The sequence below is a fragment of the Clarias gariepinus genome, chromosome 20, assembly GCF_024256425.1.
Source record: "Clarias gariepinus isolate MV-2021 ecotype Netherlands chromosome 20, CGAR_prim_01v2, whole genome shotgun sequence".
Lineage (NCBI taxonomy): Eukaryota > Metazoa > Chordata > Actinopteri > Siluriformes > Clariidae > Clarias > Clarias gariepinus.
The window spans coordinates 29076411-29148499 of NC_071119.1; the positions used below are offsets into that span (position 1 = coordinate 29076411).

General features: G+C 41.4%; 5 protein-coding genes and 1 pseudogene across 8 annotated transcripts; 4 read left to right on the top strand and 2 right to left on the bottom strand.

The window, feature by feature from the left end:
• Positions 1-9823: 9823 nt before the first annotated feature.
• On the bottom strand, positions 9824-16177 carry ccdc86 (coiled-coil domain containing 86). The gene is made up of 4 exons (XM_053479950.1): positions 15885-16177; positions 13737-13866; positions 13377-13451; positions 9824-10819 (listed from the first exon to the last, which is right to left on the bottom strand). Exons 1-4 carry the CDS (start codon positions 16160-16162, stop codon positions 10694-10696), a joined length of 609 nt encoding a protein of 202 aa, XP_053335925.1. The 5' UTR covers positions 16163-16177; the 3' UTR covers positions 9824-10693.
• A 57-nt stretch (positions 16178-16234) lies between these two features.
• glb1 (galactosidase, beta 1) lies at positions 16235-26801 on the top strand. The gene is made up of 16 exons (XM_053479949.1): positions 16235-16409; positions 18539-18711; positions 19062-19212; positions 19885-19945; positions 20049-20143; positions 20962-21142; positions 21608-21666; positions 21776-21897; positions 22566-22606; positions 22680-22792; positions 23929-24003; positions 24133-24222; positions 25073-25186; positions 25371-25502; positions 25830-26084; positions 26180-26801. Exons 1-16 carry the CDS (start codon positions 16353-16355, stop codon positions 26426-26428), a joined length of 1968 nt encoding a protein of 655 aa, XP_053335924.1. The 5' UTR covers positions 16235-16352; the 3' UTR covers positions 26429-26801.
• Positions 26802-27088: 287 nt separating this feature from the next.
• Positions 27089-43835, top strand: cldnd1b (claudin domain containing 1b). 2 transcript variants are annotated; one of them, XM_053480117.1, is made up of 5 exons: positions 27089-27171; positions 40403-40818; positions 40944-41048; positions 41465-41602; positions 42355-43835. In XM_053480117.1, exons 2-5 carry the CDS (start codon positions 40545-40547, stop codon positions 42576-42578), a joined length of 741 nt encoding a protein of 246 aa, XP_053336092.1. In that variant the 5' UTR covers positions 27089-27171; positions 40403-40544; the 3' UTR covers positions 42579-43835. The 2 variants fall into 2 exon arrangements, with proteins under 2 accessions (XP_053336092.1, XP_053336093.1); XM_053480118.1 differs by having other exon boundaries at positions 27151-27171; positions 40533-40818.
• Positions 43836-44033: 198 nt separating this feature from the next.
• On the bottom strand, positions 44034-49691 carry LOC128508683 (N-acyl-aromatic-L-amino acid amidohydrolase (carboxylate-forming) A-like). 3 transcript variants are annotated; one of them, XM_053480115.1, is made up of 7 exons: positions 49527-49691; positions 46469-46704; positions 46162-46357; positions 45977-46070; positions 45782-45889; positions 45456-45568; positions 44034-44599 (listed from the first exon to the last, which is right to left on the bottom strand). In XM_053480115.1, the coding sequence occupies exons 2-7, from the start codon at positions 46702-46704 to the stop codon at positions 44402-44404; spliced, it is 945 nt and encodes a 314-aa protein (XP_053336090.1). In that variant the 5' UTR covers positions 49527-49691; the 3' UTR covers positions 44034-44401. The 3 variants fall into 3 exon arrangements, with proteins under 3 accessions (XP_053336090.1, XP_053336089.1, XP_053336091.1); XM_053480114.1 differs by lacking the exon at positions 49527-49691 and adding an exon at positions 49188-49400; XM_053480116.1 differs by lacking the exon at positions 49527-49691 and adding an exon at positions 48738-48912.
• Positions 49692-57723: 8032 nt separating this feature from the next.
• On the top strand, positions 57724-66219 carry tacr3l (tachykinin receptor 3-like). The gene is made up of 5 exons (XM_053480085.1): positions 57724-58200; positions 59977-60165; positions 60734-60884; positions 64538-64734; positions 65381-66219. The coding sequence occupies exons 1-5, from the start codon at positions 57848-57850 to the stop codon at positions 65667-65669; spliced, it is 1179 nt and encodes a 392-aa protein (XP_053336060.1). The 5' UTR covers positions 57724-57847; the 3' UTR covers positions 65670-66219.
• A 1656-nt stretch (positions 66220-67875) lies between these two features.
• Positions 67876-72089, top strand: part of LOC128508469 (butyrophilin subfamily 3 member A2-like) — a 9711-nt pseudogene continuing 5497 nt past the window's right edge.

Consider the following 72089-nt stretch of genomic DNA (forward strand, 5'->3'; position numbering starts at 1 on the left):
AAAAATCTTTGATTCTGGTAAATCTCCAAATTATAATTAGTATAAACAATGAACATGAAATTATTCTGCATTAAGCAGGTGTGTGTTTTAATTCTAACAGTAAAGTGTTTTAATAGATAAAATATATCAACTCCATAATGAACTTTTATTATAATATATTATATTAAATCCTATTAAACTTTTATTTCTAAACTTTTATTAAAAGCTTGAATCACAAAGAAGCCTTTACTAAATGTCTGCTGACTGAGGCCAGACACACACACACACACACACTGATAAACATGGTGCATCCCTTTGCTTTTAATCTGAAGACAGTGTAGAAAATTGTTCTTGATCAATTGAACTGTTTACAATGCTTTATAGAACACTTTATTTCTACTCTGCATTATTCAGTGATTTAGGCAACACAGTACGGCACAAACTAACTGATAAACTGTTAACTGTTCCAGGATTGATGACACTATTGTAGTTTGTAACACCTTATTCTACACGGATCAGCCATAACATTATAATAATATTGACCCAATTTGCATTTATTATTTCTTGCTATTCATCCAGTTAAAGAAAACGCATATCTGACTTCACATCTGATCGTGCAGTATGCATGGTATCGTGCCACCATGAACGGCAACAAAGAAACTGTGCTCACTGGAAACCACCTGAAATTTACCAACACAATCTAAATACACCAAATGTCCTCTGCTTTCACTTTCCGTTTGATGTCTGTACAAAGTTCTGTTAAAAGTTAGAAAATAATAATAACTTTAAAACTATAAATTAAAAACAAAGCAACAATCAGGATGAAGTTCATCTTTATTTAAAGGAGGACATGAAGACATCAGAATAAACAGTCGTTACCCCCTTTAAAATAATACATTTTGTTGCTTTGCAGCCTGAAATGAAGTTTTTTATTTTATCTAGCTGTTTGCTCTTTGTGCAACGTTTAACATCCAAGTGAAACATGTCAGGGACTTTATCACTGCCTAGCAGCATAGTAATGTCTATTATTAAGAAGTGGTAGATATTTGGTACAACACAGACCCTCCCTGGATCGGGCCATGGCTCCAAACCGGATGGAAGAGTAGGGAGGAAACTGGTCAGAGAGGCTACCTAGAGGCCCACAGCAACTCTGAAGCAGTTGCAGGAATTTATGACGAAGAGCGTTTATTGTACTCATGTGACATCAGTATCACAAATTCTCCACAAATCTGGCTTGTACAGGAGGATCAAGAAAAAAAAAGCCACTCCTCAAGAACGGCCACATGCAGTCATGACTGAGCTCTGGAAAACGCAGGTGGACCGATATGACTAAAATTTGGCCACAACACCAAATGATATGTCTGGTGGAAATCCAATACAGCTCACCTTCCAATTAACACCATTCCTACAGTAAAGCATGGAGGTAGTAATATCATGTTATGGGGTGTTTCTCTGCAGTGAACTGAAAGGGATTAAACATTCATCAGGAAAAAAGGGAAATGGACAGGGCAAAATACCGACAAATTCTGAAAAATCTCACAGTTGTCAATGGGAAGAAGCGTTACCTCCCAACATAACAATACGGAATCCTTTATGGTGAAATACAGCTACGCTTTAGAGCGTTTTAGGCATTTTAATTTAAGCACGATTAGCTTAGCAAGCTAAGGCTACCCCCAGAGTCTGACCCCAGTTACGCTGGGATATGTGAATTAAGAATTTCACTGTGCTGTAATGTATATGTGACAAATTAAGGCTTAACTTAGCTTAACTTAAAACCAATACCATCTGAACAGGGCTGTGCACGGCACATTTTGAAAGAGGGCCCTGATTAGATTAGTTTAAGGCTGCCTTAAAACCGCTGTAGTTGCACAGATATAATATCAATAGATGGGCACAATTGAACTGGTCACAATGCTTCACCTTTCCTCTGCATTATTCAGTGATTGAGTCAACACAGGTGAGCTAGCATGGCACAAGCTAACCTGACTCCTGATTACTGAGAGCATTTCAGTGTGTACGACTGATGATCTGATTACCGTTTAGTAAAACTTTTAGGATTGATGACACTATTGTGCAGTTCATCACACCTCATACTACACTGATCAGGTGTGTGGTTCCGGCACCAAGCCGTCATCAGCGGGCCCATTAAGTCCTCTAAGCAGTGCGGTGGAGCCCTGCTAATATACAGTAGTTAGCATAATGCTAGCAACATCCTAATCAGGTTAGCATCATGGTAGTAGCATGCTAATCATAATAACATCCAGCAAGCAAAATGCTAATATTGTTAGCATCATCATGCTAATATTGTTAGCATTATGCTAGGAACATGCTCATATTGTTAGCATCATGCTAGGAACATGCTAATATTCTTAGCATCGTTTTAGCATCATGCTAATCATGTTAGCATTGTGCTAGCAACATGCTAGTATTGTGGCTAGGGACTGTGGCTTATTAGCATAATAAGTCTGATTGGTTCCCTGAGTGTCTCTACAACAATCGGATCCACAGTGAGGTTCAGTTTTAAAGTTTCTATGGACGTTTCCATCACATGTCAATTATATTATTGGGCAAATTTGAGTACCTTTTGTGCCTCAGGGGTACAACTTATACTCTCTATAATTAGCCGGCTAGCTGGGACAAGCACCACCAATAAGAAGTGCACTTGTGGTGACCTCACATTGACTTCAGCTGGGAAATCAGCTGACTTTAGTTTTGGCAGCTGAAAGAGAAACTAGAGCAGTTCTGGGAACCACCCAACCTCTGCTCTGGTTAATTTCGATTAGCCACAAGATAAACAAACAAAAAAAAAAAAAACACATACTGTTTGGACACCCGATCACCCCTGAAGGCCCTACATATTAACACAGTGCTGGAATTACATATGGGTGTGATGTTTAGGGGTGCACATACTTTTTACCTTATAGTGCACTCTCATGCATTCATTATTTCTGCATGTTTATGGAGCGTTAAAGGAAATGCATGTCTAAGGTGATATCTGATTGCACACATGGGGAAAGCGTGCCTTCTGGGAAACACCTGACATTCAGCAGCGCAGCCAAAACACACCAAATCACCTCCTTTCACTTTCTGTTTAATGTTTGTTTTTCATAAAGTTCTGATGAAATTCTCTGTGCTCGGATTATTTTAAGCTAAACTGAGACTTCCAAAGAAGGCTGTGCAATGGAAAACATTTAAGAATAAGTAGAACATTTAAAAGGTAAAAACACAGGACTAATCATGACGGGGTGAAGTTCACAGTTTTATTACTTTTATTGTAAGCAGGAGTTAAAAAAAAGGTAAAACAATCTGATCAGTAAATGTGATGATGATTACAATCAGCTGGAGCGATCGCAAATGAAAGTAAAGTTTTAAACCAAACATGTAAAGAGAAAAACAACATTTATTTTATATATAATACAAGCTAAATATACAAGTTTAGAGATTATATTACACTAGAGATATGAGGATGATCTGTTAGATGTGTTGTAGTACTTATTTATTTATTTAAATTTCTTCCTTCTATCCACTACCTTTAATGTCACATTATTAAAAAAACAGTTTTATTCTAAAAACAGACCTGAGATCACTTTAGAAAAAGCGAGAAGTTGAAATTACGGAAAGTAAGTGTGACGGATTGCGACACAGGGGTGTAAAGACCAGGTTCTTATCCTCCAATACACCTCTGGAAGGTGATGAACACGGCCCCGGACTTCACCCCCAGCTCACTCAGGCTCTTCTGACGTGAAACCCTCCTCCCGTTCAATGCGAGGTGCAGATTTTTCCCCAGCTCGGGTCTCTCCTGCAGGTATTTCTTTATCAGCGTGTCGGCGGTGTCGCTGCCCTTCAGGATGAACGGGACGCGGATGTTCTTAGACGGATCGAACACCTGAACATGGAGAACATCAGGCCGAGGAGATGCTGCGGCATCGTCACACACCTGTAGACTGGTGTGAGTGCTGTGTGTGAGCAGGGGGTGATATTTGGGCAGAGGGTTGAGTAGGAGCTCCTCATCGAGCACATCCAGGAAGGTAAACTCCTCACACTGGAACAGAGAGAGATGAGGAGGAGTTGTATGAGCAGGTGGAGAAAACAATGTGTGTGTGATGCTGTTAAAGGAAACTAATCAACACCAGGGGGTAGTGTGATGAAGCACCTCCAGAATTCATCAATAATTCCATGAAACGTTTTTATTTATTTACTGTTACGTTAGTGCTGGTGCTGCTTATTACCGCAAATCAACATCACGATTAATTGACCATTTTACCTTAATTATGGGGTTTATTTTCGTTTTTTCTACTGTAAATATGAATGAATATTAAAACTGGAATATATATTTTTTTTATGAAAGAGTTTATTGCACATGTCGTTTCCATGCCACAGACAGTCATGTGACTACATGAATAAATGACTTATGAATGAATAAATAAATAATGCATGAAAATAATGCACAAGATCATGTCGATCTCCTGAAGGTTTTGAAAGTCATTACTTTTCATAACAGCCTCGTTGTTTTGTTTGTTTGTTTTTTGAAGTTTATACAACTTAAATTGTTTGCAGCTCGTCGTGTTACTAAAAAACCGCAAAACAACAAAAACTTCTCCGTCCTGAAGGTGTTCCAGCTTTACCACAATCGATTACACTGCACTGACACTGGAGACTCCTTCCATTCTCGTTACACAAACATAACATTAAAAAAATGTATATATATAAATAAACATAATAAAGTCAGAGAAGTTAATATTAATAAAGGACTATTTTTCTGCAGTTATTGTAAAGTGAGATGTTCCCTGTTGTGTATATTACATTTAAACACACTTCAATGTTTGGATATATATACCCACCCACAAAAGTAAGTACACCCCTCTAATTTCAGCAAACATTTTAGTACATCTTCTTAAAGGACTATAGAAATGAAACTTGGATATATTTTAGAGTCGTTAATGTGCAGCTTGTAGAACAGTATAGATTTACAGTCAACTCAACATACAGACCTTAGTGTCAAAATAATAACTGGCAACAACAGTGAGTACCTCCTACAGTGAGTGATAAGAGCTGTACATCTTCAACCATCCAGACCTATTCATCATGTCCATGTGTGTGTCAGTGGACGAGTTTGTCTCCAGACCTGAGACCTATTGAGCACCTGTGGGACGTCCTCAAGTGCAAGCGCTGTGTGTGTGACATCCACCAGCTCCGTGATGTCATCATGTAGGAGTGGAAGAGGATCCCAGCAACAACATGTGCAGCTCCGGTGAAGTCCAGGTCCAGGAGGACTAAAGCCGTGATGGATAACGACGGTGCTCACACACACACACACACACACTTCAGACACAGTTTTGACATTTTCACTTAGTCACTTTTACTGCCAGTTATTTAGACAGTAAAGTCTGTATGTTAAGTTATTTACCGTTAGCGGACAGTAAATCTGTACTGATATCCAAACTGCACATTGACGACTCTAACGTAGTTCATCACGAGTGTATTTACATGTGGATTCAAACTGAGATAAAAGAACAGGAAATATCATTGATGTAAAAACATGATTCCTAAAGTGCATTCCTCCCCAAACAATGTTTACTAATTAATCTAAAAAGAGAAACGTCTCTGGATGAACTCATCAGTAAACACATGTCGTTATAATAAGCGAATTAAACATCAAACTAACGCTAAGTGTAAAAACATGAACAGTACCTCGGGAAAACACACGTCTGTACTCATGGTGTATCTGATTCTCTTCTGTCTCTGTGGAAACCCAGCTGATCTGATTTGCTTTCTGTTTGCCTGGAGGGGTTTATATAACACACACACACACACACACACACACACACACACACACACAGACACACAGAGGAAGTTCCCTGAGGGAGGATGAAAATGTAAAAAGTGATAAGTTAGAGACAGAGAGACACCCCCGAGACAGACTCCGCCCACCCGAGACGAGCGACTCGTATCATTAACATCTTCCGTCTGTCTGGGGGACCTGCAGGAAAACCCCACGTCAGTAAACAGTTATTATTTCATTCTTTTGTTTTGAACTCTCTTTTAGAGATCAGAGAGGAAGTGAAGGAAATGATGTGAGTGTCAACGTGCAGTCCGTCCCTGTTTCTGTGATTTGATTGGTACCAACACCCAGCACCCAGGTTCACATACTTAGAAGTGTTTTTGTGCTTGTTAGAAACGTCTACGGAGAGAATTTGTAAAGTCAGGTCAGGTCAAGTCAACTTGACATTTATTGTCGTTTTAACCCCACAGTTCAGTACACAGTGAGACGAGACAGCGTTCCTCCAGTGCCGAGGCGCTACACACAAACAACATCAACCAACAGAACTACAAATAAAGAGGAAAAAGACAAGACGTGCAAACAAGAGCAACAACACGACACAACGTGTTCAAATCTTCTGAATATTAATAATCGACACATATTTGATCACGTACAATTCTTACAATTTATTTTATAGCTATTTTTCCCTCTGTATTTTTCTGTATTTATTTCACTTCACATCATACTGTATATGTGATAAACAAATAAGATTTTAAATTTAAAGTATTAAAAAAATTCCAACTTCAGATAAGAATAATTGCACTTCAAAGTGCAGCATTAGGACATACAGTAAATGATTAAGCACTGAAATGCTTGAGATACTGCAGTCATAATATTAACACTTCACACACACACACACACACACACACACACACGTCCACATGGGTGTCTGAGCTCAGAAGAATGGCTCTTTATTTACATGTTTGTTTGAGACTGTGTTGGTCTGCAGGTGTCACGGTGGTGTTGTGCTTCGTACCGTCGACTCACACCTCCAGAATCGAGGGTTCCATTCCCGTCTCGGGGTGTGTGTGTGTGTGTGTGTGTGTGCATGGAGTTTGCATGATGGGTTTCCAAAACTGCCTGGCCGTAGTTTACCCCACCTCGTGCCCTAAGTCTTCTGGGATAGGCTCCGCCCCCCCCATGAGACTGTACACAAGATAGAGTGGTATAGACGAGATGTTTAAATCCACCTTAAACCTGCTGGATTTGTGTCGTATCACCAGCAGATGGCGTGATTGCACTGTTTACCAAAGATGTAAACAAAGCAAGCATGCAAACTCCACTCACACACAGAGACCTCGAGGTGGGAATCGAACCCACGACCCTGGAGTTGTGAGGCGACGGTGCTAAACGTTACACCACCAAGGTAATGAAAAGACGTGTACTGGTGGTGAAGTCACGTCGTCTTCAGACGAGAAATCAGGTGACTTATTAGTTTTGGTACCTGAAAGAGAAACTAGAGCTGCTCTGGAAATCACCTAACCTCTGCTCTGGTTAGTTTCGGTTAGCCATGAGATAAACCACCAGTACAGAACAACACATACAAGAGCTCACAAAGACAAACATGCAATGCAGTTTAGTCAGGAGGAAAGCTGAGCTGTTTGCCTTTTTATAGAGAGAGTGGTATTAAAGTCACCCAACATTCCCCCAATCTGATCGTTCTCAATCATACACATTCACATTTCATACTTCATTTCTTTTGATTGTGACAGTGACAATTCTTAAAACACTATGCAAATAATTCCACCACACACTGATTTCTTCATGTTATTTAGATAAAGCATAAACACAATCTGTTTACAAATCATTTGCATCTTGTTTTATTTGAATTATTAAAGCTTTGCATGATGTTGGGTCACTTTGATGTGTTGTTATGATGTCATTTCCTTTAAATATACACTCGAAATAACAATAGTTACATTTTGAATATACACTAGGACAACTATTGTCACTATATATATATATATGCACATAATTTTAACCTTATGGTGCACTCTCATGCATTCGTTATTTCTGCATGTTTGTGGAGCGTTAAAGGAAATGCATGTCTAAGGTGATATCTGACTGCACACATGGGGAAAGCATGCCCTCTGGGAAACACCTGACATTCAGCAGCGCAGCCAAAACACACCAAATCACCTCCTTTCACTTTCTGTTTAATGTTTGTTTTCATGAAGTTCTGATGAAATTCTCTGTGCTCGGATTCTTTCAATCTAAACTGAGACTTCCAAAGAAGGCTGTGCAATGGAATAAATTTAATTAGTTTCGAATTGAAAATAAAAACACAGGACTAATCATGATGGGTTCACAGTTTTATTACAGTAACTTCATTTTAAGCAGGACAACAAAAGTCAACAAGTTTGAGTTAAAACAATCTGATGAGTGATTGTGATGACGGTTACAGTCAGCTGAAGCGATCGCAAACCCAACAAGAGATCAGAGAATTACAGTTTATATAAAAAAGGACAATATACACACAGGCTGAGTGTAAAGATGAGAGATTATGTTATATAAGACTAGAGACATGAGATATGGTGGTGATGATCTGTTCAGTGTTGTGTTGTTTATTTATTTCCTGACACCTGAGAGAGTGAGTGAGAAATGAGCAGATATTAATGAAAGTAAGTGTGACGGATAGAGAGATAGAGAGAGAGGTGTAAAGTCCAGGTTCTTATCCTCCGATGCATCTCTGGAAGGTGATGAACACGGCCCCGGGCTTCACCCCCAGGTCTCTCAGGGGCGTCAGCTGTGGCACCGGCTTCCCGTTCAAGGCGAGATGCGGGTACTTCTCGAGCAGCGTGTCGGCGGTGTCGGTGCTCTTCAGGTTGATCATGGTGCGGGTGTTCTTAGAGGGATCGAACACCTGGACATCAAAGCACTCGGGCAGAGGAGATCCTGCGGCATCAGTACACACCTGAAGACTGGTGTGAGTGCTGCTCCTCAACCAGGGGTGATATCTGATCACAGAGGCAGCTCGAGGGGGATCGGCTTTGGGACCGACAACAGGACACTGCTGAGAGAGAGAGAGAGAGAGAGAGAGAGGGCGGTCTTACACCAGAGTATTCTTAAAGTGGGATTTAATTATATGTATAAAAAAATTAAGTCTGTAATAAGTCTGTCCTACATTAACTGTAAAAATACTAAACACTCAATAATAATAGTGATACAGTGCTGAAATAAACATGACATACCGGACGACAGTCGAATTGTGTAGCCATGTTTCCTCTTCTCAAGAAGCTCGTGTGTTTTTTCTGATAAGCCTCCACTGCCCTTTTATACCGCTTCCTCTCAGACGAGTATAAAGGCATGCAGGGGCGGTACCTTTACTTTATAGATCTAATCTCCCTCCTCAGAGTGTCAGAGACAAATAAATAAGAAATAAAGTGTTGATTTAAAGTCTTTTATTTATTTTATTTTAGAAGAACACACATTTAAAGCGGCGTCCTGTATCTGAGCTGTAGAAATCTAAACTCATCTCATTAACCTGCACCTCCTGCTTTAATCAAGTGTATCAACACACACACACACACACACACACAGTGAGTGATGATAAGCGTTTAAAGCTGCAGTGTGTAAGATGACCACTGAGATCTAATGAGGCTTCAACAAGCTGCCTGTAGATTCCTTTAGTGTAACACTTCATATAAATGCCGATCTGGATGAGATCAAAGCTCATTAAAGTGTTCAGTGAAGTGTTTAAAGTCCTGGCTCCTGGGCACGATGATTAGTGCATTAAGTAATGATTGAAAGGTCGTGGGTTCAAGTCCCAGTGAAGTCGCATTTTGGTTCGAGTCCCAGACTTTTCTCTCGGAGTTTAACGATCAGAAACAGGAGAAACGATCAGCTCATGTGTTTACATGGATAATATTATATACTGAAAAGATTATTTAAAAGTTTACACCCCCTGTTCCATTCAGACCACTCCCACTTAGATGTTTATATGAATTATGATTAATTAGTGAAATGTAAGAGTAACACATTGATCGTATCTGCAGCTTAAACAAACACCAGCCTGTAATGAAATTATATATATATTTTTACATTTATTTATTTCCTCATCTGCAAAATCAATCACATGTAGGCACAGATTAAGATCAGGAGCCTCGCTTGAGCCCTGAGATTTGAGCTGATGTCCTTCTGGTGATGAAGCCCGGCCCTGACCACCATCACTGGTGTCACTGGTGCAGTCCTGGACTGGAATCCACTGTTAATCCCACAGTTAGACTCCCACATCGCTTAATTCTCTGAGGTGATGATTAACTCAACAGGTTGATATTAAAGCGCTCTCTCTGATGCGATACGGTTTCCATAGTAACAGCTCGTTCACAGGGACGTGTACAAACAGATTATATATATAAAAAAAACAACATTGTCTTCAAGGAGAAATGTGTTTGTGTGACATGGTAGGGTGGAAGGAGTCTCCAGTGTCAGAGAGCGGGAACGTTTTTTTTTTCTATGTTCAATGTTGACAATCAGATTTAAAAAAGTATAACAGGACAGATTTTATTAATAAATAAACAAACACCGTTTCTCAGCATCAAGCCTCCCTGCTACTGTTTACTCCCTTTATAAAACACGAGGTCAGACAAACAGAAAGTGAAAGAGCTTTGAGTGCGGGTGCTTTGCTTGGTTTTTTCTGGCTTGTACAAAGTTTCCACATCACGAGAAGAAAATTCAAGATACAGAGGAAAGTACCAGGAGTTTGTTTACACTCATGTTTGCCAAAAATATATATATACACTTTCTCTCTCATACACATACACAGTTTATTTACAATGCACATCCACTGTGTACGTATGTGTGTGTGAGAGAGAGAGAGAGAGAGAAGTGTGTGTCTATACATCATCTTTAAAGCGGAATCATTCACAGGCTCTAAAGTCTTTCGTCCACGTTTTATTCGCCCTTGGCGGCTTTCCTGACGGTGGGCGGAGTCTTCTGCAGCGCCGACAGCGTGTCCCTCTTCTCGATCTTCCTCAGCTGCTTCTTCTTCATGCGCTTCAGTTTGGCTGTGTTACGAATCTGAAACAAAAGAAGTGAAGCAGGAAGTGTGAGAGGAGTTTTCATCAACACACACTTATCACTCGCAGCCTACACACACATACACACACACCAGAGATCAGGACTATAGGGAGAAGCCTTTAACGCCTCAAACATGAGCGACAACATACACTCGAGATCACGACACCCTCGGATTCAGTCCTGTGTTTAATCTGAAGTCTCGTCTTCGGCTCTTCAGTAATGAGCTCACTGTCGATTGTTGAACCTTTTTTACCTTTTATGTTTTTATAATGTTCCAATACTTTTGGTCCATAAGAATTCCAGAAAACCGTAAGCGTTGATTAATTTTCCAGCTGATGGTCGACTTTTTAACCTTTCCCTCTGAGGATGTTTCTGTTCCAGACTCTGCTGTTTACTCTCAGGCTTGTAGTGATGAATCCGCGTCTCGTCACCAGTAATGATTCTCATCTTTGCGTTTTTGCCGCAGCGCAGTTACAGACGGACCGATGTGACGCACTCATGCCTGAACAGACGAAAACTCCTTATGACGTTTATGCAACACGCATGTGACCGATCTCGCTCCCATAGAAAATAAATAAATAAAAATTTAACTTCCTAACTTCAGACGTTTTTGGGGAGATGATTTTATATTTGGTCCCAACAAACAACAAACTTTTTTCAGCGTCTTACTTCAAACAATCATGTAAAATGTAGATTTTTCATATTTCTTTAGGAGTATTGATAATAAAATTGGTGTAAGCTTCTAGAAGAATATGACCTGTAAAAATTGTTGCTTGAATTTATCTGTAGTGTCCGTAACCATGTCAAATCCAAGCGATATCTTAATTTTGCATTTTTTTAAATAATACACTTTTTCACGTTTACGTCTCTTCATGTGAAATCTAAATCGTCCGAGTTTCGTCTGAATGACAGTTAAAGACCATTTAAATATTTAAATAAAATATAATAAATAATAAATAAATGACGGACACTAAAACATAAAAGGGCAATAAACTGTATTTAGCAAAATGTGTTAAAAATGTGTATTTACAAAAAGAGTATAGATCAGAAGAAGCATTAAATATTATGAAAAATGGTGTTATACGATCTTAACTGATAATTCACTTTTCACCGAGTGAGACACTTTAGCACCAACACCATGTCTTGGCTAGGGTACCAAAACTTTTCCATACAGCTGTGTAAAGTAAGCGGAGCTCATCTTAAACAAGTGAAATAAAGTCGACCGGATGATCTGGACATGTTTAACTAAAACTGTAATAATTTCGGATTATAGGGGAATGATTTCTTTGTATTAATAAGTTAGACAGAGTTCTGCTGTACAGACAGACAGACAGACATGTACGTGGGCTTCAACCTCAAATAATAATATCACTGATTACATTAAAGACCGGGGCCAAAGATCACAAAGCTTCTTAAACCTAAAAGTTGCTCCTAGTGACGAAATTCTAAGAAAATTCTTAAAATTAGGACATTTTTTTCCCCCTTAAATTTAGGATTAAATCTTAGTTAAGATAAAAATGATTCACAAAACATCTTAGCCCTAAAAACAGCTCCTAAGGTAAAAATTGTTAAGAGTAGAGAGGAGGACTTTTAAGAGGCTTGAGAGTTTCTATAGCAGTGGACAAAATGGTAGAAAGAAGAATAATTCTCCAAATACTGAACATAAAGATAAAAGAAAACACTGCTCTTCTGTCCAATTTGGGTTTCTTGTTGTTTTACTTCCTTACATCTCTCTTGGATTGTTCGCTACATAATCTCCAAAAGTGAAACTTAAAACATGCAATCATGTAAATTAGTAAAAGGTCAGCCATTTTGCTCCCATCAATCTGATATGGTATAATAAACGTAATAATAAAATCAGTATGGTAAATAAATGTGTGGAAATTGGTTGCTTCTAAAGTGGACAATTAAAACAGCCAAATACAAAGTCTATACAAACATTATATTATGTATTCTATTTTCACAAAGAGTGTATATTTCAAGACCTTTGCAGAGGTCACAGGTTATTTTATCATCAACCAATCACAGTGCTTGAGTTGCTGCATCACCCCTAGCAACAGGGTCGACCACACCCCCTCACCGCGATAAAGGTTTTTGTACTTTCCTTACTCAAAGTTGTTCTAAGACTAAAAGTGATTTAGGAAACTTCTAAGACTCCCAGCTAGGACGTTTTAGGCTAAGATAGGAGCTCTCTAAAAGAATTCTAAGAAGCTTTGTGAATACGGGCCCAGATTATTCTTTAACTCTTTAACTCTAGTCATATCTAAAGTGTGTAAAGGGACTTGGGCAGATTTCAGGGACTTTCAGCGGCTGTACAGAGCAAGTATAACGATGGGGAAACCCAGGGCAGAATGTCACCAAGCAGATAATACTCTCTGGGGGCGGGGCTTAAACTTAAATCAGCAGATTTTTACCTTTTATGGCTCAAGTTATTTCCACTTGGCTTACCAGGAAGTGTAAAAACCAAGAAATCACATTTAATCATTCTCCTGTAATTTACAATTAAGTGTGTGTGTGTGTGTGTGTGTGTGTGTGTGTTTGTGTGTGTCTGTCTCACCACTTGAACAATCTCTGCTCTCTTCTCATTTTCCGCTCGTCTCTTCAGATTTTCTTGTCGTCTCTTCCTCTTGTCCTGTAAATCACGGTTATCCATTTTTAATTCACAACTCTCTTCAAAAAGAGTCAACACTACTTATTCAGTCACAAACATCTTATATTTGAGTTAGAGTTACATCACACTGACACTCGCCCACTCACAGAGCGCCACTTCAAGGATTTTGGCGACATCTTGTGGTAGAGTTCGCTCATGACATGTTACTGTACCAAACCTGATGCCTGATTATAGCTGATTATGATCCTTACTTATACTTTATCTGTATTCTCTCACACACACACACACACACACACACACACACACCTCCTTCTCTTTGGCCTTGTTGTCTTTGAGCTGCTGGTGGTACTGCTTTAGCAGATCCTTCTCCCTCTTGGCCTCCATCTTCTTCTGCCAGGAGCTGCGCAGCGGTTTATCACGCAACAGAGCCGAGAACCTAGAACACACACACATTTAAAAAGCGTAATGATCCAGTGTTTTCACATCCAGGCCGCGCGGGGGAGTGTATTACGATAGGAACATTAATGTTTTATTATAACGAGTCAATGTGAAAAGCTTTATCTTTTATATGCAGCACACAACATGAATATAATCTGTTTTTTTTTTTTAGCTCAGTAATTAATAACAGGTTTATTTGTTAAATAATACATTTCAATAAATATTTTAACAAATTATTATTATTTTGTTATTCTTCCTTGGCTGATGAATTGAAACACTATTTAATTCCACCATGAGTACATCCTCAGGTCTTTATTAGTTTTTATATTAAATCTGATCTATATTAAAGATGGAGAAATAAAATAGATTCAGTCCTGATGGAGATTCTTGTGTGTGGTGATTCATGTATGGCCACACTGATCCCAATTTTTTTTTAAAAACATATTTTTAAACTTGACCAACTTGGTCAGTGACCAGAATTGTCTGGTGTTCAGTGTGTGGGCGTGGCCGGTGATCAGCTGATCAGACGCAGTTATAAACCATTCTGTACTGAGCGCAGAAGCTTCAAAGTGACACTTTGTGTCGTTACATTATCAACAGAAAAAAAAAAATCATCCATTCTGCGTTTTCTCCAAACCCCGTGTGCGAATTCGTCTTAAACACACTCATTACACACACTTACACCAGTCTCACAACACCACCAACACTAATAAATCGATAATCATGTGTGTTATAAGCTGCACGCACCCGCGCACTCAACGTCCACCTGAGTGTTTGAGGCGTCTGAGGCGTTAAAACGTCACTGTCTCTTTATAATCCTACAGGTGGCGCTCTCTCCCTCTCTCTGAACTACTCACACACTTCCATCCCGTGTGGTAGGAGTGAACTATTCACTTTAGATAATAATTATAATAATTAACAATGTAGCCTTGTGTTTAGTTAAGTGTTAAACTCTTGTATCAGAAGTTAGATTGTAGTGTTTACATGCGGCGTTTGACTTTAAATGAGTAAACTATTGTTATAAGGAGCGAAATACATTTACTCAGTAATGTTTTTATTTTATTTATTTAAAATTGTAACAAAATCAGGGAAAAATTTTATATTGCATCAGGATATTTATAAAATAACGATATGTACAGAATTAAAATTTCAATTGAATCAGCACCAAAGTATCATGATAATATCATATTGTAGATAATATATAGACAGATATTTATTTACTTCTAATAATATAAAATAACTAATTAAATAATGTTAAACTTTACTAAGTAATAGGGATGGGAATCACCGGGGACGTCCTGATAGGATATTATAATCTGAAGGTGCTGATTAGATTTATACTGACATTCTACAGGCATCACGATTTAATTTTTTCAAAACTATCCAATTAGATATAAAGTAATAATTATAAATAATAATAATAAGACATTACATCATTCACTCCTACTACACAGGATGCTGTGTCCTTGTGTGTGTGTGTGTGTGTGTGTGAATAGTTTAGAGATCCTACAGATGCAACACAAACATAAATTAATTTCCCTGTATTTGGATTGTGAGGTGAGTGTGGTGAGACATGAACATGACCCACACAACTACACGGACATCTTCACACTACAGTTTTAATAATTAACGGCTACATCAGTGCATTATTACATCATTGTGCCTGTTTATGAGTCATTATATAATTTGGGGATATTTTACATGAGTAAAGAGATACAGAAACAGAGTTCAGCTTATTAAACTCCCTCAGAGTGAAACATCTGTTAGCTTCAGAGCTAAAATATCATTCTAACCCGTAACCCGGAAGCGTTTCTGCTCTCTCCGGAAACCTCCTGCTCTCACGTGACCTACATCAGATGACGTCATGGCGTCCTGGTGAACATGTGAGATCTGAGGAATGATAATAAAACTCTAATGATGGAGGAGTGATGTCCGAGTCTCTACACTATACTGTGTGTGTGTGTGTGTGTGTGTGTGTGTGTGTGTGTGTGTGTGTGTGTGTGTGTGTGTGTGTACCTCTGTTTGTTGCGGTCCTTCCACACCCGGCCGGATTTGGGTTTCCCCAGCGGGATGGTGGCTCCGGTTCTCCCCGAGCTCTTGTTCTGGTTCTGGTCCTGGTCCTGCGTGCCCGACATGGCGGCTCGTGCTCCTCCTCCTCCTCCTTGTGCGCGTTTTGTATCCGAACGGAACCGAACCGTACTCGCGCACGTGCACACCGCCGTGTGTTTACGCTCAGCGTGGAGGGGAAAAGAGCGAAGAAGAAGAAGGAGGAGGAGAGTTTGAGAGGTGTACATGTCGCCACCTGGCGGCCGGAGCAGAGTGCAGCTTCTGGTTACGTGATCTGTGGAGCAGGCCGTCACGTGGTTAATGTTTAGTTCCGGCCGCGGGGGTTGGATGTGTGTGTGTTTCTCTTTATGTGTGTATGTAGTTCCAGACTTGTTCAGTGTATGTATGTGTGTGTGTGTGTGTGAGTGTGTGTGAAACATGCTTCCGATCAGACTTGGAGTTTTATTCTGCGTTACTCTGCTCATCACTGATACCGTAAGTCTCCGAGTGCCGCTCGTCTCCTCACTGCGCATGCGCATTCCTTAATTCCTCTGTAGATTTGTGTAGTTTTACACTGATGAAGAGTTAAAAAGGAAAAAACAACCTTAACGTTTATTTCACACTATAATCACGTGCTAATGTAAGTGTTAATCTTAACCTCCAGCCATGAGTTCATCTATGATCAGTTTAAAAGCTTTCGGACTCGTTAAACTCTGTAGTTTCCTGTTTGTTCCTCAGCTGTAGATTATAAAACTCTTTAATTCTTTTTGCTCTTTAAGTCTTAAACGCGTTTCCTTCACAGGATACAGGATAATAATCCGCTTTAGATTAGAATCTGACGGATCCACTGCCTGACCTGTCACGCTGCTGTCACGGGACTGGTCACGTGATCACGTCATGACTTTTTATTGTTTCATTCTTCTGTTTGCTTCCGGTTTAAACTCGTTACCCTGGCAACCAACCACCTCACTGATAAAACCCCAATACACATGTCGTAATGACGTCACGATATAATAAATAATAAATCTAATTTGTTCAGTAAACCGTCTCTCATCTCAACATTACAGATAAATAAATAAAGATAAACACAAACGCATTAATATTGCATGCTTATTATTTATTATTTACAACATTAAATACACACAAAGTGTAGAGTAACACATTTTAAATAGCTATTATCAAATGTTTGTCAACTCATACAGACACGCCCACTGCTGACCATATATGGTAATTAAAAAAAAAAAACATTCATGTGAATATTTCCTCTCACATCGCTCTGTAACAGACGTGTAATATATTATAAACAAACGACTAATAAACAATAACCCACCTGGACCAGACAATAAGGACACCTACAGCAGAACGCTGTACATTGATTTCAGTTCAGCATTCAACACATCAACATCTGATCGGGACGCTGAGCCTGTTGGGCCTGAACCCCTCCCTCTATAACTCGATCCTGGACTTTCTGACCAGAAGTCCTCAGTCAGTGCGGATCGGGAACGATACCTCCAACGCCACCACACTGAGCACTGGGGCACCGCAGGGGTGTGTACTCGGTCCCCTGCTGTTCACACTGCTCACTCATGATTGTATAGCGACACTCAGCTCCAATCATATCATCGAGTTTGCAGCAAAACATTGGGACTGAACTGATAAACACACGCAAACACAATAATCAACAACCTTCTGACTGTATCTATACTTTTTTTCTATCTTTGCTGCTACCTACAAGAAATGTTTACCGTTTCTCCTCCCACTACCTCAACTCATTACCACAAGTATAAGTATAAGTAACAGTGTCATGTTGTCACTCTTTGCACATGCACTTTATGTTGTCTTTTTTGCGTTGGACTTTGTATAGGAGTTTTCTGTTAATTTATCATGTTAATCTGTTTTGTCTCAGCTAGTGGTTAAAATGACAATAAAAGTCGACTTGACTTGACTTACCTGACTGAGTAGAATAAGTACCTGTCGGGGTGATCAATTTACATTTATTTTATTTGCATAGCGCTTTTACCAGTCGCAAAGCAGCTTTATACAATCAAAAGAAATTATTTGTATGGAATGTGTGTGTGTGTGAATCAGAATGATCAGATCGTCCCTGATGAACGAGCCGAGGGTGACGGTGCTGAGGGAAAAACTCCCTGAGATGGTAATAGGAAGAAACCTTGAGAGGAACCAGACTCAACAGGAAACCCATCCTCATCTGGGTGATAACAGATAGCAGGGATTGATCTGCACTCATACTGTGTGTTAGGAGGCTGGAAGTTCAGTAAAACAGGAGATGTGGAGAAGTTCATATGGAGTCCAGTTGGTTATTGGAGGCTCAGGTAGACTGTAGGAAACTCCAGTCCTGAACTATCGAGCGACTGCGAGTCCTCAGAGAACTTTGCTAAATAAATAAATAGGTTTTTAGTCTAGACCTAAACACTGAGACTGTGTCTAAGTCCTGAACATTAATTGGAAGACTATTCTATAACTTTAGGGCTTTGGAATAAATAAAAAAGCTCTGCCCCCTGCAGTAGTTTTTATATGATCACACACTGCCATTACTTAAACACTGTTGTGTGCTTTTGTTTTGTGTCTGTGTGTGTGTGTGTGTGTGTGTGTGTGTGTTTTAGCTCTCTCTAGCCGCTCGGAGTTTCACAATAGATTATAAAAACAACAGCTTTCTAAAGGATGGAGAGCCGTTCCGCTACATCTCGGGCAGTGTGCACTACAGCAGGATCCCCAGGGTCTACTGGAAAGACCGGCTGTGGAAGATGTACATGGCTGGACTCAACGCCGTGCAGACGTACGCACACACACACACACACACACACACACACACACACAGTGTTGATTTGTGATTTTGTGGTTGAGTAACACTTTCATCCCGGACTTCAGTGTGAAGACGTTACAGTTTTATAGACGGAGACGTTTCTAGAGAACTTTATTGTCATTGTAAAGTCCAGGAACTCGGTCATGAAATCTGAAGGGAATTATCACCTCTTTTTTTTCTCTTATGTACCTCTGATAAATAATAAATAAATAAATAAATAAATAAATAAATAAATAGATTTTCAGCACTAGATCTATTCCCACATGTTAAAGAGTGTAAAGAATCGATGAGTCTGACCGAGCCCCGCCCGTCTGGACCCTCAGGTACGTCCCCTGGAACTTCCACGAGCCCCAGCCCGGTGTGTACGACTTCAGCGGAGACGCGGATCTGGAATCGTTCCTCCGGCTGTGTCAGGACATCGGGCTGCTCGTCATCCTGAGACCTGGACCCTACATCTGCGCCGAGTGGGACATGGTCAGGTCCAGACTGTACACACTCATCTAATCAAACACACCTCACATCATTATTAACTCCTCAGAACATAATAATAATAACACCTGGTAGATTTAATTAACCTTCCTTCATCACCATCGATCATTTTATTTCCTAATAAAATCATAAAAAATGAGATAAAAAGGCTTTGAAGATTATATCCTACTGTAGAGGTTAATTATTTATTAATTATATATTAGTTTATATACTGTACATTTAGTTTCTTATTTATTATGATTGATAAAAGTCTTATTAATAAAGATGAATAATATGATTATATATACTGTATGTGTTTTTGTATTATTTATTTATTTATTACAATATAATAAGTAGAAATGTAAAGATGCACACTCGTGTAATTAAAATCAATTATAATGTAGTAACAAGTTTAATTTTAATGAGTTATTATAAATTTTACGTTATATTTCATTAATGTTAAATACTTTAAATTAATCTTAAACACACACACGGTGTGTATTGAAATAGTCTGAAATGTTTAGTATTATTATCTGACATAAGTATTGGCACCCCAGCCTGAGTATGAGCAGGTAGTGAATAAGTGGAATTTTTTAAAGATTTATTTAAAACACAAGTAATAAAATTTTAGATAAACGTGTGTGTGTGTGTGTGTGTGTGTGTGTGTGTTGGTTACAGGGCGGTCTGCCTGCCTGGCTGCTGAAGAAGAAAGACATCGTCCTCCGCTCATCAGATCCAGGTCAAACAACTCAGACTGATTTAATATTAAACTATTTCTGTGTGTTTAATGATGAGCTGATTAAACCTGATTATTATTATTATTATTATTATTATTATTTCAGATTATTTATCAGCGGTGGATAAATGGATGTTGAAGTTATTGCCCATGGTGAAGCCGTACCTTTATCAGAACGGAGGACCGATTATTACCGTACAGGTCAGACACAGAGCGCTCGTTCATCTGAAAATCAGCAAATTCAATGTTTAAACTCCTGAACATCACCTTAAACTCTCATCTCACACCTCTATATTTAATCCTGCCCTGAAAATAATGAAGAGTTATTTAAAATCAAGAAAAAAAACGGCAATGAGGGACGGGGAGACGCGCAGAAATCTGATCTAGTTTAGGAAATGTTCAGCTAAATCAGTCTTTATCTAAGAGAAAATAATAATAATAATAATAATAATAATAACAATAAATCTGTAGTAACATCAGACTTATAACAATAAAACTAGATATGAAAATGTACAAATTAATAAACAGACTTTAAATGTATGTTGTATGTAGTAAACTCTTTCAGTTAAAACTCCCATACATTGTCTTTAAATATTTATTCTTTACATCTTATACAATAATAATAATAATAATAATAATAATAATAACAATAACAATAATAATAATAATAACAATAATAATAATAACAATAATAATAACACTAATAATAATAACACTAATAATTTATACAGTGTCTTTTAGAGTCCAGACTCAGGTGATGATCAGAATGTTATTTGTACATGTACAGGTGATGGTGTGTGTGATGGTGTGTGTGATAGTGTGTGTGATGGTGTTTGTGAAGGTGTTGTTCAGTTAATCCACTCCTCCTCCTCCTCCGTCCTTAGTTCCTTACTCACGTCTTCAGGAGGCGAAGCTAATAAGCCTCTAAGTGTGATTTACTGAAGCACTCAGTGTCCTGATGATGATGATGGTGATGAAGTGTGTGTGTTGTTGTTGTTGTTGTTGTTGTTGTGTATCAGGTGGAGAACGAGTACGGGAGTTACTTTGCGTGTGACTTTGATTACTTGCGCCACCTGCTGTCTCTGTTCCGCTCTCAGCTGGGGGACGAGGTGGTTCTGTTCAGCACGGACGGAGACGGAGACGGGTATCTGAAGTGTGGAGCGCTGCAGGGGGTGTACGCCACCGTCGACTTCGGGCCCGGTGACAACACACACACACACACACACACACGCACACAAGTGTGTTTAATGTTATTTTGAGTTTTTTCTGAAAAAAATCTTTTACAGTCAGAACTCCTGTTAGTTTCTCTAAAATATAATTAAATCATGTTTTAATATTAATGTTCTTCTGTTAATAACAAAACTGATCTTAACTCAAATAAGAATATTTAAAAAACTTAACTTGATTTAATATTTTAGTACAAACCAGAAGAAAATACATTATTATTATTATTATTATTATTATTAATTTGTGTTTAATTTCATTTTTATATACAAGTTTCTTTAAAATTTTATTTAAACTATATTTAATTTCCTTTTTCTTTATTTTAAATAAAATAAATAGTATATATGTTAATATATAAATCAGTCTTAAGATTCAGATTGACACTATTAAGGATTAATGGAGTAAGTTCTACTGTGTGTGTGTGTGTGTGTGTGTGTGTAGGAGGAAACATGACCGCAGCGTTTGAAGCTCAGAGACGCGCTGAACCTCGCGGTCCACTGGTGAGACACTTTAACCCCGGACACACAAACTCACTGTGAGGACATGATGAGAGAGTGAGACCTGTGTGTGTGTGTGTGTGTGTGTGTGTGTGTGTGTGTGTGTTCTCAGGTGAACTCTGAGTTCTACACCGGCTGGTTGGATCACTGGGGGGAGCCGCACTCTGTGGTTTCGACTGAAGTCGTGGTCAAGTCCCTCGACGAGATCCTGAAGCTCGAAGCTAACGTCAACCTGTGAGGAGAGCCTTCATCACCACCACCACCATCATTATCATCATTACCTTCATCACCACCACCATCAACATTACCTTCCTCACCACCACCATCAACATTACCTTCATCACCACCACCATCATCATTATCATAACCATCATCATCATCATTATAATTATAATTATCATAACCTTCATCATCATCATCATCATCATCACTATAATGTGTCTAAATAATCAAAAAACATCTTTCAACATAAATTACGAATCTTAATAATTTAAATATAATGTATTTTTAAAAGGTTTTTATATTAAATGTATCTAATTTAAGTTCATGAAAATGTACCAAAGTTGTACTTTATTAACCTGATGGCCCAGAATATAAATATTCATAAATATGCAAATTTGGAGTAGTTTTAAGGTTACCATGACAACCAACTGTCGTTTAGCTAAATGACGTCCTGATGTATCGCTGTATCGTATCTGTAATCATTCACGTTTTAAACCGAGTGTTTTATTAATTCTTAATTTTTCTTTATTTTAACTGAGCTTGTGCTTAGCTCCGCCCCCAAATCAGTTCACTTCCTATAGAATCAAACATTTAACAGCTTTTATTTATATAGAATCAGAGATGTAGAAATGTGTAAAATGTTTATTTTCTCTCTAATGTAAATCCGTTGTGTCTCTCAGGTACTTGTTTATTGGAGGAACTAATTTTGCGTACTGGAACGGTGAGTAGTGTGTGTGTGTGTGTGTGTGTGTGTGTGTGTGTGTAAGTACTGATGGGCGTGGTTGTGATGTCAGGTGCGAACACGCCGTACGCTCCTCAGCCCACCAGTTACGACTACGACGCGCCGCTAAGCGAAGCTGGAGACCTGACGCAGAAATACTTCGCCATCAGAGACGTCATTAGGAAGGTCAGACTCACACATCGTAAACAAACATTATAAACAAACATCATAAACAAACATTATAAACAAACATTATAAACAAACATTAAAAACAAACATTATAAACGAACATCATAAACAAACTTTATAAAAAAAGATCATAAACAAACATAAACAAACATAAACAAACTTTATTAAAAACATCATAAACAAACATAAACAAACATTATAAACAAACATCATAAACAAACATTATAAACAAACTTCATAAAAAACATTATCAACAAACATCATAAACAAACATTAGAAACAAAGACTAGAAACAAACATTATAAACGAACATCATAAACAAACTTTATAAAAAAAGATCATAAACAAACATAAACAAACTTTATTAAAAACATCATAAACAAACATAAACAAACATTATAAACAAACATCATAAACAAACATTATAAACGAACTTCATAAACAAACATTATAAACAAACATTATAAACAAACTTCATAAAAAACATTATCAACAAACATCATAAACAAACATTAGAAACAAAGACTAGAAACAAACATCGTAAACAAACATTGTAAACAAACATTGTAAACAAACTTCATAAACGAACTTCATAAAAAAGCATTATAAACGAACATCATAAATAAACATTATAAACAAACATCATAAACAAACATAAACATAAACAAACATCATAAACAAACATAAATGAACTTCATAAACAAACATCATAAATGAACATTATAAACGAACATTGTAAACAAACATTGTAAACGAACATTATAAGCAAACATCATAAACAAACATCATAAACGAACTTCATAAAAAACATTCTAAGCGAACATCAAAAACAAACATCATAAAAAAACATTATAAACGAACATCATAAATAAACTTCATAAACAAAGATCATAAATGAACATTATAAACCGACATCATAAACAAACATCATAAACAAACATCATAAACAAACATAAACGAACATCATAAACATAAACAAACATCATAAACAAACATTATAAACAAACATCATAAACACCTCTTGTACGGTCTTAATGTACACGCTCAGGTGCTCACAACATATCTGTGTGATTAATGTCCGTGTGTGTGTGTGTGTGTGTGTGTGTGTGTGTGTGTGTGTGTGTAATAAACAGTATAAGGAGGTGCCTCATGGAGTTCTGCCACCGTCCACGCCGAAGTTTGCGTACGGAGCCGTGGAGATGAAGAAAGTACAGCACCGTCTTCTCCTCTCATCAGATAAACATAAAGTGATGTCACTGCAACATAATGTATGTTTTTATTTCTTTTGTGTGTGTGTGTGTGTGTGTGTGTGTGTGTGTGTGTGTGTGTGTGTGTAGTTGAGGACTGTAACAGATTCCCTGGACATCCTCTCGTTCTCTGGTCCTGTGAAGACTCAGTACCCCGTCACGTTTACTGACCTCGGGCAGGTACAGCTCACACTATCTGTTTATTTGTTTGTTTGTTCGTTCGTTTTTCATCCAGAAAAAAGTTTTTTTTTTTTTTCGCTCTGTTGTAAAATTTTGTACAAAAAGTTTGTGCCCCCCTCAACATAATGACAAATTTGACAACGTTTTAAAAACTAAAATCTTTTTAAAATAAAGGTTTATAAGATTTTTACAGTCATACATTACTGATCTATTTATTAAACTGTTTATTCATTATTATTATGTACAGTACTGTGAAAGTCCTCATCCTCTGTACAGGCACTCTGTTGTTGTTGTTTTGTTACATGTTTATTTTATGACCTCATTATTAGGTCAGCTCCAGAAGACTTTTAGAGTCCTGACTTTAGTAGAGACAGAAACACAAAAGGAAAAGAGAAACATTCTGCGTTTTGCTGTGTGTGTGTGTGTGTGTGTGTGTGTGTGTGTGTGTGTGTGTGTGTGTGTGTGTGTGTGTGTTTGGTTCTGTAGGATATTCAGGAACTCTCAGCAGCTCATTTTCTTAAAACACACACACACACACACACACACACACACACAAACACACACACAAACACACACACCAGTACCTGAGAGTGTGTTTTAATCAAAGGCTCATCACACTGATTGTTGACTTTGTTGAGTTCTGTACAGTGTGAACTACCTGTGTGATAACATTTTTTAAATATATTATTATTCTTGTTTTAAATACTCTGGCCCAGATGTTGTTTTATTTTTTTTCAGTAAAATGTGTGATTTGGCCAGGAGGGGTGTACTAACTTTATTTTTTTTTATGTAAGGGGTGTACTAACTTGTATAAAGTGTGTGTAAGGTGTGTGTTGTTGGTGTTTGTCAGCACTTTGGCTTCATGCTGTATCAGACGTCTCTCCCTGTGGACTGCGTGTCTCCGACTCCTCTCTCGTCTCCTCTGAATGGAGTGCATGACCGAGCGTACGTCTCTGTGGACGGAGTGAGAAACTTCTTCATTTATATAGAAATATAGAGAACACTGCGCTTTACACACACACACACACACACACACACACACAGATATTTTATAAATGAACGAGTGATTCTGATGCACTTATGTGTGTGTGTGTGTGTGTGTGTGTGTGTGTGTGTGTGTGTGTGTGTGTGTGTGTGTATGTGATCAGGTGGCCGTAGGGATCCTGGAGAGAGACAAGGTGATCAGCATTAATGTAACTGGGAAGGCTGGGAGCAGACTGGACCTGCTGGTGGAGAACATGGGCGGAGTCAACTACGGGAAATACATCAACGACTTCAAGGTGCAGCGAAGCTTTAATCTTTATTTAATCTTTATTATATAGTTACACAGTCAGGAATAAACACCATCATATTATTATTATTATTATTATTATTATTATTATTATTATTATTATTAAAGCCTTTGTAAAGTTTATTAATCATTAAAATTGAGTGAAATCATCTAAATATCTTTACATTTAAATATAATAAGACATTGTATTGGAATATTTAATTGTATTTATTATAATATTTGGTATATTAATAGATTTAGTTCTAAGCATATCTGTGTGCATAAATAAACACACCCCTCTCCACCCCTGTGGGGTTGTTGTTGTTGTGATGCGCAGGGTCTGGTGTCGAATCTCACACTGGGCGCAGACACACTCCTGAACTGGACAGTGTTTAGTCTCAGTATAGACGAGGCGGTGAGGGAGGGGCTACTGTGGGACGCGGGCTCGCAACAGGACACCCACTCCACCCACTCCACAGCCCCACCCGCCTCGCTGTCTCCGCCTACATTCTACGCAGGAACGCTAGAGATCCCTGGGGGCATTCCGGACCTGCCGCAGGACACCTACATCCACTTCTCCAACTGGACCAAGGTGTGTGTGTGTGTGTGTGTGTGTGTGTGTGTGTGTGTAAATGATATTATTATTATTATTATTGTGTGTAACATTGAGTGTGTGTGTGTATGTAGGGTCAGGTGTGGGTGAACGGGGTGAACCTGGGTCGGTACTGGCCGTCCCGCGGTCCTCAGGTCACGCTGTTCGTGCCCGCGTCTCTCCTCAGCACCACCGCGCCCAACAACATCACACTGCTGGAGCTGGAGCAGAGTCACTGCACCCCCGATCAGTGTGTGGTGGAGTTCACACACACACCCGTCATCAACGCCACCGTCACACACACCAAACCATACAACAGGGCGACGGCGCTGAACCTGCACTGAACACACACACACACATACACACACACACACACACACACACACACACGCACACGCACACACAGGGACATCAGTGAAACCCTGCTTTATCACACTCTCACACACAGTCATAAATAATGAGATCATGATGCTGTAATGTCCTGTTGTTTATATTTGTGTGTGTGTGTGTGTGTGTGTGTGTGTGTGTTAACACTCCTGTGATGGAGTCACTCTGGGATTTGTAATGAAACTTTTTGCACATTTCTTATTGCTGGAATATAAATGTGAATCATGAGTGTTTTTTAATCTGAAACTCTTTGATCTTTTGATTCTTTTTTCCCTCTGGTGTTAATAAACTTCTTTTAATCTTCAAATAAAAATGTTTTATTGCTTTGAATGTTTCTGGTGGGTTTTTTTTTTTTTGTAGTTTGTAAAAATATCCACACATGTATAAATGTAGGAATACTAATTAATTAATTAATTAAACGCACTATTTACTTCTTTATTTATTAAAAACATGATATTTGTTTATTTGTTTACTGTTTCTGTGTAATTCTCACTCCACATCCCTCAGCTTCAGGCTCGTATCCAAATCACTGTGAGTGAGATATGAAGTGCACTACATATAGTGCGCTACAGCCGGAAGAGTCAGAGCGGTGTGTAGTGCACTAGTGTAGGGGGCAAAGCGCGGATTGGGACGCGGGCCGTGTTTGTGGTCAGAGTGAAACCGGAAGTGAAGCGACACACACCAACCCCGGGGCGACGCGGTGAGTCTCACACACACACACTCGTATTTCTCATTAATATAACACACAAATATGCGTTTAAAATCCTGAGCTTTATAAGCCGCGTGACTGAGAAGTGAGTGAGAAAGTGCAGATTTAATCAGGAGCACTCGGACCTAAAGGGCTAGCAGGTTAGCATAGCATAGATAATTATCTTATAGCTTTTCGGCTGAGTGACTGAGGTAATTTACAACACTAAAATATAATAAAACAAACATTTCCCTAGTCTTATCACCACAGCAAATATGACGTGATATTATTTATTAAAGAATAAAGAAATGCGCTAATCTAATCTCGCGCACTGATTCCGTTTCCGGTTTGTTACCGGATGTTCATAACTGTGTTTTTATATATATGTGTGTAATTTTATAGGATTCTAAACACAAACAACGTTGTGTTACCTCACAATTCTTTAATGATCGTCTAAACCGTTCATTTTATAATGTTTTAAAGTGTAATCAGGATTGTAATAATTAAATTATCTGTGATTGAAGGAGGAGGAGGAGCTGGGTACTGACACTAACTGGTGTGGCCGCTAGAGGGAGACACAGTCCCCTGTTTATTACAAAGGAAAATAAAACTAAAAGAATTATTTGATTTAATTGCTTGCAAAATGCCATCCTGTTTTGGGATTAGTGATGTGTATCTGATTATTTAATTTAAGCAAATACATGAAACTTCTCATGATATATCAAAGCAGTCTGCAACTGTGTGTGATTAATTTATCTTTATTCATTTGCGAGACAAAAGCAGAATTCTTTTCTAAAGTTTTCTGTATTTAATATGAATAAAGTTTTTCAATCACTGTGATAAATATCAGTCACGTACTGTACTCTTTATTAAAGAAGACAAACAGGAGGGAAATACACCAGAAACAAAATTAAAAATGAAAGGAACGGCCTTGGCCCGCTTCTCTGTTCTGTAAACAAGGTGTGTCGACCAATCGTATCGCGCCATTCGATCACATGACCTGTGTTGTTATAAAATGGATTTGAAATACAGAGTCATAACAGATAAGACATGTTATTACACACCGCACAGCTCTCCAGAAACACTACGTTTTGTGCAAAATTTAGTGGAGACATCGCATGACCGGTCCGCATAGTGATATCTATCATGGTTTTAGGGTAGATGATGATTTATCCAAAGTATTATTATTATTAGTGGTGCTTGCAAAGCATCACTACTATTCTCTTGCAGGCTTATTATTAGTGGTGCTTGCAAAGCATCACTATTGTTATCTTGCAGGCTTATTATTATTATTATTAGTGGTGCTTGCAAAGCATCACTACTGTTATCTTGCGAACTTATTATTATTATTAGTGGTGCTTGCAAAGCATCACTACTGTTATCTTGCGAACTTATTATTATTATTTTTATTATTATTATTATTCTTCCGGACAAAAGTTCGGCGCGTAACTAGTCCCGCACCGTTTGTCGTAGACCCATGAATGAGGTGTCAAATCGTGCGGCCTAATCGGGAATGGGGTGCTATGACTTTTCTAAGGGGTGGGTGGTTAATTGCCCCCGCAGGGGGCAATTAACCGCCCCGAAAAGTCCCATAGACATAACATTGAGGCCAACTTTGACGGCTTGTAGCGCAGAGAGGGGATTTTGTAGAAACGTGAAATTTACAACATTTAAAGAGGTTTGCAGCCTCTGACAGAAGATACCCCGCACAAGGGTATAAGTTTTACCCCCGGGGCAGGAGGGGTCTCTAAATTTGCCCCATTGACTTATAATGGGGATTTTGGTGAATCACTAGTCCCACACCGTTCATCGTAGACCCATGAATGAGGTGTCAAACCATGCGGCTTATTCGGGAGTAGGGTGCTCTGACTGTTTGAAGGGGTGGGTGGTTAATTGCCCCCGCAGGGGGCAATTAACCACCCACAGACTTAACATTGAGACCAAGATTGACCGAGTACCATGAGTGAGGTGTCAAACCGTGCGCCTTATTCAGGAATGGGGTGCTGTGACTCTTCTTAGGGGTGGGTGGTTAATTGCCCCCGAAGGGGGCAATTAACCACTTACAGACTTAACATTGAGAACAACTTTGACTGAGTCTTGCACCGTTCGTCGTAGACCCATGAATGAGGTGTCAAACCGTGCGGCTTATTCGGGAGTAGGGTGCTCTGACTGTTCGAAGGGGTGGGTGGTTAATTGCCCCCGCAGGGGGCAATTAACCACCCACAAACTTAACATTGAGACCATCTTTGACCGAGTACCATGAGTGAGGAGTCAATCTGTGCGGCCCATTTTCGGGAACAGGGTGCTGTGACTTTTCTAAGGGGTGGGTGGTTAATTGCCCCCGCAGGGGGCAATTAACCGCCCACAGACTTAACACTGAGAACAACTTTGACTGAGTCTTGCACCGTACGTCGTAGACCCATGAATGAGGTGTCAATCCGTGCGGCTTATTCGGGAGTAGGCTGCTTTGACTGCTTGAAGGGGTGGGTGGTTAATTGCCCCCGCAGGGGGCAATTAACCACCCACAGACTTAACATTGAGACCAACTTTGACTGAGTCCCATGAGTGAGGTGTCAAACCGTGCGGCCCATCTTCAGGAACAGGGAGCTGTGACTTTTCTAAGGGGTGGGTGGTTAATTGCCCCCGCAGGGGGCAATTAACCACCCACAGACTTAAAATTGATTTAACTGTGGAACCGACTGTCGTAGAGACACTCTTTTGCATTTATCATCATGCTCATAAGCCACGCCCCCTAGCACCCTCATTAGCATGCTGTTAGCATGATGCTAACGCGATTAGCATTTTGCTACCATGATGCTAACAAAATTAGCATGTTTCTAGCTTTATGCTAATTTCATCAGCACATCGCTAGCATGATGCTAACGCTATTAGCATGTCGCTAGCATTATGCTAACTTTTCGCTAATACCATGTATAGAATGTTCCTAGCATCATGCTAGTGTAATTAGCACGATGTTTAGCTGATTAGCATGGTGCTAGCTTGATGGTAGCTATATTAGCATGTTGCTATCAAGATCCCATTGTCGTGGAGATATGGACGGCCAGAGTTTCGCCACGGCAAGCACCACTCACATTTTCTTCAGGAAATGTACCTCTCTAGTTTTTATTATTATTATTATTATTCTTCCGGACAAAAGTTCGGCGCGTAACTAGTCCCGCACCGTTTGTCGTAGACCCATGAATGAGGTGTCAAATCGTGCGGCCTAATCGGGAATGGGGTGCTATGACTTTTCTAAGGGGTGGGTGGTTAATTGCCCCCGCAGGGGGCAATTAACCGCCCCGAAAAGTCCCATAGACATAACATTGAGGCCAACTTTGACGGCTTGTAGCGCAGAGAGGGGATTTTGTAGAAACGTGAAATTTACAACATTTGAAGAGGTTTGCAGCCTGTGTCAGAAGATACCCCGCACAAGGGTATAAGTTTTACCCCCGGGGCAGGAGGGGTCCCTAAATTTGCCCCATTGACTTATAATGGGGATTTTGGTGAATCACTAGTCCCACACCGTTCATCGTAGGCCCATGAATGAGGTGTCAAACCATGCGGCTTATTCGGGAGTAGGGTGCTCTGACTGTTCGAAGGGGTGGGTTAACACAGACTTAACATTGAGACCAACTTTGACCGAGTACCATGAGTGAGGTGTCAAACTGTGCGGCCCATTTTCGGAAACAGGGTGCTGTGACTTTTCTGAGGGGTGGGCGGTTAATTGCCCCCGCAGGGGGCAATTAACCACTCACAGACTTAACACTGAGAACAACTTTGACTGAGTCTTGCACCGTTCGTCGTAGACCCATGAATGAGGTGTCAAACCGTGCGGCTTATTCGGGAGTAGGCTGCTTTGACTGTTTGAAGGGGTGGGTGGTTAATTGCCCCCGCAGGGGGCAATTAACCACCCACAGACTTAACATTAAGACCAACTTTGACGGAGTCCCATGAGTGAGGTGTCAAACCGTGCGGCCCATCTTCGGGAACAGGGTGCTGTGACCTTTTTAAGGGGTGGGTGGTTAATTGCCCCCGCAGGGGGCAATTAACCACCCACAGACTTAACATTGATTTAACTGTGGAACCGACTGTCGTAGAGACACTCTTTTGCATGTATCATCATGCTCATAAGCCACGCCCCCTAGCACCCTCATTAGCATGCTGTTAGCATGATGCTAACGCGATTAGCATTTTGCTAGCATGATGCTAACAAAATTAGCATCTTGCTAGCGTTATGCTAATTTCATCAGCACATCGCTAGCATGATGCTAACGCTATTAGCATGTCGCTAGCATTATGCTAACTTTTCGCTAATAACATGTATAGAATGTTCCTAGCATCATGCTGGTGTAATTAGCACGATGTTTAGCTGATTAGCATGGTGCTAGCTTGATGCTAGCTATATTAGCATGTTGCTATCAAGATCCCATTGTCGTGGAGATATGGAGGGCCAGAGTTTCGCCACGGCAAGCACCACTCACATTTTCTTCAGGAAATGTACCTCTCTAGTTAGTGGTGCTTGCAAAGCATCACTACTGTTATCTTGCGAACTTATTATTATTATTTTTATTATTATTAGTGGTGCTTGCAAAGCATCACTATTGTTATCTTGCAGGCTTATTATTTTTATTTTTATTCTTCTTCCGTACAAAAGTTCGGCGCGTAACTAGTCCCGCACCGTTTGTCGTAGACCCATGGGTGAGGTGTCAAATCGTGCGGCCTATACGGGAATGGGGTGCTATGACTTTTCTAAGGGGTGGGCGGTTAATTGCCCCCGCAGGGGGCAATTAACCGCCTCAAAAATCCCATTGACTTAACATTGAGACCAACTTTGACGGATTATAGCGCACAGAGTAAATTTTGTAGAGACATCAAACTTACCAGATTTGAAGAGGTTTGCAGCCTGTGTCAGATCATACCCCGCACAGGGGGATAAGTTCGACCCCCGGGGCAAGAGAGGTCCCCAAAGTTGCCCCATAGAATTTGAATGGGGATTTTGGCGACTTTGCCCATTGACTTATAATGGGAATTTAAAAAAATTACTAGTGCCGCACCGTTCGTCGTAGACCCATGAATGAGGTGTCAACCCGTGCGGCTTATTCGGGAGTAGGGTGCTCTGACTGTTTAAAGGGGTGGGTGGTTAATTGCCCCCGCAGGGGGCAATTAACCACCCACAGACTTAACACTGAGAACAACTTTGACTGAGTCCCGCACCGTTCGTCGTAGACCCATGGATGAGGTGTCAAACCGTGCGGCTTATTCGGGAGTAGGGTGCTCTGACTGTTCGAAGGGGTGGGTGGTTAATTGCCCCCGCAGGGGGCAATTAACCACCCACAGACTTAACATTGAGACCAACTTTGACCGAGTACCATGAGTGAGGTGTCAAACTGTGCGGCCCATTTTCGGGAACAGGGTGCTGTGACTTTTCTGAGGGGTGGGTGGTTAATTGCCCCCGCAGGGGGCAATTAACCACCCACAGACTTAACACTGAGAACAACTTTGACTGAGTCTTGCACCATTCGTCGTAGACCCATGAATGAGGTGTCAAACCGTGCGGCTTATTCGGGAGTAGGCTGCTTTGACTGTTTGAAGGGGTGGGTGGTTAATTGCCCCCGCAGGGGGCAATTAACCACCCACAGACTTAACATTGAGACCAACTTTGACTGAGTCCCATGAGTGAGGTGTCAAACCGTGCGGCCCATCTTCGGGAACGGGGTGCTGTGACTTTTCTAAGGGGTGGGTGGTTAATTTCCCCCGCAGGGGGCAATTAACCACCCACAGATTTAACATTGATTCAACTGTGGAACCGACTGTCGTAGAGACACTCTTTTGCATTTATCATCATGCTCATAAGCCACGCCCCCTAGCACCCTCATTAGCATGCTGTTAGCATGATGCTAACGCGATTAGCATTTTGCTAGCATGATGCTACCAAAATTAGCATGTTTCTAGCTTTATGCTAATTTCATCAGCACATCGCTAGCATGATGCTAACGCTATTAGCATGTCGCTAGCATTATGCTAACTTTTCGCTAATCACATGTATAGAATGGTCCTAGCATCATGCTAGTGTAATTAGCATGATGTTTAGCTGATTAGCATGGTGCTAGCTTGATGCTAGCTATATTAGCATGTTGCTATCAAGATCCCATTGTCGTAGAGATATGGAGGGTCAGAGTTTCGCCACGGCAAGCACCACTCACATTTTCTTCAGGAAATGTACCTCTCTAGTTATTATTATTCTTCCGGACAAAAGTTCGGCGCGTAACTAGTCCCGCACCGTTCGTGGTAGACCCATGAATGAGGTGTCAAATCGTGCGGCCTAATCGGGAATGGGGTGCTATGACTTTTATAAGGGGTGGGTGGTTAATTGCCCCCGCAGGGGGCAATTAACCGCCCCGAAAAGTCCCATAGACATAACATTGAGGCCAACTTTGACGGCTTGTAGCGCAGAGAGGGGATTTTGTAGAAACGTGAAATTTACAACATTTAAAGAGGTTTGCAGCCTCTGTCAGAAGATACCCCGCACAAGGGTATAAGTTTTACCCCCGGGGCAGGAGGGGTCTCTAAATTTGCCCCATTGACTTATAATGGGGATTTTGGTGAATCACTAGTCCCACACCGTTCATCGTAGACCCATGAATGAGGTGTCAAACCATGCGGCTTATTCGGGAGTAGGGTGCTCTGACTGTTTGAAGGGGTGGGTGGTTAATTGCCCCCGCAGGGGGCAATTAACCACCCACAGACTTAACATTGAGACCAAGATTGACCGAGTACCATGAGTGAGGTCTCAAACTGTGCGCCTTATTCAGGAATGGGGTGCTGTGACTCTTCTTAGGGGTGGGTGGTTAATTGCCCCCGAAGGGGGCAATTAACCACTTACAGACTTAACATTGAGAACAACTTTGACTGAGTCTTGCACCGTTCGTCGTAGACCCATAAATGAGGTGTCAAACCGTGCGGCTTATTCGGGAGTAGGGTGCTCTGACTGTTCAAAGGGGTGGGTGGTTAATTGCCCCCGCAGGGGGCAATTAACCACCCACAAACTTAACATTGAGACCATCTTTGACCGAGTACCATGAGTGAGGAGTCAATCTGTGCGGCCCATTTTCGGGAACAGGGTGCTGTGACTTTTCTGAGGGGTGGGTGGTTAATTGCCCCCGCAGGGGGCAATTAACCGCCCACAGACTTAACACTGAGAACAACTTTGACTGAGTCTTGCACCGTACGTCGTAGACCCATGAATGAGGTGTCAAACCGTGCGGCTTATTCGGGAGTAGGCTGCTTTGACTGTTTGAAGGGGTGGGTGGTTAATTGCCCCCGCAGGGGGCAATTAACCACCCACAGACTTAACATTGAGACCAACTTTGAATGAGTTCCATGAGTGAGGTGTCAAACCGTGCGGCCCATCTTCGGGAACAGGGTGCTGTCACTTTTCTAAGGGATGGGTGGTTAATTGCCCCCGCAGGGGGCAATTAACCACCCACAGACTTAAAATTGATTTAACTGTGGAACCGACTGTCGTAGAGACACTCTTTTGCATTTATCATCATGCTCATAAGCCACGCCCCCTACCACCCTCATTAGCATGCTGTTAGCATGATGCTAACGCGATTAGCATTTTGCTAGCATGATGCTAACAAAATTAGCATCTTGCTAGCGTTATGCTAATTTCATCAGCACATCGCTAGCATGATGCTAACGCTATTAGCATGTCGCTAGCATTATGCTAACTTTTCGCTAATAACATGTATAGAATGTTCCTAGCATCATGCTGGTGTAATTAGCACGATGTTTAGCTGATTAGCATGGTGCTAGCTTGATGCTAGCTATATTAGCATGTTGCTATCAAGATCCCATTGTCGTGGAGATATGGAGGGCCAGAGTTTCGCCACGGCAAGCACCACTCACATTTTCTTCAGGAAATGTACCTCTCTAGTTATTATTATTCTTCCGTACAAAAGTTTGGCGCGTAACTAGTCCCGCACCGTTTGTCGTAGACCCATGAGAGAGGTGTCAAATCGTGCGGCTTATACGGGAATGGGGTGCTATGACTTTTATAAGGGGTGGGCGGTTAATTGCCCCCGCAGGGGGCAATTAACCGGCCAAAAAATCCCATAGACTTAACATTGCGGCCAACTTTGACGGATTGTAGCGCAGAGAGTGAATTTTGTAGAGACGTCAGATTTACCACATTTGAAGAGGTTTGCAGCCTGTGTCAGAAGATACCCGGCACAGGGGGATACATTCGACCCCCGGGGCAAGAGAGGTCCCCAAAGTTGCCCCATAGAATTTGAATGGGGATTTTGGAGACTTTGCCCATTGACTTATAATGGGAAATTAAAAAAATTACTAGTGCCGCACTGTTCATCGTAGACCCATGAATGAGGAGTCTACCCGTGCGGCTTATTCGGGAGTAGGGTGCTTTGACTGTTTGGAGGGGTGGGTGGTTAATTGCCCCCGCAGGGGGCAATTAACCACCCACAGACTTAACATTGAGACCAACTTTGACCGAGTACCATGAGTGAGGTGTCAAACTGTGCGGCCCATTTTCGGGAACAGGGTGCTGTGACTTTTCTGAGGGGTGGGCGGTTAATTGCCCCCGCAGGGGGCAATTCACCGCCCACAGACTTAACACTGAGAACAACTTTGACTGAGTCTTGCACCGTTCGTCGTAGACCCATGAATGAGGTATCAAACCGTGCGGCTTATTCGGGAGTAGGCTGCTTTGACTGTTCGAAGGGGTGGGTGGTTAATTGCCCCCGCAGGGGGCAATTAACCACCCACAGACTTAACATTGAGACCAAGTTAGACCGAGTACCATGAGTGAGGTGTCAAACCGTGCGCCTTATTCGGGAATGGGGTGCCGTGACTTTTCTTAGGGGTGGGTGGTTAATTGCCCCCGCAGGGGGCAATTAACCACCCACAGGCTTAACATTGATTTAACTGTGGATCTGACTGTCGTAGAGACACTCTTTTGCATTTATCATCATGCTCATGAGCCACGCCCCCTAGCACCCTCATTAGCATGCTGTTAGCATGATGCTAACGCGATTAGCATTTTGCTAGCATGATGCTAACAAAATTAGCATCTTGCTAGCGTTATGCTAATTTCATCAGCACATCGCTAGCATGATGCTAACGCTATTAGCATGTCGCTAGCATTATGCTAACTTTTCGCTAATAACATGTATAGAATGTTCCTAGCATCATGCTAGTGTAATTAGCATGATGTTTAGCTGATTAGCATGGTGCTAGCTTGATGATAGCTATATTAGCATGTTGCTATCAAGATCCCATTGTCGTGGAGATATGGAGGGCCAGAGTTTTGCCACGGCAAGCACCACTCACATTTTCTTCAGGAAATGTACCTCTCTAGTTATTATTATTAGTGGTGCTTGCAAAGCATCACTACTATTCTCTTGCGAACTTATTATTTTTATTTTTATTATTATTATTCTTCCGGACAAAAGTTCGGCGCGTAACTAGTCCCGCACCGTTTGTCGTAGACCCATGAATGAGGTGTCAAATCGTGCGGCCTAATCGGGAATGGGGTGCTATGACTTTTCTAAGGGGTGGGTGGTTAATTGCCCCCGCAGGGGGCAATTAACCGCCCCGAAAAGTCCCATAGACTTAACATTGAGGCCAACTTTGACGGCTTGTAGCGCAGAGAGGGGATTTTGTAGAAACGTGAAATTTACAACATTTGAAGAGGTTTGCAACCTGTGTCAGAAGATAACCCGCACAAGGGGATACGTTCGACCCCCGGGGCAAGAGGGGTCCCCAAAGTTGCCCCATAGAATTTGAATGGGGATTTTGGCAACTTTGCCCATTGACTTATAATGGGAATTTTAAAAAATTACTAGTGCCGCACCGTTCGTCGTAGACCCATGAATGAGGTGTCAACCCGTGCGGCTTATTCGGGAGTAGGGTGCTTTGACTGTTTGAAGGGGTGGGTGGTTAATTGCCCCCGCAGGGGGCAATTAACCACCCACAGACTTAACACTGAGAACAACTTTGACTGAGTCTTGCACCGTTCGTCGTAGACCCATGAATGAGGTGTCAAACCGTGCAGCTTATTCGGGAGTGGGGTGCTTTGACTGTTGGAAGGGGTGGGTGGTTAATTGCCCCCGCAGGGGGCAATTAACCACCCACAGACTTAACACTGAGAACAACTTTGACTGAGTCTTGCACCGTTCGTCGTAGACCCATGAATGAGGTGTCAAACCGTGCGGCTTATTCGGGAGTAGGGTGCTCTGACTGGTGAAAGGGGTGGGTGGTTAATTGCCCCCGCAGGGGGCAATTAACCACCCACAGACTTAACATTGAGTCCAACTTTGACTGAGTCCCATGAGTGAGGTGTCAAACCGTGCGGCCCATCTTCGGGAACGGGGTGCTGTGACTTTTCTAAGGGGTGGGTGGTTAATTGCCCCCGCAGGGGGCAATTAACCACCCACAGACTTAAAATTGATTTAACTGTGGAACCGACTGTCGTAGAGACACACTTTTGCATTTATCATCATGCTCATAAGCCACGCCCCCTAGCACCCTCATTAGCATGCTGTTAGCATGATGCTAACCCGATTAGCATTTTGCTAGCATGATGCTAACAAAATTAGCATCTTGCTAGTGTTATGCTAATTTCATCAGCACATCGTTAGCATGATGCTAACGCTATTAGCATGTCGCTAGCATTATGCTAACTTTTCGCTAATAACATGTATAGAATGTTCCTAGCATCATGCTAGTGTAATTAGCATGATGTTTAGCTGATTAGCATGGTGCTATCTTGATGCTAGCTATATTAGCATGTTGCTATCAAGATCCCATTGTCGTAGAGATATGGAGGGCCAGAGTTTCGCCACGGCAAGCACCACTCACATTTTCTTCAGGAAATGTACCTCTCTAGTTATTATTATTATTCTTCCGTACAAAGTTTGGCGCGTAACTAGTCCCGCACCGTTTGTCGTAGACCCATGAGAGAGGTGTCAAATCGTGCGGCTTATACGGGAATGGGGTGCTATGACTTTTATAAGGGGTGGGCGGTTAATTGCCCCCGCAGGGGGCAATTAACCGGCCAAAAAATCCCATAGAATTAACATTACGGCCAACTTTGACGGATTGTAGCGCAGAGAGGGAATCTTGTAGAGATGTCAGATTTACCACATTTGAAGAGGTTTGCAGCCTGTGTCAGAAGATACCCGGCACAGGGGGATAAGTTCGACCCCCGGGGCAAGAGAGGTCCCCAAAGTTGCCCCATAGAATTTGAATGGGGAATTTGGTGACTTTGCCCATTGACTTATAATGGGAATTAAAAAAAATTACTAGTGCCGCACCGTTCGTCGTAGACCCATGAATGAGGTGTCAACCCGTGCGGCTTATTCGGGAGTAGGGTGCTTTGACTGTTTGAAGGGGTGGGTGGTTAATTGCCCCCGCAGGGGGCAATTAACCACCCACAGACTTAACACTGAGAACAACTTTGACTGAGTCCCGCACCGTTCATCGTAGACTCATGAATGAGGTGTCAAACCGTGCGGCTTATTCGGGAGTAGGGTTCTCTGACTGTTTGAAGGGGTGGGTGGTTAATTGCCCCCGCAGGGGGCAATTAACCACCCACAGACTTAACATTGAGACCAACTTTGACCGAGTACCATGAGTGAGGTGTCAAACTGTGCGGCCCATTTTCGGGAACAGGGTGCTGTGACTTTTCTGAGGGGTGGGTGGTTAATTGCCCCCGCAGGGGGCAATTAACCGCCCACAGACTTAACACTGAGAACAACTTTGACTGAGTCTTGCACCGTTCGTCGTAGACCCATGAATGAGGTGTCAAACCGTGCGGCTTATTCGGGAGTAGGCTGCTTTGACTGTTTGAAGGGGTGGGTGGTTAATTGCCCCCGCAGGGGGCAATTAACCACCCACAGACTTAACATTGAGACCAAGTTTGACTGAGTCCCATGAGTGAGGTGTCAAACCGTGCGGCCCATCTTCGGGAACGGGGTGCTGTGACTTTTCTAAGGAGTGGGTGGTTAATTGCCCCCGCAGGGGGCAATTAACCAGACACACACTTAACATTGATTTACCTGTGGAACCGACTGTCGTAGAGACACTCTTTTGCATATATCATCATGCTCATAAGCCACGCCCCCTAGCACCCTCATTAGCATGCTGTTAGCATGATGCTAACGCGATTAGCATTTTGCTAGCATGATGCTAAAAAATTAGCATCTTGCTAGCGTTATGCTAATTTCATCAGCACATCGCTAGCATGATGCTAACGCTATTAGCATGTCGCTAGCATTATGCTAACTTTTCGCTAATAACATGTATAGAATGTTCCTAGCGTCATGCTAGTGTAATTAGCACGATGTTTAGCTGATTAGCATGGTGCTAGCTTGATGCTAGCTATATTAGCATGTTGCTATCAAGATCCCATTGTCGTAGAGATATGGAGGGCCAGAGTTTCGCCACGGCAAGCACCACTCACATTTTCTTTAGGAAATGTACCTCTCTAGTTATTATTATCACTTTGTCCATGAACTGAGTTGATTGTTTGCTGATGTGTGTCTGTGTGTCAGTTTATTTTTTAGTGACATCATGGTGACTGGTGAAGTAAACAAAAACAGATCGTTAGATTGTTAGATTGAAAAACTTAGTGTTTAAAGGTATTTACTAACTGTGTGTGTGTGAGAGAGAGAGAGAGAGAGAGAGAGAGAAGTTAAAGCAGCTGTGTGTAACCCTGGTGGCTGTTTTGAGAATTGCAGTAATCATTTGCAAACTGTTCAGAAAAGGTGGCGGCGCTTCTGACTGACAAAAATAACTATGTTTGTTTGTTTTCATGCATTTGGATTCTTTCACAAGTGAAACGTCACGTGTTATGATATTTTTTTTTTCTGTCAATGATATAATGATAAAAAAAAAAAACACTAATAACATTTCTGCACAGACATATAGAATGTATTAGCAGCTGGTGAACATCTGCGTGTGGGTGGTGGACCCGGAGGTCGATAATGCAAAGATAAATAAATAAAATACATAAGATACGCTGAATACGTGATATCAGACATGTTAATTGTTCTTAAAAAGAAATAAAAACAATAATAAAAGCAAAAGATTTGTCGATGATCAGCTCGTGCTAACCGATAGGAGCTGATGTTAGCGTACGATGATAAACAGCATAAGTGTTAACCCTGTGTGTGTGTGTGTGTGTGTGTGTGTGTGTGATTTTTTTTTTCTTTCTCCACAGATCAAAAGAACGTCCTGAACATGTGGAAGTGAACCCTGACTCCGCCCTCCTGATGTTACCATGACGCAGTGACATCACTGTGTGTGTGTATAACAGAGCTACATTAACCCCCTGTGTGTGTGTGTGTTAGAGGAGTGTAAACATGGTGGATAACCGCTACGCCACGGCGTTAGTGATCGGCTCGGTCCTCAGCCTGTTAGCGAGTGTCTACCTCTCTGTAGCGGTCGGTACTCAGCACTGGTACCAGTACCGCAGCCCGCCGGTCAGCAACGACGCGGACAACGGCTCCGCCCTGCGCGAGCTGGAGCTGGAGTTCTCGGACGAGGACGTGTGGGAGAGGAACTACAGCACGGCGATGTTCCGTCTCAACGGCTCTCTGGGGCTCTGGTGGCGCTGCATTCTCATACAATCACCAGGTACACACACACACACGACACCCTCTGTGTGTGTGTGTGTGTGTGTGTGTGTGTGTGTGTGTTATAAGCGGTGTTGTGTGAGATGTCACTCTCTCTCTCTCTCTCTTCCTCTCTCTGGTGTTTAGGCTCCGCCCCTGTGTCTAAGTGTGAAGCGTTCACTTTACCGCAGCAGTTCGAGGTGAAGTACAGAGGCCTGAACATCAGCAACGAGGAGGATCTACTGCGCACAGGTACACACACACACACACACACACACACACACACACACGACTTTTTGACCCCCACATGTTATTTAAATCACATCCCTTTAAAGGTCCATTCTTTCATCTCAGAAACGTAGACAGACTCCGCCCCTTCGCTGTGTGACACTGAAACACTCGTCACTAATATGTGATGTAATATATGATCACATGACTTCGGTCCTGACGCTCCTCTGACCCCTCGTTCACCTCCGTGTGGAATATACACTCAACATGTTTACTTAATCACCATGGAAACGAGGACTCATCAACTAATACACACACACACACACACCGTCTCTCTTAGTGTGTGTGTTACTCTTTTATTAATCCTTTATTACACTCTTTACTCTGTTTGTGTAGGTATATCTCTGATAGATATGTGTGTGTGTGTGTGTGTGTTTCAGCTCTATGGCGATGTCGCTTCATCTTCCCCCTGGTGTCTCTCGGTCTGGTGTTTCTGGCGGCTCTGGTTGGAGTGTGTGCGTGTCTCTGTCGCAGTCTCACACCCACTCTGTTCGTAGGACTGTTACACCTACTGGCAGGTAAACACACACACACACACACACACTAAACACACACACAACACACACTAAACACACACACACTAAACACACACACACTAAACACACACTAAACACACACACACCAAACACACACACACACTAAACACACACACACTAAACACACACACACTAAACACACACACACACTAAAAACACACACACACTAAAAACACACACACACACTTAACACACCAAACACACACAAAACACACTTAACACACCAAACACACACAAAACACACTTAACACACCAAACACACACACACACTAAACACACACACACACACACCAAGCACACACTAAACACCAAACACACACTAAACACCAAACACACACCAAACACACACAAAAACACACACACACACACACACACACACACACTAAAAACACACACACACTAAACACACACTAAACACACTAAACACATCAAACACATGCACTAAACACACACACACACACACACAGCTAAACACACACACACAAACTAAACACATAATGAAGACACACACTAAACACTCACATGTACACACTAAACACACACACACACACACACACACACACACATATATATATATATACACACACACTAAACACACACTTAACACACTCTACACACACACTCTACACTTTAATGATCTGCTGCACGTCTATATATATATATATATATATGTGTGTGTGTGTGTGTATCTGTTATAAAGTAATAACTAAAGTGTTAAACCCCGCCCCCTGCAGCTCTGTGCTCCATGGCGACGGTGTGCTGCTTCCTGGCGGGGGCGGACCTGCTGCATGAGGCGTTGAGGTGGCCTGAGGAGGGCCAGTCCTCGTCCCTGGGGTGGTCCCTGTACCTGGCGCTGATCTCCTCACCGCTGCAGATGATGGCCGCCGCCCTGTTCACGTGGGCCGCCAGGAGCCACCGCAAGAACTACACACGCATGACTGCGTACAGAGTGGCGTAACACTCACACATATACATACATACATACACACACACACACACATATATACACACTCACCTAAGGAGTCACATGACTGACTGACTCCTCATCACTGCCTTATTCACCACTAAACCCCCAACATGTAGCAGAGTCTAGACGTCTGAGCCAGCGGAGACGTCAAACACCCCACAAACAACACCACTGCGCAGGATGTCTGACGTTATGACAACATTCACATCTACTACGTGTGTGTGTGTGTGTGTGTGTGTGTTTAAGAGGTGTGTGCGTGTTCTGTAGGTACACCTCTGGTGTTTAGGATGAAGTGTAAAACCTGGCCCTAAAAATAAGCCCCGCCCCTTGGCCCCGCCCACAGAGCTGGTGTAAATGACGGTGTGTTTCTGTGTAATAAAATTAGAAAAAGAGTTTAATTTTTAAATGTTTGAGACTGTTTTCTCCTGAGACTTTTTGTGTAACATTGTTTTGTTTGTTGTTTGTTTGTTTTGAGAGTTCGGAGGAAGTGGTGAGTGTGTTTAATGTAATCAGAAGGAATAATGATGTGTATCGTTTATGTAATTGTGGGCGGGGCAAGGTATGAGAACTGATTTGATTGGCTACCACTAAGTGACTGGCTCTTTGTCCTTCATACATCTTATAAAAAGTATTTCATTATTATTGTATTTTTTTCTCACTTAAACACCGAGTTGAATGTTTATTTCCAGTGTTTATTGTAAATCTGTTTAAGGAAAAACATAATTAGGGTGAAGTGTGTGTGTGTGCGTGTGTGTGTGTGTGTTTTCTGTGTAAATACGTCTGAACGCGTAGCATAAACACATCCAGGAGCTGACTGCGGATGTTTCAGAGCTGCATTAACCACTAAAGCCTTTTACTTAATTTTACGTCTCTGGATTGTGGTCTTCATTACGCAAAATAATTTCACTTTTTCATTTTCAGTTCACATAATCATTTCTCTTCTGTATCTCTGCCGTTGTGTGTGTTTGTATTTATATATTTATAAATGTGTTGAAGTTTTTTTTTTTTTAAGCATTATACGCCTCATGACTTTCAATTCTGCTGCATTTTGTCTTAAACCATATGCAATACATTAACGCTGATTTAATCAAATACCTCGCGGTCAGGATGAGACGTAGCGGGACGGTCCGCAGAGACGTCTCAGGGCGGTCCAGATTCACTCTGTGTCTTTTAGGATTTTCTACCTGTTTTTATATTCTTACATTTCAAATGTGTGATCACAATAAATTTCTTTACAGGTGGACTGTGTGTTTGGTTGTTTATTTGTGTGTTTATTTATAGCACTGGACTGTGATGAGGAAACAATCCCTGGGTTTAGGACTGTCTGGGACGTTATTAAATTAGTGCTGAACCCTGAACTTCACAGAAGAAACACATCCTAAATGAGTGTGATGGAGATCACATTGTATAAATAAAAATAATATCCAGTAGCAATCAGAGCGAATAGAAGAGTAGACTATAGAGTGTTTAATAGGAGTAACTTCACAGGATTGGGACTAAACAGCTGCGTGTCTGTATACAGGAATGATTAAATACATTCTTACATCCATAAACATCTCTGGTGAATTTGTAATATATACATATTGTTTTCCCAAAATACCATTTAAAGTTTAAAATTAAAGCTTGTTTAAAAAAATCAAGTAAGAAATCTATTGCATCATTTTGTTGCTTCTTTTTCTTTGTTCCACATTTTGTGGTTAAGATTCACAGGGTGGTGATTTTAAACCTGAGTTTGTGATTTATAAGAAAGTGATTGAAATCATTATCTTTGGTATTGTGCGTGTCATCTCCGGTCCTGTCTTCATGAGCGTCTCTCAGTCCGTCTTTGCTTGTATACTCGGGATGCTCAGCGTCTTCTTGCGCGTCAGATGGAAGGCGATTCCCTTCTCGTAGTACGCGGCCTCGTTGATAAACACGGGGTGAAGCGGTTCCTCTTCCTCGTAGGTCAGCGTCTCTCCGGAGAACGTCAGGAACATGGGATCTCCACGCTTGAGTAGGCAGAAGTCTTGATCCTGGAGGATTGAGTAATATTTAAGAAATCATGGACAAATGTATTAAAACCTCCAGGTGATGTTCAGACGTCCTGATTACACACCTGGTCGGACTCCATTACATCATTGTTCAGTTCAGTGCGGATTTGTAACCGCATTGTTATGGTCGTAAATCAGCCCCTTTGTGTTTGTGTTATTTATGAGGAACGACAACAACAACGTATTTGGTATTAAAGCTGACAGATTCTTCACATGTTGTCCCAGAACAAACAGTTTCATTTAGTCCCACAATGTGGACTTCACCCTGAGATAATCATCTCCTAGATCTCAGCTTTGGAATGTGATCTGAGAACAAACCCTGCGCTGCTGTATAAGTTTTGACTACCCCGGGGAAATTTTCTTCATATTCGCCCCGTTGGTTTATGAGATCGAGACGTAAACAGAGATGTAGACAGTTTTGTTTTCCTATCACGCTTCAAAGCTGAGATCTGAGGTCCATGTTTTCAACTCACTAACTCAATACACACACTATGGGTAATTAGGGGACGCCAATTAGCCTAATCTGAATGTCTTTGGACTGTGGGAGGAAACCGGAGTACCCGGAGGAAACCCACCAAGTACAGGGAAAACGGGAATCAAACCCGAACCCTGGAGGTGCGAGGTGATCGTGCTAACCACTACACCACCGTGCCGCTAAAGTTCTGGTGTGATGATATTACAGTTTAAATCCGGTGCTGAATTTGAAATCGATCCCTGGTGGAACAGATTCTGACGATGGAAACTTATTTGAATCCATTAAAAGTAATAACAGTAATAGTGTTGAATTTTGCTTAATAGTTGTTATAACTGATTAGTTTATAAATGTGATTATTATGACCTGTAGCTGTGGATGGATGGCGGCTGTGAGTTTTCCAGTCTTAGGGTCTCTGGGGTAATCCATACTCTTCTGAATCATGTAGGCCTCTACCTCTCCTCCTTCAAGTACTTTCCCTAAAAGGAGATAAAAGTCTGGCTGGTTAGCCTCAGTAGTTACAGATAAGGAGTTACAGATTGAGCTTTTTTGTGTGTGTTGTGCTGCATGAGTAAAACTAGCAAAATAAGACCCTCTCAGAGATGTGTTAGCCGTCAGTTACAAACATCAAAGCATTAATAATGTCTGAGAATGTAACTCCAGGACGTGATGTCATCTCAGAGCCAACATACCTGAGTTGAAAGTTTCAGCCCAGTCCAGAATGGCGTCCACACCCTGTTTCATGATGTTGAAGATGTCTGCTCTTAAAACACCTTGTGGCTGAGGCCCGACTTCTACAGCTGAGGAACCACAACCCCAGTCAAAAACACTGCAGAACAGGTGATGTTTGTGAATACCAACCTGTCATACAAACCTGAGACACTTACAGATGCCGTACTTAGAGACTGACTCCAGGGAGTACGCTTCACCCGGAGGAACATTAATCAGCACCAATCTCACAGGCACGGTGCGGACTCTGGCCTTTCACACACACAATAACAGAAAATCTGAATGCGAAAGAAAGAGAAGAACAAATCTGATACACTGGCGATGAAAAGGCGTCGTCCCATACCTGCACGTGTTTAAAGATATGAAAAGAGATCCAGTTGCTCCAGGAGTAGGAGATGATGCTCAGGCCCATGTTAGCTGTGGTGTTATGGAGGTCACAGATGATATCTACAGCATCTTCTGAACCTTTGGGCCCCAACAGAGAGTTTAACTGCTGAGCTCTCTGGATCTCGTACGGAGTATCAAAGGTGATCGGAGAGCTGAGATGGAGATAGACAGACATTGACACCGAATTAGAGATCTACTCTTATGTTAGTCTGCGGGTTCTAACAGGTCAGAGCACAACAAGAACAACTGGGTTATAGTCAGACCTGAGAAAGGCACTGGTGAAGCAGCGGTTGAGGTCCTTGTCCATGTATCTCCTGCACTCTTTAACAGCACGTAGGTTAGACACCACAAAGGTGAGAGGGATGGACCCCACGGCATCAGCTTTCTCTTTCTGCTGTCTCTCCAGTTCAGGCACCAGGTACACCCCTGCCATCTCGTTCCCATGTGTGCCACCACAAACCGCTACACGGCGCAGTGCTGGCAACCTGATCATCTCCATCTACAAGGGAAAGAACACCACAAGCGTAACGCACCAATAATGCAGGAAGTAACACAAGAGCAAGAAGGCAATAATGCAGTAACATCAGCTGCATCTTGTTTGTCCTTTTGTCATTTTGTCCCAGAACATGATGGATCCTTTACCCAGCACTAATCATCAACCAGATCTCAGCTTTGGAGTGTGATAGGGAAACAAACCCTGTGCTGACATATAAATTTTGACCCCCCCTCAACCCCTAGTGTGAATTTGGAAGAGTCGAGTTTTTCACCTAAAAAAGCACAAAGGCCCTTTCTTACTGTTTTAGGGGATATTATTAACCTGCTGGGATTTTCTTCATATTCGCACTGTTGGTAAGCGAGGTGAAGCTGTAAGTTGGAGTGTGTTTGGGTTCGGCTTGTGTCGCTTCCCAAGCCCAAGCTGAGATCCGAGGGTCGCGTTTCCAAAATACAGTGGAACCTTGGATTGCATAATTCGTTCCGGGAGTGTGCTCGTAGATCAAAACACTTGTATATCAAAACGGATTCCCTCTGAAGAAATAATAAAAGCTCTAATTATTCGTTCCCCAGCCCTAAAAAAATATATAAAAATAATGAATACAAAATATAAAATAAAAATAAAACAAATTAACATGCAAACTTATCCTTTGAAAAAAGTAAAAATAAATCCCTACAGATAAGTGTTTCCATTAGTGTTTATGCGCACATGCCCTTTGTATCTGTGTGTGTGTTTATTTGCGCACTGTGTATTTGTCTGCATGTGCGGGATGATTTTCACACACACACACACACACACACACACACACACAGAAACACTGCTGTAAAGTAAGAATAGAACAAATTGACCTGCATTTTCGCGACAAAGCAGTGTTTCTGTGTAGAGCAGAGGGAAAGAGTGTGTGTGTGAAGGCGAAAGGAGGAGGGAAGGGGCACACTGTCCAACGACGCACACACGTGTGTTATAATAAACAGTACACGCTCGCTGTACACACACCAAACAGGCACGAAATAAAATGTTTTACACAAACACAAGTGGTCACAGTGTTAGAGTAAACAGTACACACGTGCACAGATGTTCATTATACCAGCAAGAGACACGCACTAAGACCCAGCAGGGGAGACAATTACCCACAATTCCACAGCACAAGAGAGAGAAAAACTGTTGGATTAGTTGTGATCACGTGACGCTTGGCATCAAAACAAAAAGCGCATGCGTTATACATGATACTCGGTGCTCGTAAACCAAGACTTGTTCGTTTTCCAAGTCAAAATGTAAGAAAAGTTTTTGCTCATCTTGTGGGACACTCACAAACACGTTACTCACAATCGAGGTTTCTCTGTACTGCTTTCGTTATCCGACCTGAAAAAAGGGACCTTAGATCATTTTTAGAGAAGTGGCCTTGTTCAAACTCGTGCCTTCACCAAAATTCACACCAGAGGATGGAGGGGGGGGGGGGGGGGGGGGAGGGGGTGTTGGGGGGTTGGGCATCACTGTGTCCTAATTAAGTCGCCAGACTGAATGAGACAGGTGAACTGATGATCATCATGTGTGAAAGTCAGAGCAGCAGGTTTATTTAGTTGAATAAGGCACTGAAAGAGCAAAGTTCAAGAAAAGTAATAAACGTATTATAACTGTTAGATATGCTAACGCTGTTACAGTGTAGTAATATTATTAATTAACTAATTACTAATTAATTAAATATAATGCAGCAATAATTAATAAAAATATTATACAAATCACCAAAGAACAAACAATACTGTACCAAAAAAAGCTCAAAAAACACATTACACACACACACACACACACACACACACACACACACACACCATGTAACACAGTAATAATACACTAATAATAGGACACTGCGTTCTCAATTTTTACTTTTACAACATTATCATTTTTCCTTCTTGTCGAGATTCACACACATGAGAAGCAAACATTAAGTTTCCATCTAATGCAACTCTATTCCCACATGCACAAACAGTACCAGAACCAAAGGTACTCCGGTGGGCGTTTCCTGGTGACCCGGGTCGTACCTTAAAGACTTAAATCTTCTGTGAACTGAATGTAGTTGACTTTAAAATGTTGTCATGTTCCAGTAATTTCTCTAACATCAGGTCTGTGATGTCTCCGCTCTAACACACATCTAATCCCCTCGAGCAGGGATCCGAACCTAACTCACGATCAGACCAGGAGTCGGGTGTTACTAATGTTAAGGACTTACTAACATTTAAACTATAAGTTACTGCAAGTTAACCATTAGGTCGAGTCACTGAGTCCGCACTCGGTCAGTTATTTGTTTTAAAAAAGCTGTAATTTATTCATCACTTCACGCAAACACCAAACTCATCCCTGACCATAACACTGCAGTGTATACAGAGTCACGGCCAACATCCACCCGAGTCTGAGCGCTGCTACACGGGAACATCAACAACATCAAAGGAAATTGAAAGCAAATCTAAAAAAGCCTGAACAAAACATCCTACCATTTATTGTTTAGCAAGAGCTTCTTCGTCTTCGTCTACGACGTGTAATAGGACGACCTTTGAACCTGAACATAAACGTGATGAAAGAGCAACCGCAAAGATACACATTTACTCAGGACTGCAGCCAGCATGCTAAATCTAGCTCACACACACACACACACACACACACACATTAACCCTACTCCACACATGCATGTTGCAACCTGCCAGATCTGTCCCACGTATGTCATGTGCACTCCTTCACACCCGCCAACCGACCCCCACCCCCCCGCCCTACCCCGTCTCTCTCACTTTACTCAAACTAAACCAAATAAATGCGTTAGCAACTCAAAGTCTCACCGTTTCCTCACTGTTTCCTCCTCCTTCTTCTTCTTCTTCCACACCCGGGTTCAGGTTTCACTGCATGACAGAAGTCGCCACTTCAGACTGACCTTAAGTCATTTCAGCCTTTTCTCCCCTTTCCCAAAGTGTGTGTGTGTATGTGCGTGTGTGTGTGTGTATGAAGAACTCACCAGTCAGCAGACCATACCACAATATGCTGAGTCATCTCCACTCCCTCCAGACAAGAAAGAGGAAGAAGAAACAAAGCAGACTGACGAGGGGGGGGGGGGGGTTGTTTATGATCTCGTTTAGAGAAAATACCTGGTTTTAAGTGTTTTAATCAGAAGAATTTATGCAAATGACGAGTCTGCTTCAAACGTGTACAGCACTAAGAGCCCATGTGTGCTGTTGTTAGAACATGTTCTACTCAATCACTCACACTCTGTACAGCACCTTGCAAAAGTATTCATATCCCTTTATTTTCCACATTTTGTCACGTTACAACCACAAACATAAACGTATTTTATTGTGATTTCATGCGATAGACCAACACACAGTTGGTCACTGCAGCACTCCACCAATAAGGCCTGTATGGTAGAGCAGCCCGATGGGAGCCACCCCTCAGCAAAAGCCACATGACAGACGCCTGGAATTTGCCAAAGGGCACCAGAAAAACTCTCAGACCATCAAAAACATTTTGTTATGACCTTTGGCACCAATTATAGTCTCAAGTCTTTTTGAGTTTAATGCTACAAGATGGTTGTTCTTCTGGAAGGTTCTCCTCTAGAAACACTGGAGCTCTTCCAGAGTCACCATCGGGTTCTTGGTCACCTCCCTGACTAAGGCCCTTCTCCCCTGTTTGGTCAATCTGGCCGGGTGACCCGCTCTAGGAAGAGTCCTGATACAATCCTGTCTCGGAGGTGTAGAGACAGTTCTTTGGACTTCATGGCTTGGTTTGTGCTCTGATAGCACTGTTACCTGTGGGACTGTGTATAGACAGGTGTGTCTTACTTATGTGGCTGTAAATACTAATGTACAAGCATGTGTGGAGTAGATTTAATGTGTGTGTGTGTGTGTGTGTGTGTGTGTGTGTGTGTAATGTGTTTATGAAGACTTATTTGTAACAGTATTGTTTGTTATTTGGTGATTTGTATAATATGTTCATCAATTATTGCTGCATTATATTTAATTAATTAGTAATTTATCTAATTAATTATTTAATGGTATTACTACACTGTAACAGCGCTGGCATATTGAATAGTCATAATACTTTTATTACTTTTAATGGACTTTCATTGGCTTATTCAACTAAACAAATGGTGCTCTGACTTTCACACAGATTTCCATGATCTCTTCCAGTTCACCTGTCTCATTCAGTCTGGCGACTTAATTAGGACATATAAAAACCCAGAGGCTCGGACCTCAGCTTTGGCGAGTGATGTGAAAACAAACCCTGCGCTGCTGTATAAGTTTTGCCCCCAAAATCCCCAGGGTGAATTTGTTTAAGATGTTTGGGTCTGGACTTTTCTTTTTAAGATTGTATTTTGCTCCATCCATCTTCCCATCAACTCTGACCAGCTCTCCTGCAGAAGAAAAACATCCCTGCAACATGATGCTGCCACCACCATGCACAGGGTTCGATTTCCACCACACGTAGCATTTTGCATTTAGACCAAAACGGTCACTTTTGGTCTCATCTGACCAGAGCACTTTCTTTCATATGTTTGTTGTGTCCCCCCACATGGCTTCTCACAAACTGCAAACCTCTTATGGCTTTCTTTTAACAACGGCTTTCTTCTTGCCTCTTTTCCATAAAGGCCAGTGAACAGATTCTCCCACCTGAGCTGTGGATCTCTGCAGCTCCTCCAGAGTTCCCATGGGCCTCTTGGCTGCTTCTCTGATTAATGCTCTCCTCACCCGGCCTGTCAGTTTAGGTGGACATCTTGGAGGTTTGCGGTTGTGCAGTACTCTCTTCCTTTCTGGATGATGGATTGAACAGCCCACTGTGAGATGTACAAAGCTTGGGGCATTTTTTTTATAACCTAACCCTAAACTTCTTCATAACTTTATCTCTGACCTGTCTGGTGTGTTTCTTGGGCTTCATGATGCTGTTTGTTCACTAATGTTCTCTAACAAACCTCTATGAGATTAAACTACACACAGATGGACTCTAGTTACTAATGAGGTGACTTCTGAAGTACTGGATTTTATTTTGGGGTATCAGAGTAAAGGAGGCTGAAAACCAATGCATGCAACACTTCTCAGATTATAATTTGTAAAAAAAAAAAAAAAAAGTGAAAATCATTCATAATTTACCTTCCACATCAAATCCCATCACTTTTACATTTATGGTACAGTGACAAAGTGTGGAAAAGTTCAAGGGGTATGAATACTTTTGCAAGGCACCTGTACAGGTCTATCCCAGAGGACTTGGCACAGGAGGGGGCGTTCACCGTGGATGTACACAGGGTGCCGATCCATCACAGGGCTCACACCGTGCAAACACACTCTCACACACTACACCGAATTTAGAAATGCTAATCTGCATGTCATTGGACTGTGCGAGGAAACCGGAGTACCCGGAGGAAACCCACCAAGCACTGGGAGAACAACGCAAACTCCACACACACACAGACCCGGGGTGAGAATGGACCCCTGACCCTGCAGATGCGAGGCCACAGTGCTAAACACTATGCCACCGCGCCACCACTACATGTACTAGTATAGTATTAATCATAACCATGTCTTTACTTGGTACACAAGCGTAAAATAATACCTCATCTGTCCAGCAGAGGGAACTATCACTAGAACTTTAGGTTGCCATAGTGACTTAAATCTTTTTCTTGCAACATTTCTGTAATGATACAGTTTTCTGCAACAAGTTGAACACTTAAATCTTTCTAAAAGTGTAACTCTTTACCAAATCCTGTACATTCCACAGAAACCACACCTGCACCTCGACCGTGCAGCTCTACTAACAGCCCTGTCTTCTCTCAGACGTTCATCACTTTCATGCAGGAGTGTTTTTCTCCTCTTAGGCCTGAAAGCTAAATTGCTGCTTTCAATCATCATGTGGAGTGACAGTTTGGATCCCCGGAGAAATCTGCAGCAGATTTGTCTCCTTCTGCCTGGGACAGGTGCAGGAACGTTCCTACACCTCGTGGGTGGTTTGTCTGGTCGCTTCGGAGAAACACGTCTTACAGCAGCCAAGAAAATCAATCTGGAGTTAATTTCTATTTCAGGAAAAACTAATCCTTCTGGGGCTCTTTGGCAGCCAGACACTGGTGAGGAGGTGAACAGGAACTGCAGGTGGGCATGTAGCATCGTAGAAACACACAGACCCACATGCACAGTGAGGGTTATGAGGAGGAGTGGAACAAACAGATTGAAGAATTCTGATAATAGAATGAAGAAATAATAAAGAGAAAAGGGAAATGAACATAAGCAGCGCTGTGAACAATGTATGTTCTATATGTTATTATGATTAAACACTGTGTGTGTGTGTGTGTGTGTGGAGGTGTGTTATGTAGAACACTGAGTCATGTTGTGGTGTGATAAAGTGGAGTTACAGTACTGAAAACGTTGATAATACAAACGTACGACAGACAGACGGCCACAGATGTGGACACCCCGCAGTTACTAGACTGTGTGTGTGAGACACATCTGTAATTCACCTGTGTGATTTACCAGCGTTAACAAAAACTACCAATGAGGAAGTATTTAAGGCTTTTGATAAATGTGTGTGTGTTCTGATGTTGCAGCAGCAATGCCTGGACATTCATCTGGCTTCAGCACCGAGTAAGAAAAGTTGTGCCAAGTCATGAAGTGACTCATTGCATCATTCGTCATGAAAAGTTGGCGAGTATGAATCTGTCACCAGAGCCTAGCCAGGTGATGATGCTGTTGAAGTGATAAACTAAACCAGAACACGTTAAACTTCATGACACCATGGATGTGAACATGGAAGCAGCACACAGGTCTAAATAAGCTTCTCCAGCCCTTGAACCAGCCCTGCACTCCAAACATGGAACTACTCTCCATCATGTGTCGTCCTTTTTACCTTCCTCAGGAGTTTACATCAGTCATAATCAGCGCCGTTTATATTCCACCACAAGTGGACACGGACACTGCCTTGTGCATGAGACACACAGCACCAGACACAGCACCGAACTTTCATCAGTACATCACCTGCTCCACCAGGGGCGAAAGGACACTGGACCACTACTACACTACAGTCAAGTGTAAAAATCCCCCAGGGTTGTGTTCTGAGCCCCCTGCTGTACTCTTTGTACACCTACAACTGCGTGGCCACTACCAACTCCACCACCGTCATCGAGTTTGCTGACGACACTGTCGTGGTGGGCCTGATCACCAACAACGATGAGTCGGCCTACCTAGAGGAGATTGTAAATCTGGAGAACTGGTGCCAGAGAAACAATCTCCACCTGAACATCAGCAAGAGCTGATAGTGGACTTTTGTACAAAGCAGGTGAGGAACTACCAGACCCCCGTCATCAACAGGAGCCCAGTGGAGAGAGGGGACAGCTTCCGATACCTCAGTGTTCACATCACGCAGGACCTGTCATGGTCCTGTCACATCAACACCGTGGTAAAAAAGGCCCGACAGCGTCTCCACCACCTCAGACGCTTGAGAGACTTTAGACTGCCCTCCAAGGTGCTCAGGAATTTCTACTCCTGCACCATAGAGAGCATCCTGACGGGAAACATCACGACCTGGTTTGGGAACAGCACCATGCAGGACAGATGAGCTCTACATAGGGTGGTGCGATCAGCTGAGCGCATCATCCGCATCGAGCTCCCTGACCTGCACTCGATCTACAGCAAGCGGTGCTGGACCAAGGCCAGGAAGGTCGTGAAGGACCTCAGCCATCCCAACAATGGACTGTTCACTCTGTTAAGGTCAGGAAAGCGATTCCGCTCCCTGAGGGCCAACACAGAGAGACTGAGGAGGAGCTTCTTCCCGCAGGCGATACGCTCTCTCAACCACACCACCATACAGGAGTAATGTCATTTTTTTAACATCCAACACTGACTGGGCATCCATGGCCACATATTTTTATTTATGGACCACTGCACAAATCACTTTAATAAGACACTTTAAGAAGTGACTTTTTAAGCATATTTGCACACCCACTGCCACTTCTAAATTTTGACAAATTTCTATTTTCTTCTTCTATATTTGCTATATTGATGTTTTGTTCTTATTTGTACAGTATATTTTAGTTAATTTTATTTTATAATGTATTTCTCTTATTCATATTTATTTCTTATGTATAAGCTTTTATTTTTTAAGGTCACTGGCAGTCGTATAAGCATTTCACTGCATATCGTACTGTGTATGTGACAAATAAAATTTGAATTTGAATTAAAATTTGCAAAGTGAGAAGAAATCTCTACTGCTGAAGATGATGATGTCACCAGGGGAACAAATCTGACCTGCAACCTTCATTTACACTCGTTCCCTCAGCAGTCTCTCTTTATTCTCCCTCTTTAAGTTAACAGGATTAAACTTAAAGACCAGAATATAATGGTTTATTTGGTCTAGCTAATAGAGAAGCATAAACTCCTCTGGGCTGAAGATATGTGAGAACGTACAGGTCCAGCTTCACCTCTGACTGTTATATAGTGCTGACACTGGAGACTCCTTACACTGATGATACACAAACATGTTTCTTCTTTTTTTATCAGTAGAGTGAATGAGCTTTTATTATGGAAATGATAACGTATTAGAGTGTATTAATATAAACCTGCTGTTATAGAGAATTAATCAACACCTCCTGACCAGATCAGATCAGAGCGCAGAACTCAACACTGCTGTGCTGTAATGCACAAATAAATTTCATGTTTGTCTATTGCAAAAGAAATGTGTGTGTATGTGTGTGTGTGTGTGTGTGTGTGTGTGTGTATATGGCAGTGTGCATGTGTGTGTGTGATGTGAGTCATTAAGGGCAGCTTGATTCATGTTTAATCCTGTTTAATTGCAGAGTTAAGAGGAGAGACGCGGCGCCCCCCGGTGTCTCACACCTGCGCAAGCATCAAGAGAATTCAGAAGTGGCTGAGGATAAAAGCCTCTTAACCCACAGAGCCCAGGGGTGTAACGTGACATTTCTGTCTTTAGACCACACAACACACACACACACACACACACACACACACACACACACATACACACACACATACATACAGTACATACACTCAGTCACTATATTCTAGTATGATATGTAAAAAAATAATAGAAATGATCCGATCGTAGAGAGTCATAATATTACAAGTAAAAACAACTTTCTCATGGTGCCATTATTTATTGAATAAAAATAAAGACATTTAATAAAAAAAGTCACGTAGGCAAAACTAAGTACCTCCTTACTGCTTCCACATTATTTAAGAGGGTAAGTTGCAGCCATGTTCATCAGCAGGTGTGCAGATTATTCACAAGTGGACAACATTCCAGACAGTTACCCGTCTTCCCAGGAGGGGGCGTCCCAGCACATTCCCCCCCAAGGTCAGAACGTGCAATGCAAAAAAATGCAAAAGCTACATGTCAGACCCTTCAGGCCTCACTGAACATAAAAGCACGAGTAAGGTTCATAACACTCGATCTGAAGGAACCACAAGACTTCTGGAACAATGTCCTGTGGACAGATGAGACCAAATCGGAGGTGTTTGGCATTAATGCCCAGCACCATGTTTGGGGAAAATCAAACAGCATTTCACCACAGTGTCAAGCACAGTGGTGGAGGGGTGATGATTTGGGTGTGTTTTTGCAGCCACAGGACCTGGACACCTCAAAGTCACTGAGTCAACCATCAACCATCAGCTCCTCTGTGTACCAGAGTACTCTAGAGGAAAACATGAGGTCGTCTGTGTACCAGAGTACTCTAGAGGAAAACATGAGGTCGTCTGTCCCACAGATAAAGCTGGGGTAAAATTCAGTCAGGCAACAAGACGATGATCTGAAGCAGAGCAGTAACTGCATCGAAAAGCTGAAAGATAAAATAATCAAGGTTTTGGGATGGTCTAGTCAAAGTCCAGACCTCAACCCAACTGAAAAGCTGTGGCTGTGGATAAGCGAACGTCCAAAAACTCCAATGAACCAAATCAATGTGATAAAGAAGAACAGACCCAAACAATGTGAGAGACTGATGAAGTCATACAGGAAACCAGTACTTCATCAGGATCAGGATCATTTCTATTATTATTAAGTTACTGCTGCTGATGGAGGATCTACAAGCCAATCAGGAGGTACTTATTATTATTATCCACATGGGTTTCGTTTTTGCATAAATTTTTTTTAACAATAAACATAAAATAGCTTATAGATGGCAATAACTTGTAGATCTTCACAAGGTTTTTCTGACCCTGGCTCAGTGTGTTAAGGCTCTGAGTTACTGATCGGTAGATCGGCGGTTCGAGCCCCAGCTCCGCCAGGTTGCCGCTGTGGGCCCTTGAGCGAGGCCCTTAACCCTGTGTGCTCCAGGGGCTCCGTACCATGGCTGAGCCTGCGCTCTGACCCCAGTTCATATCACAGATTTACAGTTTGGGATTGTTCCACATGTTGTACTGTTTCCACTAAGGAAGTATAATAATAGTTTTTGGGGTGTAAAGAGGGTGAGAGCTCAAATCCTGTGGATTCCACACACATCACTGTCCTGTGTGTCTGAACAAACACCATCGTTCACTGATCACTGAGAGAAGCTGCTTCTGTAATAATCAGTACAGTGACGCAGAATCTACATCACACCTCATCCTGTTATTTATATTTCATCATATTTATTTACTGTGTGTCGAACTGAGTGTGAGATTAGTTTTATTTATTTACAGTCAATGATTGTTTTCCCCATTTCTAAAATGAGTTTAAGGGCATTTACATGTTATTCTGCTGCATCTAGTGAAAGAACACAAGAGAATCAAAGGGAATAGAATAAAAACATAAACAGAGTAAACATTAGTGAATAAAAACAGTGAATATTACAGAGTTACACACTCCTCCTCCTCACACACACACACACACACACACACACACACCTATACACACACACACACACTGCTCCATGGTGTGGCTCTGATCGTCCCTGCCCACACACACACACACACACACACCCCTACCCCCCCCCCCCCTCTCTTTGTAAACGGCGCTCCGGAGACGCTCGGCTCGGCACGCGCGCGCTTTAGTGTGCGCCGTTATTGCCGCGCGCGCGCGTCCTCTCCAGCGGACCGGGATGTCTCCGGGATCTTTACCTCCTCACACACTCTAACACACACACACACACACACACTCTAACACACTCCTCTGTCTCGGTGTGTCTCGGGTCTGCCCCATGGCCTCGAACCTGACCCGGAACTGGACCAACCCGTTCGCTCAGCCCCCGTGGCGCGTGGCGCTCTGGTCGGTTCTGTACGGCTCGGTTCTGACGGTGTCTCTGTTCGGGAACCTGGTGGTGGTGTGGATCATCGTGGCTCACCGCCGCATGCGCACCGTCACCAACTACTTCCTGCTGAACTCGGCGGTGTGTGACGCGTCTCTGTCCGCCTTCAACACACTCATCAACTTCATCTACGCGGCGCACGCGGACTGGTACTTCGGACCCGGGTACTGCAGCTTCCACAACTTCTTCCCCGTGGCGGCCGTGTTCGCCAGCATCTACTCCATGACCGCCATCGCCACGGACCGGTGAGAGACAGAGAGAGACTCATATATATGTACACCCATATATACACACATTATAATAATAATAATAATAATATACCACACACACCCATATATACACACATATACACACACAATAATAATAATAATAATAATAATAATAATAATAATATACCACACACACCCATATATACACACATTATAATAATAATAATAATAATAATATACCACATACACCCATATATACACACATTATAATAATAATAATAATAATAATAATAATATACCACATACACCCATATATACACACATTATAATAATAATAATGATAATAATAATTATTATTATTATTATTATTATTATTATATACCACAGACACATACACACACATATTATTATTATTATTATTATTATTATTACAGCTACACACCCCTCCCCAAACACACATACATATATACACACATTTCTCAAAAATACACACATTTTTACACCATAAAGTATTTAGTGTTATTTGCCTGTTATTATTATTATTATTATTATTATTATTTCACATGGTCTGGTTTACACAAGGCTACAATCCTCCAGAATAATAACACTTCTATATTTATATAGATTTTTACACTGTACTACATTAAGTGTTGTTTGCCTGTTATTTCACTCTATTATTAGTGATTATGATTGTGATTATTAATAATAAATCTTTTAGAGTATATATCCCTTTTGAGACCCAAATGTCCTCATATGAAGACATGACATTTTCTTCCAACTTCATTGTCTATGTACAGTATATCCATGTACCATTCTCATATAAGGACTGTTAGGTATCATTCCTTTGTATATAAAATAAAAAGTTTTTAGTTTTATTCATTTATTCTTTTTTACAATAAGCAACATTTCACAGTCTGGAACCTGGAGATGCAAGACAACATTGCTACACTAAATCTTGCACCTCGGGTTCCAGGTATAGAATGATGAATGACGTTAAAGTTTCTCTATAAGTGCAGTGGCCGAGCGCTCAGACAGCTTCTGCTTGACGCTGCACAATGTTTTCTTTAAAGCAGGACACATTGAATTAAATACAAATTATTAAATAGTTAAATCTAGTAACTGTACATTGTAACGTGCAGCTCGGTGGCGTAGTTTTTAGTATCGTCGCCTCACACATCCAGGGTCTGGGTTCGAGTCCCTCCTCAGGTCTGTGTGTGAGTTTGCATGTTCTCCCTGTGCTTGGTCGGTTTCCTCTGGGTTCTCCAGTTTCCTCCCACAGTGCAACAAACATGCAGGTTAGGCTAATTGGTGTTCCCAAATTGCCAGTAGTGTGTGAAGGAGTGTGTGTAAGTGTGTGTGTGCCTTGTGATGAATTGGCACTCCGTCCAGGGTGTAACCCGCTTCGTGCCCTAAGACTCCTGGGATAGGCTCCGCCCCCGTGACTCTGTATACAGGATAAAGCGTATAGATGATGAAGATGAGATTTTTTACACTATATTACATTTTGTGTCATTAGCCTATTATTATTATTATTATTATTATTATTATCTTTTATCCCAAATCCAATCTCCCCTGAAGATAAGCCCTCAGACTGAGCAAAGGGAATAATATATTTTTTTTCTGGAGATTGAAATTTTAATTTCCTGTTCTCTCTCTCTCTCTCTCTCTCTCTCTCCATCATAACCCCACCCACACCATAAAAGATAAAATAAACTTATGCATGTCAGTTTTTCTCCCGTCTCACCTCTCAGACTTGAGTCTATAGAACCTGGTTCTCCAACCCTGTGACTGATTGTGGTGTCTGTGTGACAGGTACATGGCCATCATCCATCCTCTGAAGCCCAGATTATCAGCCACGGCCACTAAGGTGGTCATCCTGTGCATCTGGGTTCTCGCTGTGGTTCTGGCTTTCCCTCTCTGCTTCTACTCCACCATCAGGACTCTGCCTCGGAGAACCATCTGCTACGTCGCTTGGCCAAGACCAGCTGAAGATTCTTTAATGTATGAAAAATGATTCATTTATTCATGAGGGAGAACCTGGTTCCTTATTAACTGAGCTGACGGTTTCTAAAAGGTTCCTCAGAGGGAGATCTGCTACTGTAGTCACTGGTTCTTTGCCTTCTGAATATTTCTGATCCTGCTTCTATTTTTAGCATAAACCCATTAATACCTCCACCTAGAGAATGCTTTCTGACTGAGTGCTCCTCAGGGGTGGTGGGGGTGTTTAGATTAGATTAGATTAGATTTAACTTTATTGTCATTGTGCAAAGTACATGTACAGAATCGATGAAATGTACCACATAGTGTGGAGTGGATAGGACTAATGGGTTCCTCAACGGTTCTTTAGATAACGAGTTTTTCCCCTTGATGAAAGCTTTCAAATTCTAAATCATATAATAACGTTTATGCTCCTTGGTTGATCTTCTCTTTAGTTCCTAATGCGTTTCCAGCTACACTCCTAGAAACATGGTTCTTGTGGTTTCATTGATTTTTAAAGGAGTGTCTTATATGATTCTCCATTGTGTTTCTTAGAGTGTACTGGTGCTTACACCACTTTTGTGTTGTGCAGGTACCACGTCATCGTGTGTGTGCTGGTCTATGTGCTGCCCCTGGTGGTGATGGGGATCGCTTACACCATAATCGGAGTGACGCTGTGGGGAAGCGAAATTCCAGGAGACTCGTCAGACAACTATCACGGCCAGCTGCGCGCCAAGAGGAAGGTACGGAGAAACAATCGAAACGCTATGTGGAACTTAAATCACAACTGTTATCACAAGGCAGCTTCAGGTGTGTAGCAGGAGGCTAACCAATTACCAATACAACCAATAGTACCTGTACACACAATGGTGTTTTACATTTTATTATTTTTTCAAACTGAAATGCCAAAAGTATGTCACAGTACTACAAATTTAATCTGTTCAAGTCCTTATCTGGGAAATTTTTACTTTATTCACAATTTTGTATCCATGTGAAAATTCCCTGTTCGATTGGATTACAATAAACAGTGACCTATTTCTGATTCACCTAAACAAGATGAATCTATTAATAAGATAAGACTAAATTAATAAAATCTATTTATAAACACACTCATCATCCCGTTTCATTCAGCTCATTCCCTCCTCGCTGCTGTGGCTTTCTCTTAAACATTATTACAGTCTAGACCTGGAGATTAAGGTCATACTAGTGAGTAGAGGCCAGCTGTGATCTTAATCACACACACACACACACACACACACACACACACACACACACACACACACACAGTGTGTGTCATGTCGTATCCGTGTCTAATCCAGTGCTGCTGATGGAGGTGCTAAGATTAACCAGGTTTAAAGACAGATCTCACCTTTAACCTTTTGCTCTCCATCACCACACCATGCTGACCGTCTCACAGCATCAGAGTAATTAACAAGATTTCTTTTTTTAACCTGGAATACACCCACTCGGATATTTTGGATATGATGACAAACTCAGGCGTCCCACAGAGATCTGTTTTAGGCCCAGTTCTTTATCAGACTGATGAGGCTGATTCACAGCAACATGGAAATAAACAACTTTCTTGTCTGTTTAAAATTCACATTTTCATCTCTCAGTGACGGTACTACACTTCTCACACACTGAGATCATAACACTGTCTCCAGAGGCTTGTACAGTGGACACTATGCATGATGGGAGCATCGCTTATGTCCTTCCCTTCTTACCCCGACATGCCCATCACTCTGGAATAGGCTCAGTCTGGACTCATCAGGTCACATGACCTTTCTCCATCACTCCAAAGTCCAGTCTTTATGCTCCCTAACAAACTGAAGACTTTTTCAGTAACAAGGGGTTTTCTAATGGACACACAGCTGTTTAGTCCCAATCCCGTGAGTTCTCATCACATGGTGTGTATGTGGAAATGCTCTTACCTTTACTGTTAAATACAGCTCTGATTTTACTGGACATTTTTTAACCATGCAACTTCACCAAGCATTTAAGGCATCTCCATCACACTCATTTAGGACAAGTTGAGGTCCAGATCTATTCTTTCCTTCCAGTGTTTAATGATGTCTCGGGCAGCTCTTAACCCAATTCCAGTCATTCCAGCATTCCATCTCACTAGTTGTTGTCTTTGCTTTATGCGTCACAACAATACTGTGACTCTTCATGAAGCATGACTTTCATGTTGTGTAATGTTAACATGTTCAACTCAAAGGTGACTCAAAAAAAGTTTATTTAACATTTAAAGTAAAAGAGTTTGACAGTTTTGTTCACAAAAAATGTACAACCACTATAACACTTTATTCCATTTTTATATAAAAAAGATTTGTGTGATGAATTCATTATTAAAAAATGAAGTGTGTTGAGATCAGTCCAAGTGGAGACGAGGCACCGATCCAGCTCACGGCTCTGTCTGATTACATTTCATTCCAGCAGCCAACACACCTGAGCCAGGTACCCACGGGCTAATTACAGGCTCAGGTGTGTGTGTGTGTGTGTGTGTGTGTGTTACAGTCCTGTTGTAGTTCCCCTCGGTTCCCCGGACATCAGTCCCTCCTGTCGTGTCTGGTTCCTCCCAGCAGGACGTGTCTGCTTCACTTCCTAGCCGCTCTCAGATCATCACTAATGGACAGCCGGCTCTTCATCACCCTCCTCATCAAACACACACTTACCCCCACCACCGTCACCTCCCCCACCCCACCCCGCGCCCTGGCGCTACCACTGCGTCATCGCTAACCTTTTACTCCTTTGTGTTTTGTGACTCGGGCGTCTCTCGTTCCTCATTAGACCACACCGGGTGATCTTTAGTGCTCGAGTACCTTTTGAACACGACATATAAAACAGGGGTATTGACTGACTGACTGACTGATTGTCTGATTGATTGATTGATTAAGGACAGCGCACTTTGTCTTTGTTATGACACACCGTTCTCCAGGGTGTGTGTTAATGGAGTTAGAGCAGCGGGTCTACACACAGAGAGAATGTTAGACTGATGGAGTCGTTTCAGTCCAGAGTGATTGGTGTCGTGTGATGTGAAGAGCTGCTGCAGTCGGTGTACGACTCTTACATCTTTAACTGTTCAGTCTTAGCATATTTATGCTCTCTCTCTCTCTCTCTGTGTGTCTCTCTCTCTCTCTCTCTCTCTCTCTCTCTTTCTCTGTGTCTCTGTGTCTCTCTCTTTGTGTAATGATTGACAGCTGGTGATTAATAACATGATGTGAGAGATGATTGTAAGGAGATCTCTGCTGTTCTTCTTATGACGGAATGTTCTTAACCTTGTTTTTGGGCTTTAGTGTGGATTCAGAGAGAACATAAGTAGATCCAGGGTTATAATAATAATAATAATAATAATAATATTAATAATAATAATAATGATTTAAAAAAGTGGACAACATTTAACTTTAAGAATGAAGTAAGGCCAAATTTAAGTTTTTACAAATGAAAGTTAAAAAGAGAAAGAAAAAACATATACATACTTATATAATACATTTTTTCCTCATTTGAGCTTGAATTTACTTGTATTTTATAAACTGTATTCAATATGTTAATATTTTTAGTATTTGAAAGTGAAAACATTAAACTCAGTTTAGAGCTGAACCAGGTTTGTTTATTAAAGCTGTGTGATTAAGTAAATTTTTTTTCGTCACTCAGTTGAATAAGTTAAAATCGTTTAAATCAGTCATAGCAGTAAATCAATAGGTTTTCATTGTGTATTGATTAACAATTTAAAATCCATTAGTAAAACCTACAGCGAGAGCGTTACAGGGTTATTGCTAGCGAGTCTCGTCTACATACAGAAGGACTTCACACAAGGTGGAACTGGTTTCTGCAAACGCTGCTGTATAACAATAAATCCATAACATTTTAAACCATGCAGTGTTCCTCAAATGTTTCTTAAAACAGAAAACAGAGAAAAAAAAAAAGCTTTTTGAGTCCAGATCAGATCTCACCTCGGCCACGTGGAAACACGAAGGTGTGCAGCAATTCTTTAAAATGTATTTTTCTTTAGTGTATTTTGTTCTAGAATTGGAATATTGGATTTTAAAAATTCATTAATGATCAGATAAACATATTACAATTTATATTACTGCTTTGTGTGTGTTTTGGTTAAATAAACCCTCATCCATCTATAGAGGACCTTCTGTAGTCCACCTAGAGACTGTGGAGACCAGTGGTGATTGTTGGGTTTATTCCCTTTTTACGGCTGCAGTAGGACCTCCAGTCAACACTCACACATCTGAATCACGCATCAGTGACATTTAAACAGCGTGTCAGTGTTTATTAGATAATACTATTTTAGTTTGTAGATAATTAGTTCTCACTTTAACATAAAAAAAAACAGATTTGAGGTTTCGTGTTGAAGTTGATAATCAGAGCCGTTCTCTGTCCTCAGGTGGTAAAGATGATGATTGTTGTCGTGGTGACCTTTGCCCTTTGCTGGCTGCCCTACCACGTCTACTTTATTGTCACTGGACTGAACAAAGAGTTAAACAAGAGGAAGTCCATTCAGCAGGTTTATCTCTCAGTGCTGTGGCTGGCCATGAGCTCCACCATGTACAACCCCATCATCTACTGCTGCCTCAACAACAGGTAACACACACACACACACACACACATTGGGACAGTTTGCAGAGTTAAAAGCATTTCTACAGCTGGAATAATAAAGGTTATAATCCCACTTTACATACATTTGATCTGCTAGATTATAGTCTGTAAATGTGACTACAGGAGCCACTTTATCTCCATCTTTTTACTTAAAAGGCAAGTTAGGGAGCATGAACAGGTGAAACATTAAGGGAGGGGCTATTTGTTTAACATGGGAGAAGTTTGTCCAACATTAAAATAGCCATGCAATTCACACCACAGGCAGCAGGGGGCACTAACATGTTTGTGAAAAGATGGTTCTTTGTGAGAAGATGGTAAATTGAGAAAAGAGTTAGAACTTTATGAGTCTATAGTCATACATTTTAGGATTATACATTTAAGAACACTCACACACACACACACACACACACACACCATGTCTGGGATTATTAGTAGAATCTGTTAACTGTCTGGATAATGTTGGTCTTTTGTATTAAACCCAAACACAGTCCCCTATAACACACTCAACATGACAAGCTTTGGTTCCTGATCTTTGAGCGATGAGAAGTTTTAATCAATACAGAAACTATTTTGTGTTTTTGACATTTAAGACCCCCATGCAGCGTGCAGATTATCCCCTGTGCTCCTGCAGGTTCAGAGCAGGCTTCAAAAGGGCTTTCCGGTGGTGTCCTTTCATCCACGTATCGAGTTATGATGAGCTGGAACTGCGTACAGCCCGACTCCACCCGCGCAACCGCAGCAGCATGTGCACGCTGTCCCGCGTGGACACCAGCGTCCTGGGCGAAGACCCTCGCCAAGCCACCCACAAGAGCACCAGGTCTCTGAACCACAGTGAGATCAACGGCGCCAGAGTGAGTCCTCCTCCCACCAAATACGGCCTGTACACCGACACAAGCTCCGCCTCTAAGCAATTCGACTAACAACCACGAAAAATACGCGGAAATTTCAAACTTCAATCGTTTCTGTGTGTGATTTCATTTTGCTGAATGCACTGAACCTCCTGGCAGAGGCAACCAGATCAGAGTTTAAAATCTTACAAAAAACATGATTATAGTTATTCAGTCTGTTGCTCTAAAATCGTCTGTATTTCTCATGTTTAATATAAAATATAATACAGTGTTGATGTAACATCTAAAGGACTAAACACGGGGGGTAAAGAAAAGGTCAAACCCGCTCATTATTTCAGGAGAAACGTGTAATAATACATATCACTAGATGTATTAAAGCCAACCTGCTGTTTAAAACTTTGTGAATTTCGATGTCCTGATGTAGAGTCGCAAATCATGAATGTATACGAGAACAAGACATGAACTGCATGCTGTGAAGTATTTATATTCAGTATTTCTGCTGTTTTGTACATTTTGTAGTGAATTTGTGAGGTTTGATGATTTCCACTTGTTTAGTGCGATGATGGTGTAAACAAGTTGTAATACTGTGAATGAAATTCAAAAATGTTTATTTTGTGATGAATAAAAGTGACTCGAAGGCATCATGTGATTGATTTCAGAGCTGATTTATAGTAAATGTATCTCTTCCTCGTGAGGAATAAGGATTCAGCAGTGATGTGAAGTGAGCATCATTAACATACTGTATGGATCTGTTAGACAAATAAGGACTTACATTAACAAGTAAAATATACAAGATGAAGCAGTTTCTCATTATAAACATGTGACTCCCATCATCTCTGATATGATCTTATCAGTGAAGAAATCTCAGATACAAGTTAATCTTTTACGAGCTTTAAACCTGCATGTGACTCGTCATGGGACCGAGTCTAACCAAAACGTCCAGTCTGTGGAGTTTCTGAGCAATCATAGCCTTAGTTACTAATTTTAAACTGATTTAAATAAAAAGTGTTTCTTTTCTTTCCCCAGTGCCATGACTTCAGGTAAGAGACTCATTTTGATGTTTTTTTTTTCTCTTCTATGTTGTTTATTAGAGCTGCAGAACATACAGGTATGTTATATGGATTTTTCTCTAATTATTAAAGAATTCTAATCTACAGAAATATTACAATATCTCAGACATTTTAATATTATTTCAAGGATTATCATCACTTTAATTCATTTAAGTGCAGGATTAAAAAACTTAATAACAATAATGTTAGTTAAAAGGTGAAATCAGCCTTTTATTCCAATGTAAGAAACAGAAACCCTAAAAATAAAAAGTTTTAAGTTTATTGTCATATGCACAGTAAATAGAATGTAGAATGTGAACACAGTAAATGTCCCCCTAATGAATGGCACTAAAAACGTAGGAAATAAGCATAAAAATAGAATATATCAACATAGAAATAAGGCAGAATATAAAATATGCTAAAGTATGAAATGAATATCAAAAATATAAATATAAAAAAGACAATCGGAATAAACCTGCATCATGCGAACATCTAATCTGAATCTGACCCACTCTGATTGATCTGATGAGAGAGGGGTATAAACCTTTAATAGGTAAATATTATCCAGGTAAACACTGATCATTCCTCCCTAGTTGGAATAATTATACTGGATCTGCACACGGTTGCCCTGCTTTAGGGGTTGTGACGAGTTTAGCTTCCGTCCCTGATCCGACCGAGGAAGGAGCTCTGATTGGCTCACATTTAACACGCAGTAGAGCTTCTAACCAATCACAGAGGAGACTGAATCTATAACCAATCATAACACAGAAGGTGGGAATTATTGGAACAAATGTGAAGCCTGACCTTACTTTAAAGCTGGAGAAAACACATCTTCTTCTTCTTCTGTTAGATTTCTGGCAGATTAAACACATCAGCAAGCAGAACCACTTTACAGACGTTATATTCAGATTTAATACTTTGAGTGTGTAAACACACAAGTTACCAGATCAGCATCCATGTAAACAGTTACACTGAACACATCGGACTGTTTTTAAAGAATCTGATTGATCATATTGAAGAAATATTGTTTGTGTAAACATAGTTGATTTAATATTAGAATTCATGGGGTTAAAAGTGACATGTTTGGGAATTAATTGAAATTTTATTTGTATAGCGCTTTTTACAATGAACATCAAAGCCTTTGATTGGCCTATCGGCTGCTCCTGGCAAGGGGTCAGCACAGCAGACCATCTGGTCTACACACAAGCTTGGCACAGGTTTTACGCCAAATGCCCTTGTCTGTGCAACCCTTTAATTTTATCCAGGCTTGGGACCAGCACTGCATCAAGTGGCTGGGGTTTGGGTGGAAATCGAAACCACTGAGCCACAAATATTTTATTAAAATGTTAATAAAAATACTAATCAGTTTCAATTGAATTTAAACTTGATTAATATTTAGATCACATTTCATAAATATCCTTCCCTTATCCACAGCTCTAGATCTGAGATGGGTTTGGATGTTTCTTCTCTCTTTCAGTTTCCAAACTTCTTCTGGTGAGTCTGATTTTTATTTCCTATGTAAAGTTCTCATTAGGATTATTATTTTATTCAACTACCTAAAATCTCTCCTCCAGGATATTTTTCACTGAAGGTTGAGTCTCCAGTCTCAGGTCTCCTCGGTTCCTCTGTGTCTCTGCCCTGTGCTGTAACCAATAATGTGGATGTTCGACCCCTGGAAGTGCGCTGGTACCGTCCCAATATGTATGACACCCCGGCTCTGTTCTACAAGAACACACAGATCCAGAAGAGTCCTGTAGATGTTCAGTACCAGGGCAGAGTGTTCCTGTTAGGAGATCTGGAGAAAGGAGACGTCTCTGTGAAACTGGAGAACCTGACACTAACAGATAGAGGAGACTATGTGTGTCATGTAAAAAGTGATAACTGGTATGAGAAGGCCACAGTGACCCTCAGACTGAGAGGTAACACTTCAGAGAGAAATTTCTTCCAAATCTTCCAAACCTTTTTGTTGAAGTGTTATCAACATTTTCTATCACACAGTATTGGGATCCACTCCTGTTCTCTCCATACGTGAAGCAGGAGAAGGGAAGGTGAATGTTAGCTGTCAGTCACATGGTTGGGTTCCTGAGCCGTCAATCACCTGGACACATAAAGATGGGAGAGATCTGAAACATCTCAGTAACGACAAGTTCACCAACAGTAAGATCTACTCATCTACACTTACATTAAAGATCCTAAAAACAGAAATAACAAAGCACTTTTTATTATCCTCAGACTCTGTAGGGACTGTAGATGTGAGCTCGTGGCTGATTGTGTCTCCCTCTGAGTCTGAGTGGATCTCCTGCTCTGTGGGTTTGTCTGATCAGGAGAGAAAAGAAAGCAGAATAAAACCACATGGTTGTACAAGTGATTCAGGTGATTTACAAGAGACGCATATAAAATCAAACACCACTGATATAATATTGACATTTAAATGCACCCATAGCATCATGTAGCTGCAATATAATGAACAAGTAGAACAGATACTAGTATGTATGTGTGTACTTGGGGTTTTAATCATGAAAAAAGTTTCCCAACACACCAAGGAACATTTCAAAGTTCATCACGATATAGGCGTGCTGTGAGTCTGAGAATTCAGACATAGCATGTCAGGATACATTGCTGTTAGGTTAGATGTGTACACCTACAGGTCAGGTACCTGACATGCCATGATAGGCACGTTACACACCAGATAATTAAAACTAGCAGGCCAATGGGTCCAGAAACTCTTGTAACAATTAATGTTTATACTGCCATACTGTGGGGGAATTATCCTGACAACAAGTCCGAGAAGTTGCACGCCAGTTGGTTAAAGACCTTACACATCAAATTGTCAGGTGACTTTCACAGGGATGGGACAATTAAAAGGTTAGTAGGTCAGAAAACCAACATGCTAGCAAGTAGATCAGGCAAAACAGAAGGTCTGCAATAAGAGGTTGTGAAAATAACAATCCAGATAACAGGTCAGAATTAACAGGGTCTTCAATAATAGAACTTATAATCGAATAACAGAACACTGATGTTACAGTACTATGGACCTTCTGGAGATACACTCAACAAAAATATAAACGCAACACATTTTTTCTGCTCTGATTTTTCATGAGATGGACTTAAAGATCTAAAATTTATTCCAGATACACAATATTACCATTTCTCTCAAACATTGTTCACAAATCAGTCTAGACCACAGACCAGGTGTAACCACACCAGCCCAGGACCTCCACATCCAGCAGGTTCACCTCCAAGATCGTCTGAGACCAGCCACTCAGACAGCTGCTGAAACAATTGGTTTGCATAACCAAACAATTTCTGCACAAACTGTCAGAAACCGTCTCAGGGAAGCTCAACTGCATGCTCGTCGTCCTCATCGGGGTCTTGACCTGACTCCAGCTCGTCGCCGTAACAGACTTGAGTTGGCAAAAGCTCACATTCGATGGCGTCTGGCACGTTGGAGAGGTGTTCTCTTCACGGATGAATCTCGGTTTACATTATTCAGGGCAGATGGCAGACAGCGTGTGTGGCGTCGTGTGGGTGAGCGCTTTGCTGATGTCAATGTTGTGGATCGAGTGGCCCATGGTGGTGGTGGGGTTATGGTATGGGCACGCATCAGGGCATCTGTTATGGACGAAGAACACAGGTACATTTTATTGATGGCATTTTGAATGCACAGAGATACCGTGATGAGATCCTGAGGCCCATTGTTGTGCCATACATCCATGAACATCACCTCATGTTCAGCAGGATAATGCACGGCCCCATGTTGCAAGGATCTGTACACAGTTCTTGGAAGCTGAAATTGTCCCAGTTCTTGCATGGCCAGCATACTCACCGGACATGTCACCCGTTGAGCTTGTTTGGGATGTGCTTGACCGGCGTATACGACAGCGTGTACCAGTTCCCACTAATATCCAACAACTTCGCACAGCCATCGAAGAGGAGTGGACCAACATTCCACAGGCCACAATTGACAATCTGATAAACTCTATGTGAAGAAGATGTGTTGCACTGCATGATGCAAATGGTGGTCACACCAGATACTGACCGGTTCTGAGTCCCCAGACCCCCAATAAAGCAAAAAACTGCACATTCCAGGGTGGCCTTTTATTGTGGGCAGTATAAGGTACACCTGTGCACTACTCATGATGTCAGATCAGCATCTTGATGTGGCACACCTGTGAGGTGGGATGGATTATCTCAGCAAAGCAGAAGTGCTCACTATCACACATTTAGACTGATTTGTGAACAATGTTTGAGAGAAATGGTAATATTGTGTATCTGGAATGAATCTTAGATCTTTAAGCACTAGAAGTCCCAGACTTTTTTAACCCTCCTTTAGCCAAGAGACTGCTAACTTGGCTAGTTTTTTTTAGCATCAATTCATGTGTAAATTAGGTCATTACCTGAGCAATCTGCAGGGGAGTGGGGAGTGTGTGTGTGTGTGGGGTGGGGGGGGGGGTGCGTGAATGGTTGCTGGTGGCCTGTTTGTTTGTGTGGGGGAGTGAGGGAGGGGTGCTAAAAGCAGAGAACTCCCTTTTGTGCTGAGGTGGATAAAATCTCACTGCACATCGCCTACAACCTCAGTGCCCTCAAGAATTCTGTGGTGACAAACCTCCTCTCCAAGAAAAGAAAATGCAGCGAAGACTCACCATTCGGCAGGCCTTGGAAATGATCCTGAGTAAAGTAAGCCCTTGTGACTCGGATGGAGAAGACATAGAACTTCAGCCGGATTCGGACTCAGAGCTGTCTGATCAGTCTTCAGGTTAAGTTTCATTTCATATTATTTCCTATTTCATTTCAAACAAGTAAGTGGATATAGTAAGTAAGATATTTCAGACATTATTCCGATACAGAGGAGGAGATACTGGAATTATAATTAGTATCTATGCATGGTCAAATCCATCAATCTTCTTACATCCATGAACACTATGGACAATTACACGCTCACCTTCCTTCATATATACACTACATGTCGTACGTTACATCCTGGACCATTGCACAAAGACACTTTAATAACTTTGCACACCTACCTTCACAACTACACTACATTTTACAGTTTTACGTTTACATCCTGGACCAGTGCACAAAGTCACTTTAATAACCTCTGCACTAAGACACTTTGTTCCATGCATATTTGCACACACCGTAAAGTATATTTCAATTTGCACAGTATATTTCTATTTTGTACATCCTATTTCTATTTTTATTTTTAGTTCTATTTTTTCATAGCACATTTCTATTTTTATTTTTAGTTCAATTTTTCCTAGTTTAATTTAATTTTGTAATTTAATTTCTATCGTATTTCTTTTATTCATATTTATTTCTTATTTGTAAAATTTAACTCTCTTTTAGGGTCAATGGCAGTCGTATAATGCATTTCACTACATTTCGTACTGTGTATGTTTGTGTATGTGACAAATAAAATTTGAATTTGAATTTGCATTTGTGA

Coding starts and splice junctions, on each gene's coding strand:
- ccdc86 (XM_053479950.1), bottom strand. CDS start 16,162: ATGTACACCTCTCAAACTCTCCTCCTCCTTCTTCTTCTTCGCTCTTTT. Junction 13,452..13,736: donor ACAAGGCCAAAGAGAAGGAG/GTGTGTGTGTGT, acceptor CGTGATTTACAG/GACAAGAGGAAGAGACGACA. Junction 10,820..13,376: donor GAGCAGAGATTGTTCAAGTG/GTGAGACAGACA, acceptor CTTTTGTTTCAG/ATTCGTAACACAGCCAAACT.
- glb1 (XM_053479949.1), top strand. CDS start 16,353: ATGCTTCCGATCAGACTTGGAGTTTTATTCTGCGTTACTCTGCTCATC. Junction 19,213..19,884: donor TCTGCGCCGAGTGGGACATG/GTCAGGTCCAGA, acceptor TGTTGGTTACAG/GGCGGTCTGCCTGCCTGGCT. Junction 26,085..26,179: donor ACTTCTCCAACTGGACCAAG/GTGTGTGTGTGT, acceptor GTGTGTATGTAG/GGTCAGGTGTGGGTGAACGG.
- cldnd1b (XM_053480117.1), top strand. CDS start 40,545: ATGGTGGATAACCGCTACGCCACGGCGTTAGTGATCGGCTCGGTCCTC. Junction 41,049..41,464: donor GGAGGATCTACTGCGCACAG/GTACACACACAC, acceptor TGTGTGTTTCAG/CTCTATGGCGATGTCGCTTC. Junction 41,603..42,354: donor ACTGTTACACCTACTGGCAG/GTAAACACACAC, acceptor CGCCCCCTGCAG/CTCTGTGCTCCATGGCGACG.
- LOC128508683 (XM_053480114.1), bottom strand. Junction 46,358..46,468: donor TTCACCAGTGCCTTTCTCAG/GTCTGACTATAA, acceptor TCTCCATCTCAG/CTCTCCGATCACCTTTGATA. Junction 46,071..46,161: donor ATATCTTTAAACACGTGCAG/GTATGGGACGAC, acceptor TGTGTGTGAAAG/GCCAGAGTCCGCACCGTGCC.
- tacr3l (XM_053480085.1), top strand. CDS start 57,848: ATGGCCTCGAACCTGACCCGGAACTGGACCAACCCGTTCGCTCAGCCC. Junction 58,201..59,976: donor ACCGCCATCGCCACGGACCG/GTGAGAGACAGA, acceptor TCTGTGTGACAG/GTACATGGCCATCATCCATC. Junction 60,166..60,733: donor CCAGCTGAAGATTCTTTAAT/GTATGAAAAATG, acceptor TGTGTTGTGCAG/GTACCACGTCATCGTGTGTG.